The sequence below is a fragment of the Pempheris klunzingeri genome, chromosome 10, assembly GCF_042242105.1.
Source record: "Pempheris klunzingeri isolate RE-2024b chromosome 10, fPemKlu1.hap1, whole genome shotgun sequence".
NCBI classification, from domain to species: Eukaryota; Metazoa; Chordata; class Actinopteri; order Acropomatiformes; family Pempheridae; genus Pempheris; species Pempheris klunzingeri.
This window is the reverse complement of record NC_092021.1, coordinates 21,150,115-21,222,203: the sequence shown is the minus strand read 5'-3', so window position 1 is coordinate 21,222,203 and position 72,089 is coordinate 21,150,115. Positions and strand designations below refer to the sequence as shown.

Below are 72,089 nucleotides of genomic sequence, written 5' to 3'. Positions count from 1 at the left end.
ACCTGTATGATGCTGATAATGCTTGTTACCTGGAGGTAGATGTCCACACACAAAACACTGTATTTAAAGGATAAGCCCTGTTGATATTTTGTATTTTTCTTATTTTCTACAAAGAAGACTAAAAATAATGTCCGTCTCTCAATACTTAATACTGTTTAAGGGCTCAGTTAATTACTTAAAACAGATGGCCATTGTAGTTTAGAGCAAACATTACTAACAACGGTAAACTTTGTGTTTATTTGGGGTTAATTTTCAGCCCCAGAATAAGTGAGAATTTAAGGCCCCAGGACACAGATGAGCTCTATGGCTACAAAGACAATATTCAATAGTGGGATTAATTCATTGCTGATGTCATGTGATGGACTTTGCTGACAATTAGAATTAGAAAATTAGAAAAATGTGGAATATCAACAGACTATTGATTTTTAAGTGTTGATGTACCTGAACAATATAAACCTCCTCTCTAGAGTTGGACCAGACCTCAAACTTCTTGTTGTCTCCCTTTGCATTCTCAGTAATGCCAACAGCACTCATCTGTTAAAAAAAAAGATAGGAAGGTAGAAATATAAGACATTGTAAAAGCACAAATAGATGGCAGTACAAGAGACAAATGCAGCAAAATTGCCAACATCACGGCTGTAGCGGCGCTCACATTCAGAGTGTGTTTGAAGCTGTATGAGGGGGCTTTCTCGTATCCTTCCCCGTTCTCCTCCCTCCTCTTGCAGAAGAGCAGGGCCTTCTCATGGAGGAAGAGGTGCCGCTGCATGGGCTTGAAACGGGCCAGATCCTTAACCTTGGCGTGACCTTTCTTGTGCTCCGTCCACACGCTGAATGACCCCTGCATCAGCAGCTTACCCAGCTCACTGAGATTACCCTGAGAAAAGATGCTGTGATATAACTGATCGGCCATAATTTAATACTTAAACAGTTCAATCTCACTTCCATTTAATGTATCAGGACAGTATCTACACTCTGTTTTCCATTTTATGTCTGTGACCTGTTTAAATCTTCTGTCCCGTGACTGATAACCCTGCATTCTGCTTATTGTCTCACCTCATATCCCGTAATGGCGATGAGGTGCATGGAGTCGTTGACGGCCTTGAGGATGCCTAAGATGGAGGTCAGTGCCTCCTGCAGATCATCAGCCCCCTCACAGCTCTTACTGTACTTAAGCATTTCCTGCAGTCAGAAACACAATCAACATGCAGCCCGTGGCAGCGAGTGAAGACGAGAAAATCTATTAAAAAGACGATTTAACTGCCCAGTTGATCTGAACAGATAGTATCATACCTTCAGTAGCAGCTGATACTTGGTGATCCTCTGAACAGGCTTCAGCAGATAGGAATCTAAGCCAAGTTTGTGCTCCAGCTTTTTCTGACACTCCTGATGGAAATAAATAAAGAATTGAGTAAAATAAATCGCAGCAAAGAATAATTACTTTAAGAGTTGAAGGTGTGTCTGTTCACCTGGAAGAAGGCGCAGTCTGAGCACTGCCTCCAAAGGCTTTCAGAGCGAGGCTTGTTGTGACAGTACTTCTCATAGATCTGCAGGTCTGTCATCTAGAGGAGGGCAGTGAAACAATTTATACTCAGGAAACCTCTTCATCAGTCAGTGCTGGAGTGTAAATAAATACATTTACTAAGGTACTTCTACTTGACTTGAGTATTTCTGCAACTTTATACTTCTACATCACTACATCTCAGAGGGAAATGTTGCACTTATTAATTGTTCCTGTATGGAGTGAGAGTCCTTTCCTGGGTTCAAGCTAAATAAACTCTTTAAAACCCCTCTTGAATTAGCTGGAAAATGGAGAGTCACACAGTCGAAGACATGGCTGTTTTTTTTTCTGAGCTCATGGAAAGCTGACTTTTTAAGACACACAGTTCTCACAGGACCAGGACGCTACAAACATATGATCATCTATATATAGACTTATGATGATATGATACACTAGTATCCATAGTATACAGTTTGATAGTATACAGTATAAAGTAGTTACAATTAGTTTAAATTATCTTCAACAGTAAAATGCAGCATACACATTTATGCACCAATAATATTAATTCGACCACATTTGAGTAAAAAGCTGATCCTTTTCTGTAGATTGATACATTTTGCTGATGATACTCAGAAACTTTTACTAAGTTTTTGAATGCAGGACTTTGACTTGAAGAGGAGTATTTTCACAGAGTGGAATCACTTTTACTTGAGTAAAGGATCTGAATTCTTCCCCCAACACTGTCATCAGCACAGATGGGTTCAACATCACTCACTCTCTGTAGAAAACACCTTCCAACCAGCTCTGGGCAGTCAGTGTACTGCTCCAGCTCCCTCAGAAAAGTCCTGGAAACAGAGTGAAGATAGCGAAGAATGAGAGGAAAGAAACGTGGATTAGATTTGATGGCTAACAGTGCTTTGATATCATCAATGACAGGCAGATGGCGCTCTTTCACCTCCTGTGGAAGTGGTAGATTTCGGGCATGTTGCCAAACAGGACCTCCTTTTTGTTCTGCAAAGGAGTAGGGATGAGTTGAACCATTGCTGGATTGTCCATCTCAGAGGCATATCCCTTTAAGACACAAAAACAAAACATGAAATGCCCGGCACAGGTAAAGGACAGAGAGGAAGGAACATTTTGAGGAGTGAATAAACACCTGCAATACACAGAGCAGCTCCTCCACATAGGCTCTCTCGGTTTCCAGCAGCTCATTCATAACGTGCCTGCAGGCAGAGGGAGAATAGGAATAGATACAGATACAAAAGGCAAAGGTAGAGATCAAATGATGGATGGTAGAGACACTCAGAAAAGATAGATGCAAGCCCTATAGATAACTGTTTTCACACAGTCCATCTGCTGTGTAATTTGATTACAGATGAAAGAGCAACGGCTGATCCCTCACCTCCTGAGAACTGCCAGGTTCTCCTCCTCCTCTGACAGGGAGGCATGTCTGCTGTTACCGTCTCCATTCTGCTGTTGGCCGTTTCCCTGGGAAAAAAAAAAAAAAAGTAATAACCTTGGATCACCGGGATAAGCAACAGACAACACAAGGTTTGGAGAACAACTGGACAGACAGTGTGCACACACAAACAGAACTATAACAATACTCACTTTATCACAGATGTTCCCAGAGTCTGTCTCTGAGCTGTTTTTCTCCAGCTGAGCTCTGTGTGCTGCGGCAGAGGAAAAATAGCCAGAATAAATGTAGAGAAATGCACCCATGTGCACCCAAATAGATCATCTATGCAAGTCTTGGTAGGTCATCAGTCCAACGTGATATCTGACACATCCTATGCTTGGTAGTATATATAGAGGCTGTATTCAAAGTTGTTGTTTGTTTTTTTATTTTAGCCTGTTTGTTTAAATCTCAACTATTGCAATTTTAAATGAATTGTAAACACCCTAAAACTGAGTGAATATATGAGCGAGGAAGTGAATTAAGATATAATTCTAACTTCTTTTGTAATGCAATAGATGTAGACTTTGATGACTGTACAAGGTATCATAGTGTTTATTTCTCATTTTGATGTTGTTGATTGATGCTGGAACTGAGTGTGTTTTTACTCTAAATAATGCTGCAAACACACCATGAGATTTTACCCATGCAACATGATACTTTTAAAATGATATGGTTTGGCTGACATACATGTTTTCTATTACAGTAAATATTATATACAGTCTATGATTAAAACACATAAAGATTATTAAAGAAAAAAAAAAACCCGAACAGTGAATGACAGTAGAGTGTAGAAGATAAAGAACAGTTTCATCCAAATTTCAGAATTTATCACATCTAATTTTCATGCTGCACCAACAAAGACAAGAAAGACTAATAAAAATCCTTATTAATGCATTAAAGTTTTTCTTTTAACACTATAAGACACGGGTCTGACAGAGCATCCACCCATGAGTATTTGATTTATGGATGCTTAAGAGTCACTAACAGTATTTATCCCTCCAAATTTCCTGGTTATTTGCGTCTACAGTGAAACAGCTTCTAAGATTGGCTGTCATTGGAACAGGAAAGGTACCATATGAGGCATTAGCCAGATCCATATAATCCATCCACTCTATCAAGTGTTCAAGGGCTGCAGAAAATAGCCTAAATACGAGGTCTGATAATGTACTTTTGAGGGCTGTACGTAATGTGAACCGCATTAGGGCCGCGCAAAGAATGGAGAGCATAAAAGCCTCTTGAAAAGTCTGAATAGGCTCAGTGTTGTGTAAAAGTGACTGCGACTAACCAGGTGAGCTGAGAGGCGATTTGATGAAGGCTTCCGGTCTGGGGGCGACGGTCTGCACCGGCCTGGTCTGTTTGGCTGCAAGCTTCTTCAGACTGACCCTCCTCTTGTCAAACATCTCCTGCATGGACGCCTGCTTCTGGAAAACCTTCTCCACTTGGTCCTAACACACAGAGCAGTTATCAGAGCAGGTATTGATTATGGCCATGTACTGTGATACCTGATGCTTATTTAAGACATTTATTATCATTTCTGTTAGCATATAATTTGAAATTGACATAAATGTTTAATATTTGAGACATTATAAACAGCTGAGAATACTGGCAGCTTTTACATCCTGGATTAAATTACACCCCACTGGTGAGAGACAGAAGTTAACAATAATCTTGGTCATATCTTTGGTCGGTCGTCTTACCCTGAACTGCTGGTTGAGCACTGACTCATATTCACTCCACATGGTACTGAGGTCTGTCAGTTGGTTCTGGCCTGCGTTATCCAGGTAACGCTCCAGCTCCTGCAGGGCTAACTCCGCCCCCTCATGTGATTGGCACTTGTCTACTGGCTGAGACGCCAGCAGATATATACCATCATCAACCCATTTAGAAGCCTGAGGTGAGACAGCACAGGAAGAATTAGTAAAAAACAAACAAAAAAAAAAAAAACAAGACAAAGCAGCTACATTGTGTGTGTGTGTGTGTGGCCGTGTGGTCTGACCCTCTCCAAACAGTGGTGCAGCTCCATCGCTTTGAGGAGGTGGTCCTTCTTGGCCCTCAGGTTGCTGCTAACAGTCTCATTGATTGCTCTAAGCTCGCCGCATTTGGGCTGGATGGAGTCCTCAGCATAGTGGGAGTTCTGGATCAGCTCATCACCCTCGCGGGCCAAGGACAAGGCTCTGTCCAGCGCCTCCTGTGGAGCGACAGTTACTATCTCCAAATATCTCCTACAAAATTGATCATATCTAAGTATATTTTATACAGTTTTCCTGTACTGGCTGTGATTTTTTGTAACCTTACTCTATTTGACAAAAACTGTTGAATTCATGGCCCAACTTGCAACCAGAATGTCAGGGAATATTCACCTGTCAACTCTAAGAGAACCTGCAAAATTTACACTATACTTACTTACACTGTACTACATTACACTATACTGTACGTAGTGTTTGTGTGTATTATTCCTCCTCATAGCCCTAATATTACCAGGGAGGATTTAAGTATCACCCCAAAAATAATAGTCTCCATCAGCCAGTCAAGATGGTTGAAATGTGTATTTTGACAGAGCTCTGGAGTCAGATTCAATTCAAAACTATATTTTTTAAAGTAAATGTCGATGATTGTGCAGCCTTGGCAGAGCAGTACACAGCCTGAGTGCTTTCTTTTGATTAAACTGTGCTCTGTCAGACCTTTGTAAAAGGTAATTATCATGACAATCCCATTATTTTGTAATACTGACTGGCTCACTGCAGTCTGTCTGATTACATGTATTGCACAGAATTTTATTAATTTATTAATACTGGTGATTTGTTATTCAGAAACAATCAGACATGATAATATAACAAATCTACATCATGAATATATTATTAGTCCATTCATGCCATGATTAGACAAAGCTTTAATTGTGAGGGGTTGGGTATCACTTACACAGACTCTCTCCTCGTAGGTGGTGAATTCACAGAAGATATGGTCAGCGTGGGCTGGGCTGATCCCCACCTCAGAGAAGGTTGCAAGTTTCTCAGACACCTGATCCAGCAGAGCCCTCACCTGCAGCAGGAATACCACAGTCAGTTTTCCAGTTTAAAAGGGATCACGCTGACACTGACGAAGTTCAGCGTGGACGCTTTCACCTGAGCCAACAGGCTCCAGCTCACCTCTCTGTAGTTGTGCTCAAAGTGGCGCAGTTGGAGGCACTGCTCCAGTTTGGTGTGATGCCTCACCCAGAACTCATCAAAAGCCCTTTCTGTCTCATCCAGCTGAGACAGCAATCTGAAAGAGGGGCAGAGAAAGGGATGGGGACAGCAAGAGATGGAGATGGATTGTTAAAAAAAACCCAGACCAAAAGCAGTGGTGGGAGAAATGAAAAGAGTAGAAAATGGAGTAGGGATGCTGACTGGGATATTTGGATATTTTTATTCTGTGTGTCTGCATGTGTGCACGTTATGTAAAACTAATGCCTGTTGACATGGGAATCAGTGCCCTCAGTGTTGCTTAAAATATCAAATACTGTCTGACCTCAAAGCACACTGCCTTGCCCACTATTATTACAACTATACTGAGCACAGAGCTCAGAGAGCCATGAACAATTCACCAGTCATCAACAACAACAACAAACAAAAAGTCTGCTGGCTTTATTACATGGATAAATCAGAGTAAGTGTGATAAAACACACTACATCTACTCCAGTACTAATTCTCAACTGACTATGACATAAGTGTCTGTCTTGAATGGCTGGTTCTATCTTAACAGTTTAAATATGAAAAATAATAGCAAATTCCCAGAGTACAAAATTATACCTTGAAAATGTCTTAAAATCACAAGATATTCAATTTTCTTTTATATGTAATGGAGAAAAAACATTGAAAAGCTGTGAACTGAAAATGTTTCGTACATTTGCTTAATTGTTCAAATGATTATCAATTAACATTATAAATTACAAAATATTTTTCCTTCAATTTTTATTTTGTTAATAATTCACTTATTTATTTTTATCCTATTTTTATTGTCTTATAGTTTAAGACAATAAAAAAAAAATTATTTCAGTTTGTTATTAGTGTCACTACAAGTAGTTCATTGTATAATGTATAATAATGTAGTATAATATATATATATATATATGTATAATGGTTAGAACCTGAGCTTTTTCTAAGAAATTACAAAACCAGATGAAACATGATTACTTCCATCTGTTTTTGTTATTGATTGTCTTCATTTATTTGACTCTGGACAACAGCCTGGTTTTTAGGAGCCATATCAGCTCTGGTGGTTCTAACCTTTGCACTGTTGCCAGGTTCTCCAGCTCATCCTGGTTCATGTTGTGGTCTGGGTCTCGCACTACAGGCTCATTGATGCTTTCCAGCAGCCTGCTGCCCTGACCCAGAGCCACCAGCAGGTCCTCCTACAGACAAACACAGACAGATGGAGTAATATAATACAAATACATAACCAGTAGACTGTGTACAGAGATGTACAGAGAAAAAATGAATGTGATGTATGTGTACGTTAATGGTGTTACCTTCATTTTGTCCTTCTTGTTGGTGTGTGTGCTCAGCAGGATGGTGGTGGCCTGGATTTCATTGGGGAGTTCGGTTTCAGCCAGCTCAGTCCCAAACAACTGCAGGGTCTGTGCTGTTTTCTTTACCATCAATGCGTAGCCTTCAATAGCCTGATGCACAAGAGACACAACAGTCAGTTTTGATTTTTTTGGCTGCATATTTCATTGCTGTTTTTTGATTTTACAAACTAAACACAAAGTTGAGGGTTTCACTCTTATGTAGTGGCCTTGTTTTGACAATGTATTAACTTTCATACGACTATTGTGATATATATGCAAAACACAGCCAGCTCAGAGTAGCTTGAGAATCTCAAATTAAATACATAATTCTCTCTGTCTGTTTATTCATTTTATTTCTATTTTCTTTGTTTTTTTACATGTACTTATTTCAGTGTATGTATCAATTCATCTTACTTATGAAATGCCTTGTAATGGTGGTGTGGAGCAGTGTTATGGTGTCCATGCTGACCACTGAGATAGTGTATACAGTGTACATACAGTGCGGTGGGAGATCCACTTCTCATGGCAGTACTCCTGCGTTCCCCCGAGTTCCCGTGTCAGCTGGCTGCAGTCGATGTAGGAGTGCAGCTCAGTTACTGAGCTCAGCATGATCACCTGAAACAGAAACACCTGAAACTATTACAGACATCTTACTTGATATTAACCGCATTAACTAGCAATTGTGTACTACGAGCACTGAATTCTTTATGACTGACACAGTGATTCTCGGTGAGAGTGACTGTACACACCGGCACCTTCATCTTGAACTCATCCTTGTTGAATTTAAAGAGGAAGTCAGACAGTGTACGCTGCAGGAGGGCAGTGGGCCTCAGAACCAGAACCAGCTGGAGGTTCCCTGGGAAGGAGCCCTGAAATTGGAGAGTAGATGGAAACTGTCACTTAAGCAACAAAGCAGACGGGATCCTCCTCCACCCAGACTCAATTATACATTCAGCAGGACATGCTCTGTTCTTTTAACCGACAGCCTGTACTTACTATGTATTATTCCCTGCCTTTGTGAGTCCCTCTGTCTCCCATGTGAAAACTCTCGCTCAAGCATATTCAAGCATGTACATGGAATATGTGGAGAACAAGAGAATGGGAGAGAACAGGGGGATGTAGGGCACCGTCCTGTGGCACGATCATTAATCTTCATGTACCCAAGATACTTCTGCATGAATAATAAGGTAGAAGGAGGCACATGTATTCAGGATTTTCTCTACCCTGCTGGCATCAGAATGCTTTAAAGTGGCATAGTTTTGATTTTTTGATATGGAATGATGCACGAGGAAAAGTTTGCCTCGCTACGAACATACTCAGCATAAAGCAAAAACATCTTTCCTAAGCAGAAAAAAAATGTGATAGATGCTTTTGGAACATCTCTATTGATCCTCCTCATTATGCCATGTAGTTACCACACACTCAGATCAGCCAATAGAACCAATTTAATGCCAATTAAAACGTTGGGATGGATTAACACCCGCTGACGGACTGAGTATTGCTGTGAAAGCAGTTGGATGACGGTTGACAGTGGACACTGATCTCCCCTCCAGAGGCAATACAGTAGTTAATGCAACTTTAATTAGCTAATGACCTAAACGGCTGGTTTGTCTGATTGGCCGCCCCTCCCGAGTGAGTTGTGGAATGCTGTTCTAAGCAGAAATGACAATGAAATCGTTAATAAAAACCACTTGGGAAAAGCACTGTTAATGGAATTAATAAATCAATTCAGTGTGTCCTTGCTGACCTGCCAAAACCAGGAGGAACACTGAACATGGTCATTCACCATCGGGGGTGAAAAATATTATGGGATATACTGCTGTTTTTAATAGTAGGCGTTACCGTGCAACAAAGAGCCGTTATATTCAGTGTATATATGGTTAATGGTTTTTAACATTTTGTGCAGCACTCTCAAAAACTGGCTCCCTAAATCAAGTAAGGAAGTCAGTAATAAGAAAGTGCGTCTACCAAGATTTTCCTTACTTTGAACAAACCCCATGTTAAGATCCAAAATAAAAACGGATCCTAACTGCCATAAATCCACACCAGTACGCCAAATTTGCAGCACAAAATAGTCCCTAACTATTACACTATTTGAGTAATTTGAGAATATAAGTAATGTCTGCTAAAAACTATTTAAAAACTTAAACAAATTTATTTAAAGATGAAACTATATATCCATGGCCAAATATTTATGTTGTTGGTAAGATGTGGGACTATGTGCCACAGATGGAGTAGAGTCTGTTTTTTTTTTTTTCATGGGCTTTCTTGACAACAGCAACACTATAGAATATCTCCAGCCTTAACCTTTAAATGTATATTGTAGCTTCTAAGCATTCAACCGTGCTGCTTGGATCTAAGGTCACAGGCAGTCATGGTCATGGTCTACTTGTTTTTTGGCAACAACAGTAGAGTGACGCTCACACACACACACACACACAGCCTCAAAAAAGAGCCAGATAAATGACAAGGGAAGAGAGCATGCTTCAGGGACTGGCAGTAACTGTGTAGACTTAATTAGGACCAGTCTATCAACACACATTCTGTCTGTCATCAGATCAAACTCAGCCATGCACGTCAGTGGGAAGCTTGCCTTAAAGCACCCTTATCACGCATTCACACAAGCACATGTAAACACAAGTGTGCTCGTGTACACAGACAGGCAAAAGACAAAGGGAATCGTTCAGCAGTGTAAAGATTCAATATCCTCGCTTATTGTCTCTCACACAAACATCCTCATGCATGTACAAACTGACTGAATAACCTTGTTGAGTGAATACATCACAATCTGCTCTGAATGCAGCGTGATCTGGCTCATGAACTAGTCTCTACAACAAATATACGTATGGGGGCAGCATGAAAAGAGGCGGCTTTCATCATCATCCATTTAGCAGCCTGGCTGAATCAGCCCAAACAGGGCATTATTGCAGGGATGACTGAATGGTCCTTATTACCAGCCTGTCAGTCTGTAAAAGTCCCCCTTGTGGGATTAATAAAGCTTGATTTAATTTGAAACGAGTGATGTGGTCTCCCCTGTCTCTCGAGACCACGGGTGGTGATATTTATCTTTCCTTCTCTCTCTCTGACATCTTCTCGTTTATCCCTCTCTGCATTTAGTCATGACTTTGCTGTCTAATGACAAACCGCTGAGGATCTATTCAACCCAACACAGTGTTTTATGCAGAAACACCTGGTAGAGGCATATAATTAGAACCTGAATCATGATGCTAGTCAACTGTGCATTGTTTTAGCATAAATAAACAATATGTTGAAAGATTGTAGGATGGGGGTGATTCTCCCCCACATAATGGATTACGGAGAGCTGCCAGTGATTCATCATCCCCCTACAGAACACATTGAACACAGAGGAACTGATAGACATCATGGTTCCCAGGAGAAAGGAGTGAAACAACTGAAATAAGTGCAAAAAGAGGAGAACCTTCATTAGTTCTGACGCTGTACCATTACATTCCCATTATTCAACACAACATTACTGACACGACTAGTATCAGTGCTCTGTCTCAAAAAACATGTGATGAACCACTTTGTAGGAAAGAAAGAGGTGATAGAAAAATAAATTCTGTGCTAAAAAGACAACAGTTTCCTTCTTGCAGGAACATGCAGCATCTGATTACAGAGCAAAAAATAAAATACGTAAAGTCCTTTAACCAGGCTGAGTTATCCATCAATTAAGCAGACTCAGTGTCTTAATTTTTGGCCTTTTGTGATGTGCAAATGCATTTGTTGTTTCTCAGTAGTAAATAAGATGATGCAGAGATGACAAGTGTGACATTTCAATGAGTGAACAAAAGAAACATAATCTCCTTCTGCCTCTTTTGGCATGTGACTGTTTATTTTTCCCCGTAGCTGTGGAAACACATGGCAGGCTGTGATGGTGATGGGATAGAGTTCAAGGATGGGGTTGGCTCATATCAACCCCCCCCCGCACACACACACACCCATTGGGGTGGTGGTGATATTAGTGATGGCGCTGTGACAGAGACATGGGGATGTTCCAAAACCACTCTCTGGCCTGACAAGCTCCTCTCCCCACGGGTGAGGGTGCGAGGCCAGAGCCTCTCAAAACTGCGTCCTCATGATTAGAGTTGATTAAAGGGCTGTTTCTCTCCCACACAGACACAAAGACAACACAGACAATGCAGACAGAGAGTAAGCACGTGTTCACATGAACATGCACAAAGACCAACTTACTGCGATACGAAGCAGGGTCCCCTTGACAGCCGCCCATCGGTCTTGCCGCCGATCAATGACCAGGATGAAACCCACGCCTGTGGAAGACAAACTGGAACACACAGGGAGGGAACACTAATTAAACAGTGATCTAATTGTACCCAGCTACATGGTTCAGGTGAGCAGAGCCTGATTTAACAGCACAGTGAATGGTAAGAAGAGAGCACAACTTTTTCTGCACACCAACAAAGGGAGTGCAACAGAAAAAGTCAGTATTACAATATAATGACTCCTAATAGCCGTGTTTGAGGACAAAAAACAAACATGTAGACGTCCCTCACTGTGTGCACAATGAGATAGTAGAGAGACTAGGTGCTTGTTCACAGCTAGCTGTTTTGTTACGCTGCTCTTTATCTTCTTAGACAGCTGGTGCAGGCAATAAAAAGAGAAGCTGTGAAGTACCTCCAGATTTCTTGGCCATCAGCCTCCAGTCCCACATTCTCTCTCTACGCCCCCCTTCCCCTGCTGTCCTCTCTGGTCCCAGGAGAAAGGAGGGCTCTGTGGTTTGCACCCCACCAACAATCAATGACAATCGTATGTGCGGCTCACCAGCAGACTCCCATACTTGAAAACATAATGCACCTTCAGCATAGGTGCACGTGAGCGCCTCAGCACTGTAACAACATTTCATGCAGAAGTATCCCAGTAATCCTCAAGTATTTGCCTTCATATCCACAATCCTGCAGCTACTGAATGCACAAACAGGGTGGCAGCAGATTAAAAAAGCAATCCTTAGGATAATCAAGGCAAAATGAAAACACAGGAGATGATGGTTATGTGTGTCTTAGAGGTAGATCCCAGACCGCTGTGCTGTTTGAAGAGGAGGGAGCCAAACGCTTCAGACCATCACAGCATCCAGCCTGCGGCCCCCCCCCCTGCACTGCAGCCATCTATCAGCCATCCAATGGGACGCAGGGAGCTGCTGAGACACAAGCCTATCAGAGGATGGCTGTGGAGTGATGAGCAGCTCTGGTAGCCAATGAGCAAGGTCTTTACAGATATGGGGGAGGGGACAGACTCAAAGTGGATGCCACTGTAAGCATGAGGGTTTTGTTAGAAAAACACTGAATGTCTGCCTCTCTACTTTCTCTCACTGTAACATTTCACACATAGTGGCACTTCTCATTCTTTTTTTTCTTCACTGTTCCTCCCCTTTAATCTCTTACTATTCTCTTCCTCCATCATCAACACTTCTCAGATCAGCGCTCAATCATCTACACAGACTCTCTCAGCCACTCAGGCTTTTAAAGCACAAACTGCTTTACATCTCAGCTGCAGAGGAGGAGGAAGAGGAGGAGAAGGAGAGCGGGAGAGTGGGACAAGAGCTTTTCCTGCCTCCAAGACATTTATGGCTGCTGAGATGAGAGGGTGGTTTATGGCTGAACATACAGCACCTGAGGCTGAAAAAGGAAAATCAGAGGAACACGACGAAATTTCCCTCAGATGCCGGCTGCAAGAGGACAGTGGTGCAAACTGTGTGTTCTGTGTGTCAGATTGTGCCAATAATACAGTGAGATTACTTTAGTGTATTCTGTTTTTAATTTTGTTGTGGCATAGTTCCAATGATGCTTTCAAAATGTCAATATTGATTAAGTGTACTGTGCCCAAATAAACAAATAAATATCATGTATGAATTCAGTTTCAAATAAATTCTGTATGTCTATTAAAATATAAACAACAATTTAGAATTTTTCTATTTCTAAAGAATTTTCTGTTTCTGAAAGGATGGTTAGATAATATATATATGATAATTTATAGAAATTTAAATGCACACATGGACACTGTGAATCATGTAATGTTTTGTATTCTTATCATATTTTAGTGTAAACAGACAGTCTCACATATAAACAGTTTAATTTAAATATTCATAGAAATCACTGCTGCACATGCATGAGTGTCCTAATAATAATTGGATTTCTCAGGATGAAGTGCTAAGCTGTGAGTTGTGAAACAGCTCTGCCTAATGGCAATGCAGTGATGAGAGAAATTTGCTGCATTAATGCATATGCAGACATAGTAACACACAGACACCCCCACTCCTCTGCGTCTTCAGTACTGAGCCGAGCAAAGTGTCTGCTTGAATATACAGTGCGCTGGTATATTGAATTAAAAACAGATTAAATAGCCGTGAGTGCAGAATGTGTCGTGCACGCATTTACAAAGCAAAGGAAAGATAAAAGGAAAGACGAAAGGCAAAGCCCAAAGTAAATAAATTTAGGATCCAAAAAATCATGTGACAAGACTGCAATTAATTCAGTGCTTCAGCTTATATATTTACAGTTAATATACAATGTGATACCAAGCATGCACACATATTGTATCATAAAACTGACATTAGAAATGGTGTAAGCCATTAATATTGATCCAAAGGTATTTGTTTCACTCTAACAGCAGCTGTTCAAGGTCGTAATACACAGCTGTAGGACATTTGGCCCTGGCTGTGGGCCCTGTCGGGGGTGTCGGTCCCTCAGGTAGCTCGAGCCATCTGCCTCTGCATTTACAACAGCTTGAGGCTCGACACCATCTCACCCCTGTGGATGACCCTCCTTCAGGAGTCTGGCAACCCCTACAGTCTGACCATGACGGAGGTAAATTTAGACGCTCATAGTGTTTGCTGCTTTTCAAGGTACATTTTGGATCAGCATCCTCATAACCGAGAGGTTATGAGGATGCTGTTGTTTAGAAGTGACTAAAGCTTCAGAATATATTAAGTGACGCAAAAAAAACACACACAAAAACTCTTACTTCAAAACACAGCTCTGCTCGGCTGTCCGTATGCATTATTCAGATTCAGCCATTCACTGCAGTTTCTATTTTTAAGCACTTTGCCAGTCCAGTCACAATGAAGGAATGGTAGGACAGAGAGGGAGAGAGCTAAATCCAGAAACTGCTAAACTAAATTGTAAAAAGAAAAAAAGAAGACAGGAGTCCGATTTCTGGAGGGATAATTGTCTCGTTTGGTCCGTCCATGCGTAAAGAGACAATCTTCATATGACTGATAAAGACCCTGGACGATTAATTGACCATCTTATTAAAAAAGGAATCACAACACTCTTCCCTTGCAGATATCTATGCAACACACTGATTGTCTTTTTCATCTGCAATCCTCAGTCCTCTGCAGCCAATATCTTAATGCAGAGAAACTGTGCTTAAGTATCCACTGCCACCTGCTGGAAGACTTCATACACAAATAAATGAGGCATGTTCAAAAAACAAATTTTCATCTCTGTGCCTCTCCAACTTCCATCCAACTATTTTCATTTTAAAATATTTTTTTAAAGCACAAGACCATGACAGCACCACACAGGAAAAGCCTGAGCCGGTCGTATTCAAATCCAGAACCACTCCTACTTTATCACATGATGTCTGAAATAGCCATGACACCAGTAGGGTGAAAAAAGTCAGTGCTGACGAACAATGGAAGATGGGAAATGATCAGTGGTGATTAAAGAGGTAATAAAGTGGTTAAAGTTAAAGTGAGGGACTTTACCTGGGCACACAGGTCAGGTACGTCAACACGTTGTGAAACTCTCTGTCTGTGATCTCTCCAAACGCAGGGAATTCTGGGAACACAATGATGGGGCTGCCATTATCCCCTCTACCTCCTGGAAAATAGATAAAAAAGAGCAACATTTTATATATATGCTTTGTGGATATATCCTTGGGGGTGTTGCATATTAGCTTAGCACTCAGAATATAAGGCTGCATAATATACGAGGCAAAGCAGTCCCGTTTTACGTCATCATATCTGTCTACTGTTGTCTACTCTGTCAATCAATCTGAATAAAGGAAGAGAGCAGAGTAAGAAGAAACTGTGGCCACATGAGGGCATTGATGTTAAAGTTAGAGAGTGATGGCTCGAGGGCTGTACAGAAAAAGCTGCATTATCCATCATAACAAATTGTTCTCGTCTCAAACGACTCCATTTTAAAGTGTATTTCTTTCCAGTACAGATGAAATGCTTATTTTATTTTGATATTTTAATAACTCTGATAAGAAATAGCAAATGTATCAATATGTGAAAAAGGGAATAATCAGCCAATATCTATTGACAGTTGATTTGAGAATAAATAATAAAAATTTGTTCTGGAAAAAGTGAGGTCATATCACTGTCTTGCTGCCCCATCTTACCACAATCTTCAGCATCTCTCTTTAATTCATGATCCAATACGCAACAATCAAACATAAAGCAACTGATTATAAAAAGTTTTTCACTTAAAAATGATGCCTGTCGATGTGTGAGTGTGGTTTGACCAGATTTAATTTGCCTCATTAACAACTGTCATTTGAGGCTTATTTTAATATTATTAAATCCAGATCCAGAAGTATGTGATATCACCTTTTCTTAATAGAGCTGCACCCACCTCAAACCAGAGCACAAAGAAAAACAGAAATAAGAAAATAAGAAAGAAAATAACCGACACTTTTCCAATGTTGGCAGAAAGTTGTGTGTTTGTATCAATCACAATAAGAAGCTGAGTGAGAAACATTTGCTTTGAGGGAATAATGGATTACACAGCTATTTCAGACAGAATTAAAAAAATGAAATAGAAAAAAAAGAGGTGGAACACATCACCTCTGCTATCTTTGAACACAATGAATGGTTCAATCTCACGTCTAACACACACACACACACACACACACACACACTCACACTCCCTCGCGTCCTGTGTGGAACAGCTGCTCCGTCAGCACATGTGACTGGAATATCAATCTGTCTGCCTTTTCTTCTCTCATCGCTATAGCAACAGCAAGTGCATGGTCATGGTTTCAGCGTCTGTTAGATCTCTGTCTGCAAAATGGTTTCTGACTCTGCTGCAGCCACAAGGTCACCTCCGATACACACGGAGCATTTACGGGCAGCGGCTACTGGAGTGGATATAATGGGTGTCACAAATCTGTCAGTCTTTGTGAGAAATGTCTAAAGTTTGATGAAAAGACACTTGAGGAGGTAAAGATGTGAGGTTTATCATAAATTGGGGCAAACTGGATCATCAGTGAGTGACATACAAATTAGGTATCAGTAGCAACAAGGCAGTGGGTATCTGGAGAATGAAGAGGAAGAGGAGGGAGGTGACATTTGAATAGCAAATAGTAACATGCTCTATGCAAATATCAAGTAGAACAGTTGAAACAAATGATCCCTCAGATGGCAGACACGAGAAGGACAATTTGTGGAGAGGTAATGGAGACCCAAACTGGCAAACAGATTATGAATTCAGGCAAAAACAAAAATCAGAAAATAGAAACAAAAGTCCCCATGCGGCCAAACAGACGGACGGACAGAGAAAACGTAGAAGTGTCACCTGAAAGGAAGGCAAACTGCTTCCTAAGGTCAGGGGCGATGTCGGCAGCACGGAGGGGACTGCTGTCCAGCTGCATGATCTCATCTGGAGAGAAGACAGAGATGTAAACGTTAGTGACATTAGAGCTGAACATGTTTAGTTGAGGGAACACAGGAGGAATCTAAGTAGAGTGAAGGAGGCTGTTCATTCACACACACTCACAATCTGACACTCTTACAGATCGAACCAGCGGTCCTCTGATTGGTGGACGCTCTACCTCTGAGCCACAGCTGCCCCAAAGCCCAAGAAGTTAATTTCTCAGGTCTGCTTGACCACCAAGTTTTTTGCAAATTGCTGTGCTTATGATGTTAGTTTCATCTGCTACTTTCCACACATAAACTATAAAGAGGCACCGTTATGGTTATTATGGTTAGTGATGATCACTGGAGCCAACAGAGATAACACAATATACATACAGACAACATTCAGTATTGATAAATTAACAGACTTTGTTGGTGCCCTCACTCCACCTTCCGCAGCTCTCCATCGCCCCTCCCTTCATAAGGATTAAAATAATCTGATTTAAGGTTTATTACCCCAGTAGGAGATGGAGATTTTGGTTATACCAGGGATCAAACTGGAGGTTGGGCAGCAGGCGCTTACAGGGCATGGGGGGGGACATAAGTAGCCCAGTCAGTGACTTTTGTCCCGGCAACAGACTGTTTACTTTTTCACCAAAATATAATTAATATCGATACTAAATATCATCATCATCATCTTGTTGATTGTTATAGTAATGTGAAAACAGGGAAATGCAGTATATTTCCACAGTGGTTTAAGTGGTGAGAGAAAGCACAAACAGAGACAAAACAAAGAAGTAGGTGACACCAAGAAATAGCTGTGCTACTAGGCCCCATGAATATGCATTAAACATAAACAGTGTACAGCGTATGCACCGCTTTGTATTCCAGAAACTTTGGGATATTGATTGTTGAGGGAAAACTGGCCACAGTTCAAGTTGAAAATGATAGCTGTGCCAAACAGATCAATACAGGACAACTGGAACAGTTCTTTGCTACAGGATCATAATACTATTGCTCTGATATTCTCCATGTTTACATAAGCTAAAGTTACACATCCTATAATTTTTCATTTTATACGGTGAATACAATTTATCACTCTGTCTGCTGTTGTGAAAATGTGTCAGTTTACATTTATGGCATCTCAATAAGTTATTCAATTGTAGAAAATAAAACAAACATTCACATCACTCACATTTATTTCTCAACACACACATCACACACTTCTCTTTATATCCCAGAAGAAAACAAACTCTATGAGGTTTGTGCCCGTTTCATCAACTCACGTCTCATTGAACTAAAAAGCTGTTCTCTTATCAGTTTTCAGAGAGGCCTGAAGGAAAAGGAAAGGTACATTGCAGTCAGATGCTGCCAAGAGAAGCTACTGTGAGGCTGAGTAATTTTTAGTATCGATCCTTTGGGGAGTTTCAATGTGAAAACATCTGCACTAAGACACTTTGTAGTTTTGTGTACTGGTGAATATCAGAATCTGAAATTGAATTGCTTGTTTCTGTCCACATCTCCCATGTTCATGTTTAAAGATATGTGATTATTTTATATCTTTTTCCGGCCAAATGGGGGTCTGCAGGCGTGTCTGTCAGCTAAAGCTCAGAGAACACATCTCAAGCTCAGACCTGTGGAGGGAATTCATTGGGGACAGCATTTTTAGGTTTTTCATAACTCCAAATAAATAAAACAAAATGAATGAAAATGATAAATAAATGAAATAAAGTCACAAAGCAATAAGCTTGAATCTGTTCTGTGTTGAAGAATTGCAGTATGCTCAGAGCTTTCAATTAGTCTTAATGTCACAAACCTGCCAAATGAGCTGAAAAAGCAGAGCTGATATTTATTACAAATACTACTGGTAGGTAGTAAAAAAGCAATAATCAAGTCTGACAACCCTGGATTAACAGAAAACCCTCTGTCCTTAAAATCATCTTTTTAAAATCTCACGGACCAAAAGATCTTTATGACTTTAGAGAATAATCGTGGACATAAAGTATCCACAGATCCTCATTCTGCAGTGTGACTCTGCTTCTTTTCACTCCTGTTTTATATGATGTCAAGCATTTCACCTTACCCATGATAACCCTGTCTGCTGTCCCAAATAAATATTTGTGTTGACTTAAAAACCCACAAGACTCGGTCTAAAATCTACATAACTGAATAACAATAATGCAACCTACTTCAGTTAAACTAGGCTTGATGGGAAACGACAAGCAGATTACAGGAAGTCTCACAGCGACAGACACTATCCTGTACACGTGGTTTCAAACATAGACGAGTGAGTCAGGGAGGAGAAATATTTACTTTTCATCTTAGTGTGACATTGTTTGCCCTGTTTTATTGAGGAGCATCGACAGAATCAACACATCATTGACACGTGAGTAGTTCGACACAGGACGATGACTTTCTGGGTGGGAAATAGTATCTAACTTTATCATTTGTGCAGCTCATAAACATTATTGATTACAAATATATATCACGTTTATATATAAGTTTAGGATAAGAACATTTTGCTCTTGTATTTAAATGTTTCATACCACGATTAGAAACAATCCCTCTCCATAAAAACCCACAAGTAGTACGAGTGTTCACAAATAACTTATATGCTCCTGTCTACAGAACAACAATACAGTATAAAGATAACAAGCAGAGTCCCTCTTTTCCTTTGTTTTGTTGGATTATTGAGAATGTACTATCGTGGTAAACAACTCTCCCGAAGAAACAAGAACAATAAGAACTATACTGACAAGACATAGATGAAGACGCACACCTTCCCAACAACTTTCCCTTCGTGGTACCATACCTGTCCCGTGACATCAGACTCATCAGACTCTCTGAAGTATCACGAAATGTTGTATCATCGTTATGGATGTCGTCGCCCTCTTTATCCCGTATGTTGTCCTGGCTGTCTGTCTCTTTACAGACGCAGCCCTTTTACTTTGAACCCTCCTCTAACTCCAGTTTAAACAAACCAAGGATTCTTGCTGTTACTCTTTGTTTGACAATGAGGCATATCAGGTGACTTAGCCTTGGGGTCTCTCTCTCTCTCTCTCTCTCTAGTTTCTCTCTCTCTCACACACACACACACACACACACACACACACACACACACACACACACACACTGTTTGGGGACAGGAATCATTCAAGTGTATCCTCTTGTCTGGCATTTTCAGTCTCCTTTAAACCTTTTTCCTCTGAGACAGCTGGTGCTCGGCTGGTTGTGTCAAAACAGCATCAATCAAAGGTTTCTTCTTTGCTTTCCTCTCTGCCAATAAACACTTCAAACACCTTAATGCAGCACCTTAACTAGTATGACAATTAAATTACATGACAATAATTTGGCAGATGCTTTCATCCAAAGTGACTTACAGTTTTTGTGTATCTATAGGAACAAGAGCTAAAAAAAGAAGTGCTAAACAAACAGCTAAATGTGTAAGAAAGAAAAGAAGATCACAAAATCAAGAAAATAGCTTTCCAAAGCTTTTATGTTAATTTCACTATGAGAACAGAATGAAGATCAGAAACATCACAACACCTTAGCAAAGTTTATGACATCAAAACTGCGTTATAATCTTGTATGACAGCAGGAGACCTCTGAGGTTGATTCATGGATTACCACGTCCAGGACAACACACACAGATAATGAATGTATACAATGATTGGCAAATTGCAGCCTACATATTATACACAGGCTGTTAAGTTGGCAGCTGGGCACCTGGAATTAGCACCTTGTTAACCCATCGTGACCTAATCAGTCCCAGCCATCAGTCACAGCAATCTGTTTCTTCTTCTCCTCCACTGGAGAAGCTTCTGTTTGGGTTATGGCAAAGGTTGTTCATCTGTTCTCAATGAAACACCTATTGTAAATAAACCTGAAGCTGGACAATATCATTGATCATGTAACCTCATGGATTGGGACAGTTTTTGTTTTTTTGACTTCAGAAAAATTATCTGACCTCAGAACCTAATCAGTTTCATGTGTTTTATTCTTATGAGAGAGCTATAGGGAATAAAATACTCTGTATATCCTATCCGCTATTGATTGGATACTATTTCCAATGGCATATGTAGTTAACAGATATTGATTAGGGACAATCTACAAATGAAATTTGAAACACAGCCTCCTTTTTCGCTCTTCTTACAATTTAACCTCAAGCAAGGGTGTGCACACCAAAATGTCTCCTTAACAGAAGTCAAGTGGGAATGAGTCTAGATAAATGACCATATTTGTGATCTACGACTAGTTAAAGCAGTGGTGCCATGTTGATAATGACCACTAACTGCCTGAGGGCACAGAGCTGCCACTGTCTAGTCATCTGATGAGCGCTAACAGGCACTCACACGCTCCTCCTGGAATCAAGTTCACACAGAAACCTCCATCAGTTTCCACTTTCTGACCCAGCCTCACTCATTCAGCCGGCCACACCTTGCCCCCAGCAACTCCCACACATATCAAATCAAAACCAACCCCCCACCCAGGTCAGCCATAGCAGCACTGTTTCCAGAAGGAGGCTATTCTGTTACTGAAAAATCCCCCATCTGGAAATAGCCTGATTTTAGTTTCAGTTGCTTTTTTAAATAACCTCTTGGTCCTTCACTGTCTCTCCTCCTTTCTTCCTGCTGCTTTCATTACTTCCTTCCAAACTTCTGCTCATTGTTCACACAGTAATAACACAATTGTTACCAGCCCCCCTGGCCATTTAAACGAGAGAGGGTGAGCCAGCTTCAGATACTACTATTTCTAACAAAAGAGAGCAGACAGTGAAACCACTCAAGTGTCTTTTCCTATTTCTTTGTCTTTGTATGTTCACACAACAGCAAGTATCGACTGTGTCACAAAGATCTTCTAACACACAGGGAAGTATACGTTAGAAAAAAATATTATTGACTCAGAGGTAGTCTAAATTAAACTCTGTAATAAAAGTCTGTGTTTATTGACATACACAGGCCACATCCTCCCAACAGGAAAGGAAGGGATTCAATTACATTCTGTTTATATTTTACTCTTAGGTACTTATCTGCATTGTGCTATATGGTAGATAATTAGAAGCTGCCAAAGTAGTTACATAACTGATGAAAATCTTACATTTCCTTTTTGAACAAACTATGATAATTAAATAAAAACACTTTTTCTGGTCTATATTGCTTGAATAACTCACCTTGAACAAACATATTATTCCCTACATAAAACACATACACACACACATGTCAACACACCCACACAGACCACCTGCTGGTTGAGTCGCTAATGTTCTTTAAAAGGCTTAACGCTGGGGATTAGTGTCCACTCACGCTCACGTTTGTGGGTGACGAGTCAAACATTATTGGGTCACAGTCACACACCTGGACTTGCTGCCACTACTGACACAGATTAGACAGGACAAGAGCAGAAGCCTGAAACTCTGGTCCATCAGGCCAGATAGAGCGGACCAAAGAAAGCGTATACAGTACGAAACAAGCTGGTTATTGTCTTGTTAATGATTTAGGAATAACTTAAATAACCAAAGATTCTTCCCTGTCCTATGGCCTCTTACAAGACACCTGAAATCATTCGCTCTGAATTGGGGGGGGAAAAGGGTGAGGAGCAGAATGGACACCCACAAACAGAGAGGTGGGGGAGAGCAACAAGTGGGAATAAGGGGCTTACAGCCATAGTCATGGAAGAGGAGTGACAGAGACAAAGCAAAGCAGTGAATACGGAGGGATGAAGGATGACTTCATGTGACATCATGACTGAGGCTGAGGACGAAAACGATCATGTTTAAGGTAATGATTTAAGGAGGTAATGTTTGTGATCAAAAAATATTGGTGAACAGTGGGAAAACAGTAATCCTCCTGTAGAAATGAATGAAAGATGAATGCCCCCCCAATATACAGTATATTTGATAGAAAAAACACAGTTGCAGTCTCTTCCGTTCTGCCTCAGCTCATGAAAACCTATTCAAGAACATAACTACATTTACCCAACGTTCTGCCTAAAGATACGACAGTAATGCATCAGTGCTGATCATTACCACAATGTTATCTACACCAGATCCCACATACACACACATAACAGGATACAGATGCACCCAGAGCATCTCATTCCACTCAGAGTTTATATTTTCTTCTTCTATTTTTAGTGGATTTTATGGGAAAGAATAGACATCAGATAAAACTATACAAAGAAATTGGCTTAAGATTTCAGTAACAACAAAAAGGAACTGTCCCCCAATCCTAACACTAGGTGAGCGCAAACGTAGAGTGCAGGTGAACTAAAGAGAGTGAACAGAAGAGGATGAGTGGAAGATGTGGTGTTAAGAAGATAACAGAGCTAATTTGTAGTTAATACAACTGCTCACAAAAACAAATACTGTAAATACAGCCTGGTAACTAAAAAAAGACAGTGACAAGAAAATAATCATTTTGCGAGAGAAAATGATAAAACATCTGGCACCTACCACACAGCCAGTGGCAGCAGCGAGAGAATCTGTAGTATCTTTCCACCTCCTCCAGAGAGATCCGAAAGTGACCCCCACTCTCCACTACCGGCCACAAACACACATCCAATGCTCCCTCCATCTCTTCTTCTTCAACCTTTTCCATTTGATCATCCACGCCTTCTCCTCTCTCTGCTTCAGTCTCTCCGCTCTCCACTAACCCTGAATAGGCCTCTATCTCACCTTCCTCTTGAGTTTGACTCCCTTCATCTCCTCCTGGACTTACGCGTCCCTCTCTTTGCTCAACGCTTGTAAACACAGAATCCGAGTGTCCTCTAACCACAAACCAGTCCACCTCCTCTCTATCTGGGTGTTCATCTGAACCTACACTCACCTCTCCTGAGTCCACATCCATGCAAAGCCCAGAGTCTAACTCGACCTCTGCATCCTCCACCACCAAGAAGCCTGAATCTGCCATCTCCTCTCCCCCCATCCCGCTGTCCCAGTCTACTTCTCGCTCACTCTTCTTCTGTCTTCTCTCTTGTTCCATGCAGCTTTGCAAAAGGTATCATCATAACAATTTCCCTCTCATTCTGACTCCACCTTTCACCAGATCCCTCGTTCAGCCTCTCACTCTCTGTCAGGGTGCAGGTGCTCCACAGCCTGCAGGATGTCACTCAGTAACTGTGAGGACTTCCTATTGCAACCTCAGGTTACCTTACCTGTAGACAAAAGCTACAGTGTAGCACCCTACCCCACCCTCCCTGCTCACCCAGCTGCCCTTATCCCTCCCCTAAAAGGACAATTACCTGACCCCTCCCAGTTGAATAGCAATGCCCCTAACCTGCTATTGCATGACTTAGTCTGACCTCTAAAAAGGGATCCAGTTATGATTCTGTAAGACTGGTGAGAAAGAGGAAAACGTCACACATATTATGTTGTATTATGTTATGTCATGTTATGTTATGTCATGTTATGTTATGTCAGGCCATGTTGTGTGACAGTGGTTAGCAGGGAGGAACTGCAGCTCCCAGCCCTTTGCCAAGCGCTCATTTACCTAGGCCAACAAAGCTCTGGCTCTTAGTGTGCCTTATCTCAGGAGATGTGGACCGAAAGTACAAAGCCTCCATTCTGACCAGCCCATTCAAACACTGCCTGCACCCACATTTAACCATTCACAGACTGTATCTATTCAAAGCCCCGATTCTTGTTTACACCACTCAAAAGACCCCATTCTTACGAACTTACTGAAAGACTTAATTCTAATGAGACCTCTCACAGAAAGACAGTGTTTCTAAACAGAATGTGGCAATTTAGATTCAATTTCAATGAGTTGCATAAAAGATATTTCTCAGCCAAAATGAGCTAATAGACACCATTCTGTCTCCCAGTTAAGCCGTTATCTACTAATGCGAGCTCAGTGTGCTAACAGGTTTGGAAATGAAATTTTGATTGTGTTAAGTGTGTGTGCATGCATGCTTGCATGTGAATGAAAGCTTGTATTTGGACGTGTGTGTGTTGTGGGTGCTGTGTGAGGATAAGGCTTTGTGTTTACTCCTTGGCCAAGGGCATGCACGAGGTTATCACAGTCATAAAGACTGAGAGGTAAACACAAGAGCCATTAAGATGCAGAACTGCACAGTTCAAAGTGGGCAAGGGGGTCAAACAAAGGGACACATTGCAGATCAACTGGCAGACCGAGTCTAACTTAGAGTTACTGTTTCCACACAAAGCCAATGAGCGAGTACCAAGACTGAAAGCAACTAGTGTAATAAATATACTTCTCCTCTAAGACATCAATTCGTCCATCTGATGTACCCATCAGAAACTCAGTCAGCACAAAATGGTGGAAAAAGATATTTAACCCCCAAAATAAATTGCAAGACATGGACCATAATCGTTTTCCTTATTGTTCCTCATCTCGGTTTGCGGCAAACAGCTTGAGGATGGCAACATTAGCTGCTACTGGCAGAACACACCCATATCTCTGACTGAACTACTGGTGTTCAAGTTGTTTTGTGGATATTTTGGGCTCCAGGTTTCGACAAGGTAGAAATAATACGAGCTCTGCATGAATCCGACGATGTTACAACTTTAAGATTGTTGGTGATCAGTGGAAAACCATTTTAGTATGAACAGTTCCCTCTACACAATGGTCCATGTCAATACCAGCATCAGCAGAGAGAAAGATGTGACACCTCACTGGTCACACTTGTCCTCATTACAGGTACAACACACACACAGGAAAACCCTTTAAGAGGAGAATCATTGGGCTGAGGAATAGGGGACAATGACTCACCTGTTTCTAATTCACAAAGTGGTGTAATAGCATCAAGGAAGCACTTGAAAGAGTGAATTCGCTTTGGAAACAACTAAGTTTAATTTGCGCTTCTTCTGCTTTCCAATTGTTCTGAAGCAGAAATTGAACATGTTAAAAAGCTCCCTTCTTCTGTAAAAACCAAACAACTGTTAAACCAACAGCACGATTCCTCTCTTGTATGAATTCACCTCATGGCTAATGACTTAAACAGAGCTCAGAAGAAACAAAAACATTCCCTGAAACCACACAGTTTGAGGGACAGACAAGCAAAGCACTCATAAACAGCATGAACATACTGTCCAATGTCCAATCCACACATGCCAGCACAAATGCACATATGAGACATATATGCAGACACACAAACGCACGTACAAACCATAAATACTAGGCACAGCAATAGCTTTCAGAGTGGGGGTTTCACAATGGAGGGAAAAAGGGTCTAAAAAGGTTAAAACTTTGAGTTTTATTTGTTTTTGGTTTCACATACAGACCCTGATGAAGGCCACGAGCCAAAACACGTTGTTCTCACAAATTAAACTATTCTTTAAACTACAAAAGTTGCTGGAGTTTTGACCTGCACAGCAAATGCTTCGGACATGCAATGGCATTCATCCAGGGACAGAGTGAACATAAATATCTGAGGACTACCTTGGTGAGAGGTGAGACTGCCTTACAAAAACATCAACCATATCAGAAACAAAGATGTGGATGTTTGAAAAAAATAATAAAATAAGGTTTTCACATGCATTGTGTCAGCAAGCTGTGGAAGGAACATAGCCAGCACATACACATGCAGACACAAAGCCAGCTTTAATTTTAGTTATAGAAAAATATACAAGCCTACAGAGAGGTACAAAAACAGCATCCATACATCTCCTGACTCACGTGGCTTAAGCGGAACCATCGGCATCCCACTGTCCCATTGAGAAGCACTCGTCCTGGCTTTCCTCACTATGCTTTTCTCCCTGCGTGTTAGTAAGACCTGGGGAAATCCTTTTCTATGCATTGGCAAAACCCAAGGTCTCAAAGTGGCAACAATCTGGCTGACTGGACACCAACTCGACAACTCAGCAGCTTTAATCAGCAGTTTTCATTCCTTTGCTCGTCTGCTGGTAAGGTGCTGCGTGCTGCAATGTCTGCATTTGCTGAAGAATCTGCTACTGCTACGGGAAAATATCTCTGCAGCTGCCGAGGTCTGTATGATGGAAATTGAAGCGGCTGTTTAAGCTGCGCAGTCACGCACTCACACACAGACACAAACTGTTACACACACAAAGACACAAACAGCCCAGTGGGGAGCAAGGGAAGCCCACAGGAAACACTGTGTATGAGGCTCTGGGCGTGATGCCCTGCAAAACTCTGACCAGAGCTTGAGTCAGGCACATACACACACGCGCACACACTTATGTAGTGTTATGAACACTGGAAAGTTAAACATCAGCATGCTGAGTGCTGCCAGAGATACACATCCATCTTACCATCCCAGTCTCTCCAGGAGTTCTTGCGGCTGGCAGAGTTGAAAGCAGAGCCCAGTCCAGATAGGTCCACATTCTGGATCAGATGACTGAGCCGGTTCATGATCCGGTAGGACGCCTCACCCCCATCCCGCAGAAACTCATGCAGAGACATGAGAACCGGCTGCTGGTCTCACACACTCAAACAAACTCTGTCATCCAGAAAGACCCCTCGCTGCACCTGCAAAGCTCCACGGCACACTAATAGACTCCAAATCACAGCTCCCAAAAGCAGGCATAGGAAGAAATGAGCCGGGTCACTCTGAATCGAGCTGGCATGCTCTCACTTGGATCCTGTGAGGAGATGTCTGCACTGGCTACATTCAAGATAAACCTGGTGTCCTCTGCAGAGCCACATTGGGGACTCGACGACACAGCACAGTGCAAAGCCGGCAGAACCAAAAGAGCTGAGTCACCGTCTGCACAACCTCTGAAACAAACACTAGAGGTGAGAATGGCCCCAGCTTTTCTCTGCACAAACAAACCCGCTCACGATGTAATGCACACGCATACCTTGTCACAAGTGCAACTATTGACAGCTTAGAGTGGCATAGGTTTCCTTGGAGGGGAGGTGGGTGGAGGGGAGGAAGAGCAGAGGGCAGCCGGTAGAGCACAAATCCCCTTCTGCTGCTCAGGCTAATTATATTCCTCCACTCCTCAACTAATCTGCCTTTTCTTTCCCTCTTCTTCTTTCCCTCCCCAAATTCTTTCATGCAGTCATTCCTGGTGAACCAGGAAAGAATGCAAAAACCATGCAAAATTAAAAAACTTCATCTCTGAAACTTTGTGATGTACACAGACAGCTGAGGGTGTTTTGCTGCTTTATATGTGGTCAGTATTTGAGGTGAAGGAGCAAACATCCCTCTTTGATGGGAGAGGGTTAGTTTGCTGGCAGGCTTTTAAGTGTGTGTGTTTATGTGAGTGAGTGTGTGTTTGCTGGAGTTTGTGTGTTTAAAGCTGGCAAGCAAAAGGCAGCTTGCAGTTTATAGGCTTAGAATAGAGATGAGAGAGGAGCTGCACTCTCACACATACTGATGAGGCGACTGCAGGAAGACGAGACACAAAACATGAGCCGTCTCCCCATAACCCTCCACCTCTCTGTCCCCCTCGCTCACCCCTTAATCAGGTCTGATCCCTCCGTCATGGCATCACCCACCTCCTGTGGGTTACTTCATCTATAGCCCCTCAATCACTGTTTGCTCCCACGCTGACTTCACACACACACACACAGATGCTGTGAAGCTTTAGTTTGCCACAGCGCACTTTGAGCTAAATGCTCTCATCAGGATGCTAACTTCCAAGTTAGCGAAATATGTCGACTATTTTCACTGTCTTAGTGGTGTATTAGGATGCAAGCATTTGGTTATTAGAGGAAAATGCTAAGCACAGCTGAGGCTGATGAGAATGGCATTCGCATTTGCAGATATTTGCCCATAAACCAAAGTATTGGACACATTAAAACTGACTTCATATTGGTGCTAAATGAAAAGGGATAAAAACAGCTATTACAGTTGATCCTGAGGCAGGAAATGACTGTTCAGATTTCAAGGACATCCGTGTCCGTGTGAAACACATCACTCATAACCACAAATGTCATCCTCATGGCGGCATTACAGGGCAATTTAGGGGACAAAAGATTCCTTCTCTGGTGATCATGGTTATCTGCACCATGGCAATTCACAAGGTTCAGATGTATTAGTCTGAACCAAAGACAACACATCATTAGCGTGGCTAAAACCTGATATCATCGGCTCATTAGTATTGTCACAGATCTGAGCAGAACAACACAGTTTAAATGATATTTTGTTTAATAGGAAAAAACAAGTTATCAAAAATTTAGAATGCTTTATTATAAAAGCACTCTCCCTAGTTGGCTACTTGTGTCTTTCTGACCACGCCTGACTAGCTGGAGGCTACAAGTGACCTGCTGGATCCATCTGGCTATACACCTGCTCTGCCTTTAAGGATGAACAGTGCAGCTCACTTAGGTAGGCTGACCTCAAACTAAACAGGATCCTGAACCTCATATTACGTTAACAATAAAGTCTTAAGTATATCTGGTTTGTAAGCAACCTGCCTTCTATTCAAACAATGCAACAGAGGAGCATTTGATCAATTACAAGTGACTAAAATTGAATTGTAACCATGTACTGATGAGACAGCTGGCTGCCTGGAGATCAGACACTTTCATAAACCTCAGCTTGGCTCAGCAGCAAATACACTAGAGTCTCACACACACACACACACACGCGCAGAGAAGCATGACTACACACTAGCCATACTCAGCACAAAAAGCCCCTCCAACCACAACATATAATATGTCACTATTATTGCGCGATAACTAAAACAGCCCCTAAGCATCATCGTCTACAGATGAACACATTCCTGCTGGAAAAGCTCAGACCTGTGACTCACTGAACTGAATGTGTCCCTTTAAATCAACTGGAAGTAGGTCAAATGCCCAGTTAGAGAGTCAAGGAGAGGCTCTCTGTGATCACGGCTGCAAGTTACAATTATTTTCATAACTGATTCACATACTGTTGTTTTTTCACAGTTACGACTTGCATCATATTTTTTAGCCGTGCTGGGGGCGTGGCTCTAGGGGCGCCACTTTTGGCCCGTCAGTCAACCAGTTTGGTCTAGACTAAAATATCTCTGCAGTCATTGGATTAATTGCCATGACATTTTGTACAGATGTTTATGGTTCCCAGAGGATGAAGCATACTGATGCTGGTGACCTTTAGCGCCACCATGAGGGTGACATTTGTCGTTTCCAGCTACTATTGGATGGATTGGCATGAAATTTGGTACACACATTCATGTGAATGTTTATTCGTCCAGTACTTCCTATCTGCCTCAATTGTCCCACGTGTTTAGGGTTAATTAGTAAATGTTAGGAAATAACACACTAAGATGGCAAATATATTTGCGGTTCTGTCAGACCAGCAGCTGAACCATTTAGCAAGATGTGCAGCTCTGCCCACTCACTGCTGACTGTATGAGTACACTGATGGATGGATGGACTGGATCACTGCTACTGACTATATTCATCCAAAAAAGGGAAAAGCAGCCATTCCGTGGGATACAAATAGATCTCCCTGTTTTTATATCAGTTTGATGATATTGCATGTGCAGTCAAGGTGCATAGCACAGCACAGACAGTTAGAAGCCAGGAGCTAATACACAGCCAAGGTATGTTTATATGTTCCCTGGAGGAAAGGGGGGGCTTCTGTTTCCTGCATTTTACAACACAACACTTTCATTTCAACTGAGGCGAGGTGAGCAGTTTTCCAGATTAGACAATACTGAATCCTTTTCATCCTCAGTTGACTTCGTTTCCCTGAATCTCGCTTTCCCTGACTCTCCTCACTCTCCCTTCCTCTCTGCTGTCTTCTGTGATCAGTGTTAGAGTCTCTACTCTGAGCCGATTACCGCTCTCATTCTCCTGCCAAAGCACATTCCTGTCACATTTCCTTACATACAGAGTGCTGCTAATGACTGCATGTCTGCAAATGTTTAGTATAATGTCACGTATTTCGTGCCTGCACATGTTAATTTAGATATTTTATGAAAAATATGACAATTCTTCAACATTTTCATTTAATTTCACTTTCATAATCTCTAGGGTAACAAAATGTAGCTCGTAATTCTCCTTCAGAGCTGTGGTTTGTTCAGTATTATTCCTCTTGCTTGGGCATAGCCGTGCCCCCTCCTCGCTCAAGTCCACCCACTCACTATTTTCACCATCCTTGGTGCTAAGGAAGAAGATCCAACCACAGCCAACTGTGCTGTATTAATGATAGCAACAAGAGTCTGATCATCAAAAAAGACAAAGAATAAGCATAAACTGGATTATTTCTCTTCATACATTCTGTAGCCACATAAACACAGTTGCTACAAATACTGCTAAAGAGAATTATGATGTGAAAACTTCAATACAATATGATTCAGGTGTCACTAAATGAGCAGCTGTGGCATCGCTGACCTCCAGTGAAACAATAACAGCACAACATAAAATGAAAGGTGTAATGTGCAAGCGTGTGTTGTGTGTGTGCACTACTGCCTGTGAGATTGGCAGTGTCCTAGCAGTGAGTGGATTAAGGAGGATCCCTTAAATGAGATCAAAAGAGAAGGGAAGCAAACATCAGAACTATCACTCAATCATATTAGTGGCATTAGCTTGATAAAGGAGAAACATCTGTCCTTCAGTCAGTGGTGATAAATCAAGAGGCCATAAGAACATCACGTCTACTGTCTGGAAAAGGGTTCTCACATGTACTAAACAAAGGCTCAGAAATGGCTTGAATTCCATGCGTGATGGGTTTACACTCCAATCAACAATGAAAGGCTTTAAATGTTTCCCTGCAGCAGCTTTGGTTGTTCAGAGCAAATATGAGAAGCCATGGACATGTTGACACAATAGCACCAATTTGACAGCAAAATCTGAGATGTGATGCTGCTACCTGAGGTGGCAGGCTTGTGTTAAGTCATCAGTACAGGTGTTACAGTGGGGTTAGGCCTTATATAAAAGGTTACTGTCTCCTGTTTTTCCTCTTCCAATCAAGCACAAGCTTAAATACTGTAAGTGTTTAGGGTGGAGTACTGAGGAAATATGCCAGTGAGGTACAGTACCGTGTCAAAACTGGAATCAAGCTGTCAGCAGCCTGTGGTTTTGCATATTTACAGACATCAGTGCTTGGATTACACACCATATTTAATGAAGGTTTACATGAAATTAAAACCCTCACTGCATTACAAATCATTTCAACTCTTTCAGCACAACATCATAAACTTTTTCTTCTACCAGATCAAATGATATGACTCAATATGGAATTTTCCACTGGAAACATAAACGCATGTAAGCAGGTCTTGTAATAAAATGCACAGCTTACTGGCCAAACACATTCCTAGCTTGAGGCAGCATTAACATCAACCACCAGGTGTGGTTTTCTGCAGAGTTTATTGCTCAGTGACATAATAATCCTGCATTTTTCTTCATAAATGTCTTTCAGCTTTTATTTGGTCTAGATTTATCCAAGCAAGAGATACAGTATTGTCCCTCAATGTGGCTCCATACTGATTAATCTTTAACCTTCAACATATCCATGTTTCATGCATGAACCTCGCTTAACCTCCTCTGCAATCATCAATATAACAGACAAGAGGCTATAGTTGGTGTTGTGTATGTTGTCGTCACCCACCTATGCTTTGGGTGACTGTCCTCAGCCTCTCCAGCAACTCCCCAAGGGCCATCTCTTCTGTCTTCATCCACAGGATCATCCTCCAAAGGGACAGCGGAAGACCAGCTGCCCAGCCAACAGACACTTTCACGGGAAGAAGAGACAGCTTGCCTGCTTTTTCCTGAACGGTGCTTCGGAGAGTGGATGATGGTAGGGTGGATGGGTGTGGGGGACGGCTGCTGTGGTAAACCCGGCCGGAGGAGGGGGATGCAGCAGGGTAAACTAACCCAGGATGTGAGTGCCTGGCTGCGGTCTTGAGCTCCACACGGATGCTGGAGGATAGAGATCTGAGAGAGAGGGGGGTGTGTGCATGTGAGAAACGGATGCTCTCTAGGATGGAGAGGATGGTGCTGAAGCTGCTACGGCTGTGACAGCCACAGCCGCACTGACGAGTCCTCGGCAGAGGGATGCGAAGCACAGGATGCCAGCAATGGAGATGGGGAGGAGGTGGAGCAGGAGACAGACTCACTCGCACATGCAAGGCACAGCCTCAGCATACATGATGGTGCAAACCTGTGCAGAGCTGGCAGACAGAGAGGGGGAGGGGAAGTGAAGGTCAGCGTTGCAGTTTCATACAAACAGCTGATCCAATAGTGACATCCAGTGTGGAGGCAAGGCATAACAGCCATGTCATGGAACATTCCCATCCGCAGACACATACACAGTGGGCCTGCTAGCAGTCATGCACCACTGATTATGCTGCATTGCCACCATGTGATGACACTTAGTAATGACAAAAATGGTTGGGTTACTTCACAAAAGGGAAAATTACAGTTGCATTTTCACTAGACTGCAATATTTTGGTCTTTTTTAAAAAAAAAAAAAAAAAAGGATTGCAGGTTTATGTTCATACATAAGGTGACTGTACTGTGAAGTGAACTGATATTGGGCTACTAAACATAATAGAGCTTCACTTGTACTCAGCTAATCATATATTGATGTATCAATGAAACTTAAAACAAACAAGACTAAAACACACAGGTTAACTTAAACATGTCCAGAGCACTGTTACAGATGCTGACCACATGGTATAAAACATTTTTTTACAGTTAGACACTAAGCTACTTCACCAACCAAACAACATTCATATGAAACACAGAAAGATATTTATACGGACTACCTTTACTCTAAGTTAAAATATGTGAAGTGTTAATTTCTGTATACTCAAATTATGGATGAGCTGCAGCCAAGACTTTAGGAAATTTAAGGGTGCAAAGTAAGCTCTCCTTAAGTTTTCCACCTCAAGCTAAACATATCAACAACTGTCTGACTCCATGGGTTGAACTGTGATGATAAAAGTGAGCTTTACTTGGTCTGTATTCAGAAGTGAAGCCAGCAAGAGGCACTCAGGCCAAAAATAGAAAGTTGGCGCAAAATAGCCTTTTTTCCAGAGAAGACATTTAGACTTGAGATAGCAGAAAAAGCACAGATGTCCCTAATAATATTAACAATAGCTCTGATAAATTTGACTGTCCCAGTAATCCTTGGCTGTTTGATTGTGAGTCAGCACGCACAATAACAGGACCCTGAAGCCTGAAGCCGAGAAATGGAACTCAGCCATCGTTAATTTTATCACTTACATGTGTGTCTGCTACAACACATTGCCAACACCTGCGCACAGGCTCTGTCTCATGCTGCCAGAATGAATCCTAAATAAAATATCATGGCAGCGACAATATTGGTCCTTAAACCTTACAGAGAACGTAAAAAACACAAAAGTTTGTGTGTCTTAAGTGGTCAGAGGTATGCTCCAAAATTACACCTTTAACATATTCATTGAGTTTTGCATTTATTTCAAGTTGAAATCTCCATAAAAACACAATTTGTGAGTCGGTAACCTTCTACTCTCAAGATAAACTAAATAATCTAGTAGATTACTGGTGTTTGTAGGCGGGAACGTGATGGGTACAGACTGATTAGGGGGGGATGGGGAGACAGGTGGCAGTCAGGCGATTGGGAAATGATCCAGACTAACTACTGCTGGACAGACAGGAAATGGCAGGGTCTGAAATGACAGGAGAGGTTACAACTGGCAGACATGGACAATGGCAGAAAGAAACAGCAATTATATGACAATAACATAAACATTTACACAGAGAACAAGTGTTTTCACTCTTTCTTTATTACAAGCAGAATGACAATACAGTGCTTTGCCCTCATTTGCTACAGACAGGCTGGCAAAAAGTCAACAGGTGAACTTTTAAAATCTTTATCCAAAAAAAGGAAATTCTCAAAACCTGTTTAGTAATACAAACAGTGCTGTACTGAAGGTATGATATGAAGCGTGCTGCTCAGAGCACAGAAGTCGACATTTCAGACCTTTGCCAAGCTCAGGAATGACAGGATGAGCACCTGCTGTTCTGCTGATGGACTTAGAAAAAGCAGTTTGACATTCTGATCAGCAGTAGAAGGCTGGTGCAATAAACCCATTCGAGACAGAGGCCGACACCTACAGACGGTCCATTCCTAGTCAAGTTATTTGGTCACTTTTTTTTTTCTCACCCATTACAATCTTCTTAGAAAAATAACTTGTGAGGAAGAGTGAACACTTATAAACCCCAGTCGACAGACAATAGACCTTGTTTTAGGGGAAAAACTGATCTGCTGTAGAACAAAGTGCAGTGTGTAGACCTATTGGTAATTCTCTAATGAATAATATAACGTATATGTTGCTCTCATTTTGGTTACAAACTTGAACACACATTCTAACAGAGTTAAAATATAGTATTCTCTCTGGGATACAAAAGTAGCAAAAGAAATATTCAGAATGGACAACACAAAAAAGACCAGTAGTAGTGAAAAACTGCTGTGGAGGACTCAGCTAACAAACTGTGTCTGAAGAATGACTACAAAGGATTCCCCTTTACATTATTAAAGTAGACCTTACAGCATTATTGTGGTAGAATTGGTAGGTGACATGCAGAATATGTCTGAATACAGTATGGCAACAGTGAGGTGGGGCACTGCATGACAAGCACCAAGGCCCTTCTGTTAATCTACTGAGGTCAGGACGTTGAGCCCCCAAGATCAAACATTATGTGGAGGCTTGTGGGCTTTGAGTGAAAACTGAAAGGGTCAAATCCAGACCTCCAACCAAAATGAGAAATCGTCAGTGCCCCGATAAAAAATAAAATAGCGAACACGTGTTTCTAAATCTATAAATCTTGGCAGATGGTGATGTGTATGAAAATAAACTGTATGAACATAGAAAAATGCTTCAGAATCTGACATTCAAGACTTCCCGAGACAGTCACTTGCTGTGCAACACGACAGTTATGCTTTGGACAAAGAGGACTTCAGATGTTAGAAATGCAGAAAAGAGGTTCATCCATAATGAGCTACAATCTTCAGCTGGAGGACATGATGGACAAATCAGTTCAACATTCTATTGATTTGATTGTGACATCGCCGATTCAAGTCTCCCTCCTACTTACAACACACTATAATAACACCCCTTCTCACGACAATATATATCAAAAGTTTGTAAGTTACATCCATACATCAACAATGACTGCCATCAATAATTTTTAGGACAATACAGAAACTCGTGGATTAATGCAACACAGAGAGAAAAACCCCTTATTATGTGACAACGTGACATTAGCATTCTTATATTAACTTTTGCATAACACAGAGCATGGCAGCAAACACACAAGCACAATGCAACAGTGAGGAATAGCAAGTCATTTAGGACACCCATTAACTAAAGACTCCATCATTCTCGGGCTGCTGTTACCCTACACGGCCACATGGAGGCAGGAGTGAGCACGGGGCGCTCACTGTGAGGGGAGAGAAAAGGTGTCATGATATGGTTCATGATGAATGATGTCTGGGACGAAGGAGGACATTGAAAAGATGAGAGACGAACAGATCAGCATGCAGCAGGGAGATCGGACGTGCTACACTGCCAGATAAGAAACACAACAGTCGACACAAGTGTGAGAGTAAAAGAAGAGAAAGAAAGAGGAATAATAGACACACTGTACCAGACATGTATGCCCTCTGAAACTCCATGACCATTCACAAACACGTGTAAACTGACCTAGAAATATAATCCACTAAAAATGAGTATCTATGAATTAAGGCAGGGCGGCTAGAATACTGCACATCCCTCTTCAGATTTTCCCCGTTTCTTTCCTTCAGCTGATGGGTGTGTGTGAGTGTAAGGCTTTGTAATACACCACTTCTGCTTTTTCACACCTTTCTCCTTTGGCTCCTAGCCTGCTGCTGTGTGGTTTACCTGTAAGGCAAAGGTGTGTCTACAGACGTACAGTAACAGGCAAATTCATGCATACACTCGCTCACATGCACGCGCACGCACACCTAAAGGGCTGAGCATGACGGCTGCCCCTTACTTGGCCAGACCACATACTGTACACAAATGTTTTCAACGAACATTTACAAAGAAGAAAAAAGGTGACAAAAGTGGAGGAACAGGCAAGAATGTGAGACTGAGAATGAGGACAAGGAATACAAAAAGGCCCGGCTGTTGACATGTTGAAACAGGACAGTTCCACAGTGCATCAAATGATGCACCTTCGCACATGGTTCCCCTTTTGTTCTTAGACTTTTTCAAGTAAGAGTTTCTGCAGGAACTTGGATGAGACATAAACAGGGATAAGACTGAAACAAAAAGATGGTACCAAAGTATGACGGCGAGGCGTCGGGGCTGTAATATCTAAAGGGTTGTCCACTCAGGTGTAGCCCAGAAAATGCACATGGTGAACTCAGTATGGAGGTTGATCTGTGTGAACATGTTGGTTTGTATTTTGCTCTATAAATCCTTGATCCTTGAGATCTTGATCGCTGCACTTTACGTTTCAGCCCATGAGCTTCGCACACACATAGTTTCAGACAGCGTTTGTGTTCACACGGAGGTCTCCGGCCCTGGAGCGTAGTAGGCAAATCCCGCCCCCGAGAGACGGAGCATGTAGGGGCTGAGAGAGCACAAGTCTGACCCTCCCCCTTCTGTCAAGTGGGCCAGTAGTTTCTGGGGAAGGGGTTCAGACCTGCGGAGCGACAGCATCTCCACCGCACCGAGGTGGAGGTGAGAGGAGTCCGTACTCGTGCCTTTGTAGGATCGATGAGAGGACAGTGGAGTCAACTCGGCCACGCCACCCCGTGACAGCTTCTCATGATCCTAAAAGGGAGATGGAGAACGCATCAGCACGAGAAAACCCACAACACAGGCGTAGGAAAGGAAATAAAAACGGTTGCACCGCGCAGATCAAATCACAGATCTCGTGAATGAGAACAGATGTGAGAGAGCTTCATGCAAAATCTAACAGCAGGGTTATATTCAGAAGGTTTAACAGGTTTGTTTTAGATACACAGATTAGTTTAGTTTTGGTGATTGATGGCACCGTGTCAGGGATCCCTGGATCACATTTACTCAGCAAAATCCCTTAAGTGTGCATACTGGGCAGGAATTACTGCTAAGTGAAAAGAAAACCTCTGAACATTCCCATTGTGATTAACAGTCATGTTAGATTAAGCATGCTTATGAAACGAAGACTGGATTCGCATTGCTGTTCCACCTTCCAACACTGGATGTCATCAGTGTTCTTGGTACAAAATAACACTTGTCAGATACACAGTACATAGTTTGCCAAGCTGCCTGGGAAACCTGGATTTTTCCAGACCATGTTTTCCTTTGACACCAGTAATAGATTAGGTAACCTTCTAGTGACCTTGCTAACTCAAATATGACCTATGTTACTAACTGCATGATAATCAAATCTGCATAAACCTCTAAAATATTTAATATTTCCAAACTAAACTTCCTATGACCTTCAATGCCAGCCCCTCTACCTTACTTTCACACGTAACGTTAAGCGACAGACCAGGACAGAAAGAGTCACAACAAGCCAACTACTTGATGGAGCCTTCATGACAAGTGGCAATGGATTTTAAGTAGCTTGGGCCTTATAAAGAGAGGATGAAATTTCTCATTTGGCTGCTACCCAGATAAAGTTAATTCCAATCCCACATGCAGTGAGAAGCACAGCACACTTTGGAACCAGCGCTGCAGAGTTAATTGGAGATTGTGATTCCTGAAAGTAGGTTTGATAGAGGGAAATTTCTCATGTAGACCCACTTATACAGGCCCATCCCCCCAGCCTGAGCCGTAGCACGACAGCATGCCCCATGCAGTACAGAGCGGCAGGAAGCATCATGGCAGCAGCATTAAGCACCCGTCTCCCCACAGTCAACTCCCTCTGTGTGCTGTTACCATGGTGACCCTAGCCCAACTGGGGGGTGTACTCTAGGGTTTGCTGAGTGGGATGCTGTGGCTGTATGACATCATGGAGTCATAGGTCCTAGCAGCTTTTTCTCCACTGTCTCCCTCACTGGTCCTATCAGGGTGGAGCGGGTCCCTCTCATTGCTTGCCCCTCCACCAGCAGTGCCAGGAGCCACACAGCCCTCCGGCGCCCCCGCAGTCCTTACCTTCTGTGAATAACGTTAAAGGAAAGGAGGTGATGATGGAATATGTTCAGACCTTGTGTCTCGTATCCAGGTATTAGGTAAACTTAGCTAAAACTAGTGCAGTCTAATACATCAGTCCTGCAGTAAGTCCTCCCTCCATGAAGATTATGATGTCTAGTTTTTGTTCAAACTTTTACAAAGAAGTTGATTCACGTGTAGGGTAGTTTGTGATGCTGTTGACTTGTATTACATTACACAGAGAGATGTTTGATATTTAGCCTACCTGAATGATATACATGGGGTGGACAATATAATAAACACCTGTCAGTATAACACAGTACATTTCAAAGGCACCACTGCAGCCTCCAAAACGATCATATAGTTGAATCACGTCCGTAAAACAGGTTCAACCAAAACTGAACATAACCTTCATTAAGGTAGAATTTTTTATTATTAAACTGCATTCGTTTTATCTAGATGTAACTAAGAAACTGGCAACTGAATGCATATTCAGCCTGTTTCTAGATGAAGACGAAGCTGACTACGGTTCACAACCGGCACCTGAATGCAAAATGACACATTTTTACTCATCCATACAGCTCCAGAATAGGATTGGTGTCGCTTTTTGGAAATTTACTAAGGCTTTGGACAGAGCATTGTTCTGGTGGTTTAGCTCTGGTGGTAAAGCTGTAGCAAAATTTGAATTGGAGCTTTGTTGCTCTCCTCACACTGAGAATTGGACAAGGCAGGCTTTCACAGCAGTGATGACATGTTTACATCAATTATACTACATATCTGGTCACTCACATGAATGTGACTTGAGACTACATCGCCGATCTGGTCGCCAAGAACACATTTCAGAGCTACGATTGAAAAATGAAGTTGCCAACGTTACTTTTGGGATTGCAAACCTTTTCTGTGCATCAAATGTGGGGCTAATATATCTTCTGGAATGGCTTAGTGATGATAATTTAAGTGAAGATTTTTTTCTGTCAACTGTCAAATATAATAAACAAAATGAACAAAAACCAAAAAATCTTCATATTGGAGAGTGTTTGGATTTTTGCATTAGAAATTACTTAAACAAATAACAATTTCTCAAATAATTCCTTTTAGCTCACTACAATAAATAAGAAACATTAAGATGGTGTTTTACGTGGAAGAAATTTTCCAAATCCAACCTGTTAACCTGATCTTTTTTTGACTAAAATCTTAAAAACTGTGGTGCCACACCTAAAACCATTTCAAAAATACATGACGAGGTGACAACGTGACATAAAAGACATAACAAAAACATAGTAGAGTGCATGCAATTTGAATTTCAAGACATTACATATAAAATGGGACACAAAACACATGAAATATATAATAAATATTATGAGATTAATTCACAAATGGGAGGAAAAATGTTTAGAGGAAGAAAATATAAAGCAGGCTTCTAAGCTGGCTTGCAAACCAAAACTGTGTCACTTTTGTCACAATATCGCCATTGGAGTTAGTTACACATTAAGTGAGGTGCTGAGAAAGTGATGAGTAGTTTACACTGGAACATGCCACCATGCATACAGAGATGAGGGCTTAAAAGAGAGAGTCACCTCCTCTTCCGGCTCCTCTCTCGTCTCTCTGGGCCAATCAGAAACTCATTCTGCTGGAGGACTGAGAAAGCATGAAGATGGTGGACGGCTCCACAGTAAGGCACGGGCGAGTGGACTGCAGTTACCACGACAGAGCGAGCGAGTGCAGAGGGCAGAGTCATAGGCACACAGGAGCAGTGGGGGTGAGGGAGAGAGAAGACAGTAATGAAGAAGGAGGAACAAGAAAGAAAAGGAAGGATAAGGCAGGTAAATGAAAGGAAAAGGGAGAAAGGGACGATGGAGGAGGAGGATGGTGTGAATTTTGATTAGGGTGGTCCATTAGGGTGCAGCGAGAGGGGAGAAAAGAGAAGAAAGAGCACAGCGGGAAGAAATCTGTCAGACCTTTCATTCATTTTTCCATTTGCGGTGAAGCTTGCTTCACAGGAAGGTGAAGCTAAGCCTTAGGGAACAGGAAGTCATTCTAAATCAAGCTGTTGCTTAAAGCCATTAGGGATCCTAATGATTTTCCTGGATGATTAATAGAGTGGAAGATTTGCAGCTTATCCATATGGTTTATTGCAGTAAAAGTATCAGCTAGGATTTGAGAGAAGTGTGCTTACTGCATCGGGTCATTTCAGTTTGTGAACTGAAATGTACTTCTAAAGGCATAATTTAGATTTTCTTAAAAATGGGAAAGCATTAATTAGTCATTGGTTAATGGTTGTAGCAAAGCATTTAGTTAATACCATCAGAGGTCACAACATGAAAAAAAAAAAATCTAAAACCTAACTTGGGAACAAGACAATCTAAAGCTTCAGTTTCACTGAGTCAGTGCCAAGGTCTTACCTGTGCACGTTCGGTGGCTGTGGGACACATGGCCCTGCAGAGGACCTTCTTGATGACATCTGGCAGCAAGCTGACCGTAATGAGCAGGATGATGCTGAGCCAGGCCGGACCGCTAGACAGCATCTGCATGAACACGTAGTACATCCTCTGGTAGTTCAGGAAGGGCCTGAGCAGCAACAGGAAGGACAAAAAGGGTAAATTCTTCAGAGATGTCCTAATCAACAATGAGATTATAGATGCTGGAAAAAAAACAAAGCATATTATACCAAATGATGCCTCCCCAGAGAAGAGAGAAAATAACGTAGAAAAGTAATGACCCCCAGATGACAAAGTGATTGATCCAGGTCCAGTGGTGTGTGTCCAAGGCAAGCTGAAACAAACAGAATATATACATAGTTAACAGTCAACCAGTCAATGAAGTCAATGACTTTGCCTTTAGGGTTTACTGATGTGCAAACTGAGTGTAGTTGCTCATTTATATAACATGTTAGTTAACATGTGTGCCGCGCATATGATCAGGCACACGTGCAATGATAATGAACTCATCCAATATGTCTTGTTTTATGTGTTTTTTGTGTGTGTGTGGACCATAGGAAGAGTGGCTGCTACACAAGTGGCAGCTAATGGGGATCTGAATAAATTCTAAAGAATAAAATAGAGGGATTATACAATACAATAGAGTGTTTCTTTCTTTCCCCATCTCACTTCCGAAGACGTGCTCACACACCTTGAGCGTAACTGTGAACACCAGCACAGTAAAGACGAGAGTCCCGAAGGTCCAGTTCCCAAACATCTGCGAGGGAAGAGTGGGAGACAAGTGTTAGTAGCCACATTAATCACACACCCCTATCAGACTGCATCCACGCATTAGTGAACATCCTATAGTTTTACAGTGCATATATACATATACACTTCACATCATATGTGATGTGGTGAGAGGTGATCTGTTTGGGAACAAGTACTGGGGCCAATACGCTGAGACTATTTTCACTTCACCTCTAAGCATCCACATTTTTCTAGCTGCTGAAATCCTAGAAAGGTTTATGCAAACATCGGGAGTGAACAGATGGGATGAGAGTTGGGAGGGAAAGAATGAAAGAGGAAGGAGGGTGGAGCGAGAGAGAGATCAAGATGAAGAACCTGGGGAATTTACGTAATAACTGCAGCTGGATGTTGGTGCCGCGTGTCTTTGCTAGAGCACCTTCATTCATTAATCCTCTCCTTTATGGATGAGAAAAACAGTGAGAAGTTCCAGTTCAAACCTGTTTTTTGTTTGTTTGTCAACCTGTACACAAAGGGTACGGGATCAAAACAGGGCAGCCACCCCCTGGATGCTGAAGCAGTGAAATTAAAAACCAACCAACCCCAAGAACTGCCACCACAAATACATGAACATACAAGTACACGCACACACAGACACACACACAAATGCACAAACACATTAGACAGAACAACAAACAGATGTTGGATCTTAATCTATAGTACGTACATATTTACTCTATTTACTACCACAGCGAAACACAAGGATAATGTGGGGGAGCATCTAAGGTTTCTACTATGTCAGTGGAGTTGTTAGGATCAGGTACTGAGCAGGATTCAGGGCTTTACAGAGATTAGGAGAATAATGGAGCACTAGAAAACTACACATTCAAATGAAAGTGCATGGATGATGTGAAGTGGGGAAGGATGAAACTGGATGAAACGGTCAAACTGAAAGCTTAAACGGTACGACAGGAACTAAAAAAGCATGAAAGACAGAGAGAGCTGACAGGGAGGGAGACAGGCTTACCATCTGTGTGTTGGTGGTCATAAGCTGAGGAAGAAGAAGAAGAAGAAGAAGAAGGAGAGGAAAAAGAAGAAGAAAAGGAGCAAAATAAAGAGAAAGGAAGCAGGGAGGAGGAGGGGGAAGAAAAGAGAAAGGAATCAGGACAAAGGGCAAAATGAATTTCAGGATGTTTCAACTTAAAAAACAGGACCAAAGGCAATCAAAAACAGTTGACATGATACAAATTAACAATACAGAGAAAGATGCTATTGCGTTGTCGATATGAATGGAGATCTAATGTTGCTGACCTATAGGGGGACCCAAGACACAAATCTTACTGTTACAGACCCATAATAACAAAAATATGACCACAAAGTCATCCTTTAACACTTAATTCCTCTTTCATGAGAATCCAATGGAGATGAATGAGTGTTCATAAAGAAAGCACTAACTTTGTGTCCATTATCCTCTTTTAATTTCCCTAAAGGACACCTTGAACACCCCACAAAGTGCCATAACTGCTCTATTTCTCCTTGTTTCACAAAATGACACATCTCACTGCCTCTGTTGACATGGAGACAGAGGCTCACCTGGCCATTGCTGGTGAAGGTGGTGTTGTCAAACAGGAAGTAGGCACCAAAGAAGAAGATAACAGCGTCAAACACACCCAAGCATGTCCAGTACAGAAAGACAGGCCAGCGGAGCAGGGAGTTCTTTGCTATGTCCCTAAGAAAGACAGACAGGAAGACAAAAGAACAGTTGAGCAAAAGCAACAAGAAAAAATATAGATAATGCTACGTTTTTCCAGCAGAACTTCTCCGACATTTTCTTCAACCTCACCTGTACAGGGAGGGTTCCCGCTTGAGTGTCTCCATGGTGACATGCTTCTCAACCAGGCTGTACAGGAGGATGGGGAGTGAGGTGAAGCTGATGTTGTACAACGTCAAATAGGCTGTGTCGTACAGAGGCTGCAGAGGGAATAAAACGATACAGACTCCATCACATATCTGACAGGCCATCTTAAAACCAAGCTGCCTTTTTTTTTTTTTTTTTTGGCCACTTTGGGGCATCAGAACAAGCCAAGCTGCAAACCTTGTCAAACTATTTTCATGTAAGTTGTTATCATCAATGTGTTTGCAAATAATTGCGGAATTACAAGTACGGCAGACACGGGGCAGCATTAATCTTCCTTTAGAGTTGTGGTTACAGCTGATTGACAAGTCCACTATTCACTCTCCTTTGAGCTCTGTTTTAGTCTCCACCATATTCGGTCCTTCAGCTGCTAGATGTTCTGCTGTAATGTTACACTTTGTCAGCAGCTAGTTGGTTAACTTGTCAGCCATTTGGTGCTGGGCAGGTACAATAAAGTGGTTTTATTTGGAGCTGTGAGCTACGCTGGGAAACAAGATTGATGAACATGGAGCTTGTGAGGCCATAAAAATGAAAACAAAAAGGTCAAAATGCTCAGTTGAGCTGAGGGGAACAAAAGAGTAGGGTGATAATTCTCTGTGGGTTTGTTTCTATGAGTGACACCTTTTATATTACATGTAGTCATTTGACCAATTATTGTCATTGAAATATATAATGAACATTACCTAAATTAAAAATTAAAAAACAATAACTACAGCAAGCTATTTCATACAATGTAATCCTATATGCATACTACACCGTTTGCTTGCAGACTGCAGCCCCAACACAGTACAAAGTCCTTACCTGCTGGGAGAACCCACAGAAGAACTGATACAGGAACTGAGGGAAGATGAAGCATACATTCTGGAAAGATTTAAGAGGAGGAAAAAAACAAATAGAGAAAGTAATAAGCTTGTGACAAGTACATATGAAGAGATTTGAAGAATCTAAAAATGCTACTATCTACACATTTCTGTTTATACAGAGATTGTGTGCTATAAGCTCACTGAGTGGGCCGCAAAGAGCTGGCCTGCCAAAATGAAAAAATGAATCAGTTGGCAGGGCACTGCTTGCTGTGCCGCCCACACTGATCATCGTAGCCATGAATCCAGGAGAGAATGTTGCTCCAAGGATTCACGAATCCGATAATCTGACAGAGTAGCTGCACAATCTGGTTCTTTGTAACTCAGTGTTTCACTGGGAATTACGATAAAGTGATTAAAATGTGTGAGCCAGTGGAGTACACAAGGCAGTCGTGTACCTTGTAGAAGAAGTACTGAACAAGTTCAGCAATTCGGATGTAATAGTAGTGGCCATGAACAAGCAGCATCTTCTTCAGGTGCTTGAACTTCGGGATGGCATAGTCACTGTTCCTTGCTGCCTGACGGCCTTCTTTACCCATGATGCCTTCAGGAAAAAAGAGGTTAGTTGCATATAATCTGATCAAGAATGTAATACAACCATGAGTGTAACCCAAATATATAGACTAGCGCCAAACTAATATACAGTATAAGTGAGCCAGTACTGGCTTATCATGCATATATTGTATCACTGTTCCCAGATATGCAAAAAGAAATCTAGTACATGCACCTTTTATCGGTTGAATTTGTAGGTATGTGTGTGTAAAATCATGCTTAATGTATTGTTTTTATAGGCTATTTATAAATCATAGTTATTTTATTTCATCTGAGCTTTTCTGTTCAAAATTTGCCGTGACCTTAAAAAATAAAAGTGTGCTGACGGTGGTGAAATAAGCTCACCGATGCCCACGTGTGCTTCCAAGATCATGCTGACATCGTTTGCTCCATCGCCTATGGCGAGGGTTATGGGGTGCTCCTTGGACGCTTTAATTAGCTTCACAATCTGCAAAAATAAACACCCAGTTTCAGTCACTACCACTGTTTGTCATTTATTAATGTGCCGGGAGCGTATTTGTGAAGTGAAGTGCAGTTCCCTCACCTGTGCTTTCTGCAGTGGTGCCATGCGACAGCAGAGCACAGCGCTACAGTTGCGACAGATCTCTAGAAAGATCTCTCTATAGTTGCCAGCCCCAGCACTTTCCTGGTTGGGCTTTAGCACTGCAGACAGCGTGGCCCCGTCGATGATCAGACCAAAATCAAGGCAGTCTACCGACAACCTGGAACAAAATATCCCAAACCAATTAACAGGAAGCTTTCCACACAACCCATTATAGATCAGTCTGCAGTCTTGACATTCAGCTGCTTTAACCAGATGTTGAGGGCAAATATAATTTGTGATTATGCGATATGTGGATCGATACCATTTACTATGCAAACTGGTGTGTAAACTGCAGAGCTGCAACAATTAGTCAAATAATCAATAAGTCAATTTCCAGCACCTTAATCAGCAAAACCTTTTCAAGGAAAAATGCCACTATATTATCTCATACCCAGAAATAGAGCGTTGTCTGAGCACCGTCCTGTTTAGTTCGAATAGAACATCATGCAGACTTTGCTCTTCTGTGCGTTTCTTGGTCAGCTCCAGGATCTGAGTGCTGCGACGGAACAGCTTGCTGGCATAGCAGGTAGCTGCTGCGGTCTCCATCTTGTCCCCCGTCAGGACCCAAACTTTCATCCCAGCCTTGTGCAGTGACTCAATGGTGTCTGCAGCCTTCTCCTGGAGCCTGCACATCAATAAGTCAATAAGTGTTCCAGCCTCCAGTGTGATAGGCAAAAGCATCCATCAAAACTTCAATCAATCAATTACCAACTGGTGATAACTTATCAATGCATGACCACCCCTGCCCCTGCCCATCACCAGTTTATCTACTAGCAAGTCAAACTGTCAGGCAGCCAATCGATCAGTTAGGGAAAATACCTTTGCAAATCAATACTGAGGTCTACCTTATTAGAGCACATAAACATCTAATATTTGAACAAAGCAGAAAGTAAATTGAAAAAACTAAACAAATGGCACAGCAGTATTAGTAGTATTCCCCTCCTGATGCATTAAAATACTTAAAAGATTGTAATTTTCCTCTCTGCTATCACACTGTTTAAATCTTTCCCTTCTTCTCTCTCTCTCTCCCTCTCCATGGCGACCAACCTGTCCTCCACGGCCGTAGCGCCCAAAAGCACAAAGTCCCTCTCAATGACATCATAGGCCTGTGCCAGCCTCTGCTCCCTGTCCTGCAGGGCTAGCTTGGCTTCGGTCAGGTGGTGACATGCCTCCTCGTATTCGGACTGCGACAGCCTCCGATAAGCGACACACAGAGTCCGCAGCCCCTCCTGTGTTACAGTGAGGAAGACAGGGATGGAAGCGGATTGAAGTTGTGATTTCATATGTAGTAGCATGGGGAGTCAAAGGACAATACTAATATCTGTTCAATTAAAGAAGCATTAACTGATTGTTTTTTTAGGGGGGAGACACTCAAGAGCAACCTAGAAACATTGGTGTTTCATTACCTTGTAAAGTGTTAATGGTGAACATGCTGGAAAAGATGCTAAAATGATATGTAGAGCTGAGGGGGACTGCAAAGAGTGATAACTATCTGCTGTTTAAACAAACAACCCTTTTCGGGTCACACATAAGTCAATGACTTATTGTTAACATAAAAGCACCATGTACCTTGTGTGGATACATTTCTACCCCTTAACTGTGAAAAACATCACTGAATTATATTTTACCAAAACTGGCCTGATACAATATCAAACCCAGCTGTACACTTACAACAGCATTCTGCTCCACTCTGGCTTTCACCTGCTCCACCTTCCCAGACACCACCCGAGGAAAAATGGACGAGTCTGCCCCCTTACAAAACAGCAGGTATTCTCCTGAGATCCCACAAACACACACAAAAACAAAAAAAAGAACATTTCAAACAAGCTGTAAGAACAATCTAGTGTCTGAACACTGATTATAAAATGTATTAACAGCACTGACGTCTGTTTCACTTCTGTGTACGAGCACATCTTACCTGAGCTTGACTTGACTATGACGCTCATTCTCCTCCTGACAGAGTCAAAGTTCAGTATGTGAAGCAGCTCAAACCTGAAGGAGAAACAGTCTTGGCATAAAATGGGGTTCTTAACTTTCTAATTTCTGTTCAGTTTCATTGATCTTCTTTAATGGGCTTTTTCAAAGTCTTGCAAATGATGTAAAATGACTCCACTTCAGGCCAACTCAAGTCTCCTTGCAAATTATCCCTTTTAATGTGGACCAACTCTGGAACCGTTATAGACACTAATGTTTTGACGTTGGAAAGAGGGTGATATCAAAAACAGAAAGAAAAAGGCTTTTCAAGGGTGTCTGTCTGGCAAATTGTGACTTTAAGAGACACTTTCATTATTCATCTGTCATAAAATTACAGCGACACTGTTTTATGTTTATTAGCAATTTTCATTTTCACTTGCATCTTGCAGTGCCTTCACATCCACTTATCACTGGGTGATCCCCTCATACTTCAGAGAATCGTAGATGAACTTCTACCTGAACTCCTTCTTATGAGAACTGTTCAGTTCAAATGAAGAAAACAACAATACAGACTGAAGATCTCAGATTGAGCTTTACAGAGATACATTTTACATTTTGTGTAAAAGGCCAAAACATTCAGATCCCCTAGAAATAGTTAAAAAAACACAAGTGTAAGAATACTTGAGAGCCTTTAGCCTTCCCTTTCCCTCCAATCTGCTAGATGCACCCCCCCCCCCCCCCCCTCTCTCTCTCTCCAGCTCCCCTGCTTCCACAAAATAGCGCACTATTGACAGGCCACTGCAGAGAGTAATGGAGAGAGAGGGTGGTTACAAGAACACTTCCTATGGATCAAAACATTAGACACTTTCCACAAAACCACTCTCTAATGGAATCTTGCTGCCTTTCATTCTTACAGATCAGAGCTTTTTGATCTGATTGAGCAGTTTCTAAAAGCAACTCTCTGCCCACTCTTTTGTGGTTGTAGTTTTTTTGTAACCTCTGTTGAACATGAAACACAATCCGAGAGCCGTTTCTCTCCAGGCAGCTGATGCATGACCACAACACCATCAGCTGAATTACTGCTATTCTATCGTCTTGTGGTGTAGCCACAACAGGCCCTTGACAGACAAACCTTTCAATCTCATCGTCTTTGTTGAGGATCTCCATGTAGTTGTCTTTCAGTCTCAGATAGGTGTAACCCAGCCTGGCACCAGGAGTGAGGGGAAAGAGGGGAAAGAAAGGATTAATCTAAGTCTGGCAAAGAGTATGCCTATACACTCAGTTGCCAGTTCATTAGGTGCACCTTGCTGAACACACGCAGCCCTGTAATAAATCGCATCCTGATGAAGGTTATAAGCTGCAGCTTTTGTTGAGACAGTTTAAGAGAGGTGTAGATTCAACTGTATGGACATTTTGGAGAATGCAGTTTGTAGTTCTGTTGTATTGTGATGTGTTATAATGGTGTATATAATGGTGTAATAACTGGTGTTTCTATTATTTTGTTCACCCCATCTAAATCAATGAGGGTAGCCTAAAAAACACAAACATCTCTCTGTGTAATGCAGCACAGTTCAACTGTACCACAAACTACATCTTCCAAAATGACCACACAGTTAAATCTACACCTACGTAAAACTGTTTCAACAAAATCTGTATAACAGTATAACCTTCATTTATTGTATGGCTGAGGTGTTCGACTACATAGGTTCAGCTAATGAAAAGTAAACTGAGTGTACATTATGCAGTATCAGTCACTTGTGTCACACAAAAGGCTAAACGACACATTTAGCAAAGCCAGCTCACATACACACTCACAGCAGTATTTCACATCCGTGAAAGCAATATGTCAAAGCAAAACACTGTGATTTGGCATGTTGGACCATGTGTCTTAACTCCGTCCACGTTTTATATATATTTATATATATATATATATATTTATATATTTATATATATATATATACACACACACACACACACACACACACATATATAATGCTTTGTGGTGCTTTATGATGTTGCAAAGCACTGCAGGAAACGTTGAGCCTAGTTCAACAACATAATGGTTGGCACAGCGGCACAGTCTCACCGGGGAAGACTCCAACATCTTCCAGAGAAATATAATTAATATGACGATTAATCAAAATTTAATTTATCCAGGTCCCCTAAAATTCTCTGAATATAAAGAACTACAGTTCTTATTCAGATGTGAATGTAAACACCCTCAAAGTCAAGATGAAAGTCTGAACACTTTGCATTTCAAATCCAGCGCACAGAGTGCAGAGCAAGCAGAACAAGAAGCAACACTGCCGTATTACTTAAGGACTGCAAAGTAATTTTGTTTACCTTTTCATTCCCTCCACCAAAGCCACCTCATCCGGTGAGGAGGAGATGTAGAAGGAGGTTGGCCTGCCCTGGTGGATGCCCCTCTTGATGCCATCCACCGTCTCCTCCTCCTTCACCTGCACTGTGTGACACAGACACAGCGCCCGGAAAAACAGATCCTCATGTTCCTACAGACACAAAGCCATACATTATTATCCTTTTTCTTTTTTTTTAAACAAATGCATCAGCTAAGTTCATCTCACAGGTGCATGACTGAATTTTATGGTCATGTTTGAAGCTCTTTAGTCATTGCTGTGGTATTACTGAGCTACATTTCCAAAAAAATTGCGTAGCAATAAAGCAGCATATCCATGAAACCTTTTCTAAAGTTTTCAGCACATTTTAAGTTTTGGCAGGGAGTGCTCTTCTCTCTCTTTGGTCATCTGTGGTGGCTACTGCTGCTCATGCTGACTACACAATTTTCCTCTATTAAATCTAAACAAATCAGTGTTGCCACTGCCAGAAATGCAAGGCTCATCACTTTTCTGTGTACCACCAGACTTTTTACAAACGAAAGACACAGCAAACACTTAGGGGTTACAAAGAAAATGTTGAAGTTTTCATGAACTGGATATAGGTTGTGTCCTCACTGTGTTTGTCGGCAATGGAAATCAGGAAAAAGGGTACAATGGAGCCCGTTTATAGTGATCACGGTTACAATGATCAAAAGCTTGTACGGATCAAACAGCAGTGTCATTCCTATGCAAATGCTGTTTAAATAATTCACTTGAAGTAATCAAGTAGTCTGCTTACAGTGTTCATTTTGGGTCTTTTCATACATGACAGCACGTGGAAAAAATGTCTGCAACTGCTATTTTTCTACCTCAGTAGCCCATCTGCTTCCAGCTGGTTAGGAAAGAGAAAATAATTTTCTCTAAATGAAAAACAGTCTCCCCAAAGCTCAGGAAAAAAACAGCAACAACAAAACACTGGCACTCACAGATCAATAGTCTTCTTATTTACTGTAGGCAAAAATGAATACATTTGAGCTCCAAGTGCTGGTGTTCTATCGGCTACATGGTTGCAGGTTTGAAGCTTTGCGCACTGCTACTTTTCACCATATCTTCCTAGCTTATGACAAACTGCCAAAAATGAGCCAAAGAGTTGCAGCAGCGAAACTTGGTGTCCCTCTGGCTGCTTTGTGCAGCCTAATGTTACTCAAGCAATGAAAAACAGTCATGGATACTTGTGATGGAGACAGAAAACAAATGCACACTGGAAAAGCACCTGTGGTTGAACCCACCCACCCATCAAGTGGACTGATAATGCCCGGTCACGTATTGCCACCTTGATTAGTAATTAGCGAAACTGTCCCTCTCATTACTTTCTATTCATGTAATAAATATACACATGTCGATTCAATGGTAGTCTACATGAGAAATGAAGAAAAGGAAAAAATGTGGTTATAATAATCACCTCCTTATGGTGATCAATCTGGCCCAGACAGACGTGATCACTATAAGCAGTTTTCGCTGCTATTTGTTTTTACTAACATGTCGGAGATAATTACTTGAAAATGGCCTGACAACGTGAAATGTTCATCTGTGATTGTGGCTCACACACACTTTCAAATAAAAATATGTTTTCTTTACTCATGTCTCCATCTGTGTTCGGTAGCAGAGTTAGCACAGCCAAGAGTCCATTCAGGCTGGATTTAGAAGCCTGTTTATTTTGTCAAACAGTCATACTTACTCTCCTGTATCCTCCAGGTGAAGAATCAATCATGTCTATACTGGAGGCAGCGCTGAGGATTTGGCCATTGCAGATGGCATGTGGGATGTAAACGTTCCCATCGACACAGCACTCAATAAACTCCATGTTGTTCTCAGTCAGAGTGCCCGTCTTATCAGTAAACACATACTCCACCTGGGAGGACAGGAAGAGAAAGCATAGGATAAGGGCACACCTGCAAATAGTTTCAATGCAGATACTGTATATAAATGTTTGTGCGTTTATATATGAGTGTGTGTGTGTGCACTCATGTACCTGTCCCAGCTCTTCATTCAGGTCTGAGGTGTTTACCTGAGCTCCCTCTCCCAGCTCTTCATCAAACATTTCCTCGTCCCAGGTGATGAAGTAGGAGCCCAGGAATTTCTGCATCTCAACCGTCACGTACATAGACACGGGGATGATGTAATTAAATAAGACCATGAAGGCCAGGAAGTCTGTGAATGCTCGGATCACCTGAAATAGGGGGAGAAAGACAACAGCTTTAGGGAAATGAGATTTGGGAATGGATGTCGAGACTGTGCTTTTAAGTTAGAGGTTGATGGACAGACCACATGGCGCTGGCGCTCGTTCTCAGTCCTGTGGTTGTACCAGGGCTCATCTCGGTCAGGAGACCACTGCCAAGCATATTTCAGAACAGTGTTGATCACTGCTTTGCTGATCAAAATGCACAGATACACTATCAGAAAGGCATTCATCGACCTGCAGAGAGAAAGAGGAGATAGGAAATCATCAAAAAAAAACAACTTTACAGAATATATCTCTAAATCATGCATTGAAAAGCATGGAGACGTTAATCATACTTTTCTACAGCGGAGCGTTTCTGAGATTTAGACTGGTAATTAAGTGCCATCTTGGTCTCCATACCAGTGTAGACTGCAACAGCTGAGGGGAGAGCAAACATCCAGTTATCAAGACAATAATCGCATCAGCCTTTCCTCTAACTTTTCTTAAACAACACAACATTGAAGAGACATGAATCCACATGCTGCTACCATAAATATGATGCGTGTTCTTCAGTGTGGCTCCTCTAAGGAGCAAGTTCTCAGCCCCAAGTGGTCTGCAAAAATGAAACAGAATCCTTAGCCATTTTAATGTCAGGAAAACCATTCAAGACATTTGATTAACTGAGAAAAGGTGTTGGCCTTGCCACTGAAATGTATATCCACAAACTAAAACTATCAAATAGTACCTGCCTACAAAAAAGATACGCTCACCTAGCCACAGGCTCTTCTTTGTCCTTATAAATATTGATGCGTCCAACAAATCTGCAAAAAATGCCCAGCAAAATAAAATCAGGAAAAGCAGCAAGGGAAGACCGGCTTCTAAGAGGCTACAGCTGATATTCTGTGTACAGAGATTTATCAGTGAGCGTGTGTCACACTCACTTGTAGAGGTCAGGCTGCGGTTGTTCACATTCAATGGTGGCATGTAGCGAATCCACCTCGCGCTCCGTTCTAAAGGCCATGGTATCTGGTACAGCATAATAGGTCTGAGATAGAAAGGTGGAGGAAAGGGGCAGAAGAAGAAGACGACAACAGAGGAAAATGTCATCCACAGGCACTAATGACAGCGGGGTCCATTTGACTCCTCAGCCTGGCTTCCAGCAGGGAGGTGAGCTGCTATAGACAGCTCTCTGGGTCAGCGGAGGACAGCATGCTGGGATGGTAAGCACATCAGGGGGTCGCCCCGGGGGCATGAATGTGGAGGGTGGGTGGAGTACTCTATACTATGCTATGCGTGTGTGTGTGTGTGTGTGTGTGCTAAGCCATGCATATGGTTGCGTGAGTGACATTAATGAATATTAGAGAAGTGAAAATGTGCAGTGCCATGTGTGACAGTGTGTCATCTACAGCATTATGCCTTTGTGGCTCACGTGTTGATTGATAAGCACGTGGCTGCAACTAACAATTAATTTCATTAAGGATTAATCAGCTGCTGATTATTTCTTCGGTTTATCGTGGTCAAAAAATACTGAAAAATGCATCATAGTTTAGTTAAGCCTCAGGTGACATCTAGTCTTGTCTGAACAACCAAAGATATTCAGTTTGTTACAGCATATGACCAAGAAAAGATCCAAATTGTAAATATTTGCTTGTTTTTGCTCACATGATTAACTGAGAAAATAATCTGCAGATAATAGCGGTGCGATCTAATGATTATTTTTGTTGTTAATCGTACTGAATCATAAATATAGCTGATTCTGTTTTGGAATCAAAGTTGGTCAATTTAAAATTAAGTTAAAATATATCAAATCAAAATCATGCACTAGTCCCGGCACCTTGTGACTAGACTCCCCATCCAGGCTGGCGGTGGTGACGTAGCAGGTCCCGTCATGGCGACTGGAGGAGAGCAGGATGAGGTCACATGGGAAAGTCTCATCCTCCCTCACCACGACGATGTCCCCCACCTAACAGAGAGAGACAGAGACATCACATGATGGCTTTCACATCAATAATAAAAGGGAAGTATTTTGACGAGAGGTTCATGTAAACACAGAGTAACAAACAGACAGACAGACCTGCGGGTAATCGTCTGCTCATCCTTTACCATTCCTTTTTTTTTTTTTTTTTAAAGGATTGAGAAGTTGCATAACGGATTATGCGAGCGGAGCAGCTTAAGCTCTGATAAATCCCATCTCCACGGTGACCATACACATGACACACGCTCTGTGATTTTGCTTGATTAATATATTCATCATTATTCCTGCTCCCAATTCACACTCTAATCCTCTCTGTTTGATCTACGGTAGTGAGAAACCTTGGTACAGAAAACGCTGGAAGACAGAGAGAGAGAGGCAGAAAGAAAGGACTGAGGGAGAGAAGGACGGGAACAGTGTCAGACAAAAGGAGACAAAAAGACAGAATGAGACTTTCTGTCCATGTTGATGTAAAATGCTTTTCCCGAAAAGAAAACAACTGCTATGGCCACACTAAATGTAATACTCAGTAACCTTTAAGGCAGCTGTATTGAGGGCTTTTTTTCTAAGCTGACCCTTAAATCCCACACTTTCGCTGCGTACTCGGCAGATGCAGCAGAAATTATTTGTACCCGCACCCATTATATACCCTCTGACACAACAATGAAACAAGAATGAAATATACTGTATCTGCACATCTACATAGGAGGTGCTGAGCTAGACACCCACATTATGCAGTCTGACACCACTGTTTTCATTCACACTGGGATGATATAGGATAGATTTATGCAGAATAACCTGCCAGCTCAGTGAGGCTGATTCATGTCATCCACCCGTGCATCTGCTACCAAGAATAGGACTACTGAATAAAACAAAAGAAAATGAATGGGTGTCTTACTTACTCTACTGTATTATTTCACTACTATTCTTGCTGCTGAATTGTGCTGAGCACTTTGCAATCTGTCCTGAAAATTAACACTGTTGGAGCCATCCAGTTCCATTGTAGAGGGTTTGTTTAGCTTTTTTCATACCATAAGGAATACAATTTAAGATCTTTTTTTTTACAATCACACCAGTCAAAGGATCACAGGAAACCAGTGGGGACAATAAGGCGCACAATTATTTCTAAGTACATGAATTTATTGAGCAGCTGTGTTTATTTCTAGTCAACCACACATATGCAGCCCTCCTGTTGTAAGCGCTAAAAATAGTTCTCAACAAGTGCACTATTTACTGCTATTTGAGTGTCACTTTTTAAAAATGACAGTGCCTAGTTGTTTTAGGAGATTATTTAGCCATTCGTCAAAAATTCAGAGTATACATTTGTGATACGTTTATCTCAGAATTGTGCTCGGAATGACATCAACCACTAGGGGCAGCAAACACACCTTCCCCTCTGTAAGAAATACAACGGAAGAAAAGCAAGTTTTGTGATGATTCGCATCACTTTGTTTTAATCGAAGAGACTAAACAAGATAGTCAAGTACCTTTAATTGATAAAAAACTGGACTGGACTCACAACACTGAAGCCCTCTTCAGGACTCAGATCCTTCAGTATGCAAAGGGGCTCCTGCAGATCTTCTATCAGTCTGTGGCAGGCAGTACTCTGTTCTTTACGGTTACGTGATTGGGTAGTGGCATCAAAGCTTGGAGGTCAGTAATCTCAAAAAGCTCTTAAAGAAGGCCAGCTAGATGATCGGGTTGGAACTGGACAGTGTTCAAGCAGTGGTGGAGTTGAGGACGAGGGAAAAATAATCAAAGCCATCTTGGATAACCCTTCTCACCCTCTCTGCTACAAGTTGTGGCAGATGGGCAGCTTAATAAGCCACTGGATCATCTCACCCAGGTGAAAAACAGGGTGCTTCAGGTGCTCGTTTGTTCCCATTACCATCAGACTGTATAACATTAGTGGAGACCACTGACTATGGGACCTCCCATAGCCATGACAGTAGACAATGTTTCAAATATGGATGTTGTTGCAAAGAAGCTACACATTCTAACGTGGATGCTTCACACACATCTTCAACCCAGCAGCACAGATGATCTATATAATCACCACAGTTTCAAGGTGGATGGCCTTAAGAGATTAGTGTCACCAATTCAGTATCCAAACAAAGGTGGAATATCGGCCCTTTCTGTTTTGCAGAACATTTTGATGCCATGGTGAAGTTGACCTTTGACCTATTGAACTATTAGACATTTGTGTCAAATTAGCCAATGGATTCTTGAGTTATGGCCAAAATGTGTTTTGTGAGGCCACAGTGACCTTGGCCTAGACCTGACCACCATAGTTCATCCTTGATCCAAGTGGATTTCTGTGCCAGATGTAATGAAATTTCCACCAGGCATTCTTGAGATATGACCTCCATGAGAATAGGATGCACGTGAGTTCACGGTGATCTTGACCTTCGACTGTCACAACATTTTATCTGTTCATCTTTGAGTCAGAGAGGAAGGAGAGCTTGTGCCAAATTTGAAGAAATTCCCATTAGGCACTCTTGAGATGCCACTTTCACAACAATGGGACAGATGTACATAAATACGTGCAGACAGACAAGCCAAAGACATAAGGCTTCTGTCCATGGCTGTCGTCGGCAGGGAAGAATAACAGTAAAAACTACTTTACAGAAAAGCAGTTACAGAATGCAAGTAGCACTGATCTAAGTCTAATGAATTATATGGTATTTTCAAGAATTCGACTGAGCAGAACAATGATCCGCTGTTGCATCAGCATGACATAAGAACATCAAAAGATGATGACAGGAATATCCTAAGACAAGAAATATATCTGTCCTATTCATTTTCCAAGGGACTCTTCCACAAGGGGACACTGTAATTGTTCCTCTACTACGGTTTCAGGGCAATTAAGTGGTGGGAAAGACAAGAGAGAGCAAGAGAAGAGGGAAAGTAAGAAAGGACTGCAGAGAGAAAGAGAAGGGGGAGCGTGAGAGCCAGTAATGTGAGCTATGCAGCAGTACTGTAGTGTTGCTTTGTGGCCTCAGGTGCTACACTGCTCTAATGAGGCCATTCTTACCCGTAGCTTGTGACTCTGCGTCCTCACTACCTTCCCCTGCTGCACCACGTCCACCGGACACTCGTTTATAGAGCAGTCAGCCTTGTGCCGGAGCCAGTCCTCATAGCCCTGAGAGAAATGCAGCAAGAGGGATGCGGGGAGAGAGGAATAGAGAGCAAGATTGTAAGGGAAAAGGAAGAGAAAGAGAAAAGTGGTTGTTGGCATGGGGGAAGCAAAGAATATAGATTATTGTGCAGAGACAATCAGGGCCAGAGCATTGTGTGAGCTCAAGAGAGACGTAGGGGGAGAGGTGAAAGTCATACGCTGTAATTAATTAGCATTATGCTCCCTGAGCTTAGTGACCTGTTTCCTGGATTTCTACCCAATATGTCATGTTTTAGATTTATGTCCCGGTAAAGCTCAGGCTTCCTTAGCCAGGACAGCTCCATCTATCACTGATAGTACCCGTCTCTTAGTAGTGGGATGCGGTAGAGAGGATGCATCTCCCAGGGGCATGGGATCCTCAGCTAGAGTGATTAACAGAGGAGACCATTCATTATCATATTTCTCACATCACCAGACATATTCAATGGCATGTCCTTTCGCTGAGAGAGGAATGTGTGTATACAGATAATAGAGCACCCAATTGGTAGAGTGTGTGTATTTGAGGCCGGGGGTTGGTGTATGAAGGGGGGGGGGTCAATATTTCCCGGAAATGTGGCCGTGTTTGTGTGTGTCCTACCTGTTTTATGGCGGTGACAGTGATAACAAAGAAGAGGGGCAGGCCGCTGGTGACTGGGCTGGTGGGGGTGTCGATGATAAGCTGCAAGGCAGAGGAACAGTGGGAGGAAGGTGCATGGCGGGGGAGGGGGGATGAAGCAGGGACAGCAGGAAGGAGAGAGGAGAGGATGCCAAGTAATACAATGCTGAGTAAGGAAGTAGGGAAGCAGGGAAATGCTTCTGTAATAAGGAATCAAGCAAAGATAAAGTATCCAAATAATCAAATCTTGTTTGATTTCCTACATCTGCGCTTACAGGAAAAATCCATTCTGGAATAGTTAACTTAGTTTTTCCTCTCCTATATTTCTTAGAGACAGTACATGTACAGTTGTAGAGAGTAATAAAAGCAAAGTAGGACCTTTTCAGTGTAAAAGAGAGACGAGTGCAAACATTGCTGCTTTGAGCCATGCTGAGTTTGTCCCATTAAGAGGGTGTAGTATTTCACATGCTACTGATAAAACATACAGCACACAGCAACACCCAAGTTGAAGTTATTTGTTGCATTCTGGTCTGGTCTTTAGGCAACTGCTGGTAAAGTAACTGTTGTGTCCTCCCCCTCAGCTTTGATGACCTTTACCTGTCGTGATTATTCAGCATTTGGTGCAATATAGTGGCTCAAGGAACAAAGTGTTTTCCTCTGATTCTGATTTAGACACTAAAGACACTGAGCTGCACAACACTCATCATTTCAGGATAATATGATGTGGGCTAATTCTAATATTGGTAATCCTCATCCAGGTAACCTGAAACACAGGAGCAGGATTTAACTGTTAATCTTGGATAATTGCTCTTATTTTGAAATGAGAGACCAAGGGGAGCAGGATCTAAACTGTCATCAGCACTGTCAATCACACTGAATATGATTGGCTAGTGCACACAAATGCTTAAAGAGACAGCACCGTTTCTCAACTCTGAGTTAGCTCCAGGCCACAAGGATCAAAAGCGTAATATTTCATGTTCAATATCTTTACTATGGAATAGGCTGAATGTAGAGTTGGGTGATATGACGGTATATAACGATAGAAAAGGTGTCCACCACATGATTTGGGCAGACATGGAGGGGAGTCAAATTGTAAACACAGAGCAGGAGGAAGAGGCATGGAGTCAGGATGGTATTTATTTACACCTGTTAACCTTTAATCCTAGAAAAGTTCAAATCATTGTTCCCATTTGGAACCTTTAAAGCTTCCATTTTTAAAGAATTTTAGTTTTACTATTTTGCATCTTTTGTTTGTAACTCAAGTGTTTGTATGGAGGTTACAAGTAAAAGAATAAAAATAATGAAATGTGATGAAGTATGGTTATTTTAAACCATTTATTGATTGAATTTATAGAACAGTGCCTGTATCACGACATATACCATTACTGTGATATAAAATTACTTATACCGTGGCCATATAACACCCTCCTAGTTGCAGCTTATATGAAATCCCTGAAGGGTAACAAGACCCCAAAAAATACCTTCTTCTGTTTTCAGGGTTTAAAAGCTATTTCAATTCTATGAGAAACTATAAGAAAAGTTAGTCAATCAAACTTACTGACTCCTGAAATGTATCAACAACTACTGGACAAACTGCCAGAAACTGGTTCCCAAGTAAAGTCAAGTAGACTTCACCAAATCATCTGCTGTGTTAAAATGTTTTCACTGAGTTTTCTGGTTCTCTAGATCCAATAACAGGCCGGGCACCAGCTAACGTTGAACAGTCCTACATATTTGCAGATTTGTGCCTGAGGACTTGTTTCTTTGATAACAGGTCTTTAAACCTGCTTCAAAACAGTGAAAAATCGAGGTTCTTGGATATTCAGCAGCAATCAAGTCAGCACTATTTAGTTACCTGTTTATGAAAAATGGGGCAATAGGACAGTGTTCAGCTGTCAAACTTTTCCAGCTGCCCTGGAAATATATTGATGCAAAGCCATGCTCTTTAATTACTACTAGGAATCTAAAAAGCGAAGCACAAAATGGACCCAGAGATGCAATGTTTGTTAGTCTGTTGCCAGAAGCTGCTTGTGAGATTAGGGACGGGGTTTTGCTTTGTTTTTGTTTTAACAAACGTGGCAGCTGGGAGAATATTTCCATAGAGCTTCAGTGCTATTTTCAGATCAAACAAAGACATTTGGAAAAATTACCATTTGCTTATGGTTTTCAAGAAAATCTCACCTGGACCAGAAATATGACCAAGAAGTAGAAGTTAGCGATTCTTCTGAACTGCTCAAACAAGTTCTTGGGAATGAAGTTCCAGAAGGTATACTGTGGGAGAGAGTGGCAGCAGGATTAATATCACAACCATAAAAGCAGCAAGGGAAACAATGGCACATCATCATACACTCCTTCTGGCAAGAATGATGGTGATGCACAGCTTGACGAACACAAGAAAAGTGAAACGTGTCATCCTCAGACACATGGCCACAAAAGAGATTACACAGTTGTCTAAATATGAAACAAAAAAGAATAACAAGATGATAAACAATGTTATGGTACTGACTCATGGGCTGTGGCTCGCTCACCTTGGAGGAGACAATGCGGTTGTCGGGGTAACGCTGAGGGATGTAGGCCTCAGCTCCCGGAGGGGGTTCTTTATGCCCGATGTACACCGTCCGACTGTCCACCCAGATCTCCTCCCCCACACACTGACGGAGAGAGATATTTATATATAGCTATAAATAGCATTACAGGTAGAAAGGAAAAAAAAAATGGGGGTAATCACACTGTTCAACCTTGATAGAGTGTTTGCTTACAAGTCATAAGCTAGGGATGAGTATATATTTGTTGATGTGTGTAGGTGGGATCAGCTCTGAGTCACACAAGTGTGAATTCATTTGTCATTTATCTTTTCGCGTCTTCCTGCAGGACCTCTCTGCGGTCTGCACCCAGCAGCATCCTTTCATTACTCTCTCTCTCTTCCACACAGATCCAAAACAACATTATTTTTTAGTTTTAGTATAATAATCGAATGCCTGGATACAACTTAATGAAAGCACCTTGGATCTTGTGTATGCAAACATCTATGTCGGTACATCGCTCAACTACATTACATCTAAGTAGCTCCCCAGGGACTAACAGAGTGCATTATGGGAGTTTAGCGCAGCACATATTTCTCCAAGGTGTCCTTCATTAAACACTATTGTAGGAAGAGAGCTCTCCAAGAAAATACAAGAGTCAAGAGACCACAGCATTCAGCTGCTTGTTTCCATCTGGCTTCCTACATGGCTCCTAATGTTTTGGCCTGAGCGGGGAGCGTGAGTTTAGCCTTTGGCAAAGCAGCCTGCCTGACACAGCTCAAAGCAGAAGTGTTGACCATTAGCAGAAAAGTTCTGGAACAAGCACTTCAGTGGAAGTGGCGCTTCGCTGCTTAAAATGACCTCAACATCTTGGCAGAGATGTAGCTCATCATTGCCAGTGACCAAATCTTTTAATGTTCCACATGCCTCCTCAGTGACCTTGTAGTTTAAACTGGAACACTACAATAAGCTTATCATCTTCATCTCATGAAGTGTGGACACAAGTTCAAATAAAGGCTGAGGTAACTTTTCCTACTGAAATCTGCAATACAAAATAGTTTAAAAAAAAAAAGTATAAAAATAGCAAATCGTAATGACAAAAAGCTCAGAGTCACAAATCTAAACTTAACTACAGTGATCAACAGGCGCTTGGCAGTGGGTAAAAATAGACATGAAGCCAACAGTGTCAGTCGACTTGAGACCCCTCCAAAACATTGTGGGGGCAACATGACCCAGAGAGATACAGTGAAATGGAAAGAGAGAGAAATGGAGAGTGAGGCGGAAAAAGAATAGCAGATTGAAGGGGATTGAAGGGGAGCGAGCAGATAAAAGAACAGAGAGAGGTTGGCGCTGACGCAAAGTGAAAAAGATAGAGTAGTAGTTTAGTAGTTGACGTGTAAACCAGATGATGTAGCACTTTGAGAGTTTTTAGCAGAGGGAACGTAACTGACCAAACCAAACCGTTAAAAACACAAATAATCTGTCGGAGGGCTGCAGAGCGTCATGTTCACTGCTGTAAAATAAAACTACACAAGTGGAAAAATAACTCCCACTTTTGAATATTTGATCTTGAGGAGCTGATCATTTAAAAACAACTTCAAAGGTTTTAAAAAATCTAGGCTGCGTCAAATCATCAACAGTAAAATAAAGCTCACTCAGTTATCTGTGTACAAAGACCAGGGTTCTGATCTGGACCACGAGCCAAATTTAGCGAATTATCAACATGGTGAATCACACGACAGAACATTTTCTGGCTGAATTCTATATAATTAAGATGAGTAGCTACAACAGTCACTGACATAAGGATGTTTAATCAGCATGTGGTTTAGTACATAAGTCCAAACATTTTAATATGGTCATGCTGATTAATCAGGACACCAGTTAATTACAAATCAAACATCATAATTAAGGAGACTGAATTCAGAAAGATTTGGCGTACACTCTACGTTGATAATAAACACAGACACAGGAGAATACATCTACATACCGTTAAGATATACAGTCACTGAAATATATGAAAGTTTATTATCAAATTGTATGAGTGTATAAAAACTCTAAAACAGTGACAACTTCCTCAAGTCCAGTGGTTCTAAAAGTCTGTTTTGTCCAACCAGCAGTCCAAAACCAAAGACATAATATATTACAATAATAACATGGAGAGAAGCAGCAAATCGTAACATATAAGAAGCTGTAACCAGATCGTTTTCTGCATTCTGTCTGATAAATGACTGGAATGATTAAATCAATTATGAAAACCAGTTGCATAAATGTTTTGTCTAATCATTCACTATTGGTCCTTATTAATATAATGATTTCAACCATATCACGCAGACCTGTCTATACAGTATATCCACTCCGCTCCACTTTCACTCCTATTCAAACATCTTCCTCCTAAATCCACACTTCCCTCAGTCGTCCTGTCATATTTCTGTCTGCACAGTTTTCTCCCTTTGTTCCCTCCATCTCCTCTGACAGTGTGACTGTGGGAGAGGGATGGAGAAAGACACAGAGAGATTGCATTGTGGTTTGCAGTTATCCGATCATTAATCCTCACTGATCCATATCAACCCCCGGCCCACTGTTCCCTCTTCACTCTATTGCTCCATCAGACAAAGTGGCTGGCTGGTTGGTTGCAGGACACGGAGGCTTTGTCTTTATTAACAACACTGAAAGAGCCTCCGAGCAGAGAGGCTGGTCTTGCATCACCATCAATCATCAACAATGACAGCATGGGTTTGATAACAGCCAACATCCCACACACACACACACACCACTGCAACTTCTCCTATCATGCTTCTAACTGTACAGCTGGTTACTCTCTGCAGCACATTCAAAATTAAAAAACAGAAGCACATCTGCTATTTTTGAGGTTTCAAATGCTGCTTTAAAAAGCCAACAGAGCCTGTTTAGTTCAGACCTCTTCTACTGGCTTTCTACCACTTTCAGTGACAGATGAGGGTTGGCATGACGAGCCATTAAAAAACCTTTAAAAACTTGTTTTAAAAGCATGCATCATGTTTGTTAAGATAAGATAAGATAAGATAAGATATTCCTTTATTTATCCCACAATGGGGAAATTTCAAGTCAGCAGCAGTTCTGATTCACACATACAAGATACAGTTCACACATACAAAGAAAGGGAATAAAAAATATAAAATATATATATGTTTACATGTACAGTATATACAAACAATAATGTATGGTGAAAGAATGAAAGAATGAGGTGATAGAAAGGCTATTGCACATGGGGGAAAATATAAATATATAAATATATATGAAATATTGCACTTGTTCCTTTGTTCCTTGCACTTGTTAAAGTGTGCATTTTGTATTTATGATGGTTTCATGTAATTCTAAATGACATTGCACCATTTTTTTTTTACAAAAGGTCTGACTCGATGTGTCTGAAGATTTCAAATGGTGTAACTGCAAAAGAACGATAGATTGTAAATATTTTATTCACCTCAAGTGTATTTAAGTTTAATTGATTAATTGTCTGATTTTGATTTCAGTGTAGAAAGAACATGTGACAACAAAAATTCACTCCATGGCTGTGACTTAACACCGTGTCCGTAAAGCAAACAAGTGTCCGACGGTCACACAGAGTCCGTCAGATATGCACTTCTATTGTTGTGACCGTGGAAACAAACCACACAGTGACCAGCTGATCAGACTGGAGACGTCTCAACTCCGGTAAAAGATGGCGAGTACTGACTCTCTTCCCACGTTTGTACTTTTTAAACTGAAAACACATGTTTAACATCGTGATATTTAGCCGTTTCTTTACTGGGGATGAGTCGATCCAGCCAAAAGCAGCAGGTTGTCATTATGGAGCTCCATCTGCACTATTATGCAGCTATCATACAGATAACTCCTCATTTCAACTTCACCAATCGGGTGTTTCTCGTCTATTACAGCGCTTTCAAAGCGACAGTCATAGAAATCAGGCGTCTGACAAAAGTTCAGCTACTCGCTCGTGGCCAGTTAGGACAGTGCCACAGGAAACAAAGCAATCAAACTGATTTTGTTGCTTACACTGGTGTTTCGTGCTGTTAGGACACGGTGTAACGCTCATTCTCGGGTCACTCTGACCTGACATCTTTCACATCTCTTGGCGAGGTAATTGGCCCTAGCAACAGGAGCGACATTCACTCGTGCTCTGTGACGAGCCCCTTTTTCCTCACTTGAAAGTGGCATCTACCGGGGGAAAAGAGGCTCCATTATTATTATGAAACTGCAGATGTTAATTTCAATCTTTGAGTAACATTTCTTCTATCACTGAGTTATTGGATTTTTAGGACTTTTAAAGTTCATGTTCCACAGTAAGTGTCACTGTTCACATGGTCTTGGTGTGAATATTTTAAATACAGTTTTTGAAGTAAATACTCATTTTTAGTATTGTGATTAATCAGTGTTTTCTGGGGGCGTACCATTTGACATGTAAACCTAAGCACACCTGACCATACCCTTAAAAATATCCCATTTTCTGATGTCCCGAAGAGAGTTGCTAACCTTGGCATGCAGCACTTAGGAGGTGATATAATATACTAGGACCCCTGATGCTCCTGTCACATGGTTTCCTTGCATATTAACAAACTGGCTCCTTGAATGGGGGTGACACCGCCTTGACATTTCATTAAGTTGACTTGACCCACATAATTCCCCAAATCAATTACAATATTCAGATCAATGTTGTTCCATTGAGAATTTCACCTATTTTAAGCAAGTTTAATTATCTTTAATTATTACCAGGTTTTACTGTTTTTACTGTTTGACATTTTTTGCCATCATTCCCCGAATAGTCTCTCAAAATTGATTCAAACCAGAAATTTTAGACTATATGCTCAACATAAGAACGTATGCAAGTAATTTGTACACTTATTTTCACATTTTAACCCCCTGTTGTTAAAGTAAAACCAAAAAAACACAAAAAAAAAGTAGCGTCACGTCATTGTGGAAAAGCAGCCCCCGACCCTGGCAGTGCCATGATCTATTGCTTCTGTCCCAGTGTAGCTCCTTTCTACCACGGAGGTGCAATAAAAGCTCTACACCATTAACTGGCCTGATTAAATGGTCGTGTCTCACCCCTCCTCCTCTGTGGCGACATGCTGCGCAGCAGAGACACACAGCATGTTGAGCAGGTATCCCTCATTAACTCACTGATCAAATTCCTCTGACTGAGCTCCTCCTTAATGAACTACTCATGTTAACTGGACAGAAGACACAGAAAGACACAAAACACGATAACACAACACCCCAACGCAGAAGAAGTTCCTGGCCTAGATATCAGAGTTTACTGAATGGCCAGTTCTACATTTAAATGAATTGCACCACAAAAGCTAGTCCTAGACTAGACTAAACATTAGTTATTAAAAACCCTTTACACCTAGCGTTACTAACTACCTATATATGGCTTGTGGTTTGTTACAAGCTAACTGGGCTAACCAGCGAAGCTAACATTAGCATGCTAATATATAACTAGTTTGGACTAGAGGGCAAAATATGCAAACTGAAACACAGTCTGACTTGACACCTCTGTTTCATAATGAAATTAACTGGAACATTTTAAATAACCTTTGATAACAAAGCATAATGCTAATAACATCAGGCTAAATGGCTAGCAAAAATAGCACTGGTTAGCTTAGCTTAATGGGGTATTTTCCACTCATTCTAAACGTGCATAAATGCTGCCAACATTTCCGTAATTATGCCTATTTTAATAAAACTAATACATACATTTAATGGCAGCTCTGTTACAGCTTAAGGTGCTAGAGTGAATTCTAAATTTAATTTACATATTTTTAAAGTCTCCACCAGCTGAGACACTTCTTCGGTTTTATTGGCGCAATTCAGTTTAATAAATTGCCTTTTTGCAGCTATCTTGTGGTTACTAAGAACTTAAGAAGGCGTTTAAACACAAACCTAATGATTCATTTACGAATAGCTGGTAGGTATGAGCCAAAGGTATGAGCCAGGTTTTACTGATCAAACGGGCAACGTTTCTTTTACAATACATCCAGATGACAGCCCTGGGTGAATGTAGAATAAATATCAAACATCAAATCATTTCAGCATTCTAATTAACAGGAGCTGTGAAGTTTGTCGTGACACTGAGCGAAGATAAAAGGAGCCTTGAGACCTTGATCAGCTGAAAAGGAAGGAGGCTACCTGTTCAGCATGCATTCCTCTACTGCTCGTTATGCCATTAATCACCATAGCAACACGGTGTGCAGCAACAGACAGCTTCGCTATGTCTGCAAGTTCATAATGCAAAGAAACAAGACCCCACAGAGGCTTCTTTATGTACAGACCGAAGATCAAATGTGAAGGATTTTCTCATTAATTCAATGCAGCGAAACTGGATTTAACAAGAGATTATAAGGCCTTAAGAAGAATGTGAAGTATTACTGTTCCAGACAATATCCTAAAGATCTTCTTCGTGCTTTTATTTCATTCAAGTAAGGCTTGTCAGACTGTATTCTCTGTGGCTGGTCCTTCTTTGGAAAATAGCAGAATGAAAGAGTAAACATCTAAAGCAGCGCTGAGGAGGGAATTAATGAAATCAGGAGAGGGAATGTAGCTCACAGGGCAAGGAAATGCTATTTGCTGTTTTTTTGGGGAAAATTGCAAATCACAGGTGCAGACAGGAAACACTGATTTACCAGTATTTTGGTAAGAAAATTCAGGCTGCACATACAGTCTCAACCTCCGACTCTGATGGCAAACATCACCAGACGCCTGATGATGCAAGTAACTGTGTACCTAAAACAAAAAGCACAGGATAAATGTGAGAAGATTACTTTAAAATGACAACATTTGTATTCTGTTGTTGCCCCAGCTTCCTCTCCCACTTGACTTGCTGTGATCCAACTGTTACATAAGTCTTTAATCCAGCTGTGCTACTTCACTTCTCCTCTCCTCTCCTCTCCTCTCCCCTCCCTCTCCTCTCTCCTTTTCTCCCGCCATCGTAATCTGAATCCTCAAAAAGAAAAAAAATCCACTCTCTCGTTTTGTCTGCAACTGTGTCTTGTAAGTAAACCTTTGTGTCCGGGGCACGCTGTGAGAGACAAAATAATTCTTAAGAGCCAGCATGCCAATGCATGGCTGTTTTCTGATACACACATTAGGCCAGCGGGCAAAGCTTTGCCCAAACACAAATCCTGTGTGTTTTTGTCACCTACAGCCTCTGTCTCTCCGCCAGGGCCCCATCTCCGAGGGGGGCAGTGGACAGGAATAGACTGCCCTTAACCGTTTGTAGCGGTGAGAGCTAATGTGACAAACAGTAATCTAGCAGGTTGTGTTCTGCCTGTCAACACCAGCCAGAGGACTCTAAGAGCTGTAAAGTTGCGAGAACCCTTTCTAAAGCCCGTCAGCACTCTGGGACCTGATGGCACCCTTTCGATCAAAGGGAGACATTGCTGGCCTTTCTCTTTTATCTGCTGAGATTGTGAGAGGACTCCGCAAGAATAACAGTGGTACATTCACAGATAAGATGTAAAGGAGGGTGAGGACAGAGGGGGACGAGGGTAAATCAAGCTGAGGACTGGAAAAAGCTGTGGGTATGACGCTGATATAAATCAGTTATCTGTTTAGTGAAAGTGAAAAGTGAAAAGACATTCAGAGAAGACATTCAAGCCGCTGTAAGGTATCATGTATCTTTAATATGGCCGCTGCTCACACATACCAGCATCCTTCTTATCCAGATCATGACCTCATGCAGTTATCACGCTTTGCCCCAGTCTGAGGCATCACGCCATCGCTATTATTATTACCAGCCAACAAAAAGGCACCAAAGACAAGGGAGTGGAGACAGTGGACACACACACACACACACACAGGATCTGTTCAAACCACAGGAGGTCATTTTACAGATAAATCTCATTATAAATTAAATCTCTTCCTGTCATGTCCTGGTCCGAGTCTGCTGAGATACCAGAACAAGAGTGTACACACACACACACACACACACACACACACCTATTGCACTGTATATCTCATTACATTTGGGCTTAGCCATTCTTTAATGCCAACAGAGAGAAAAAAGTTAAACAGATTTAGGTTATTACGCAACAAAATGCCCCATTTAAACTTCACGCACTGCAAAACAACATGACTGTGTGTTTTTTCTTTACAAAAACTATTTACTGCACCGTACGGGCTCAACTCACCAGCTATTCTTCTTGAGTCAGAAAACAGGCTTATAAGCAGAGCAGACTGCACTGCCTTCACAAAACTACATTTCACTCTCATTATAAAGAGCTGTGCTGGATATATCAGTCTGTCTGTCTGCAGGTACTAATAAAGTGTATCAGGTAGCAAAGTTTACACTCACTTCACACTGGCAGCTGATGCATGAAAGAATCAGCCAAATCGTGAAATTTCCTCAAATAATAAACTAAATTCTTGTTTGAACAGAGGTCTGCGTCATACAAACAGAGGTCTGCGTCATACAAACATCCTTTTCTATATGCCGAGATAACTTGTCTGCTTCCTTGAAAAATGTAATGATAACTCATGTGATTTACATTTGGATGTTTTAGTTGCTATTTTTCAATGTCAAACACTGCCTGTCTCTCTTCATAACGGCTGTTGGACTGTGGAAACACCACAAACAACAATGGAAATAAGTCCAGAGCTTCATCATTTTCTCCCCTACAGAGTCTGATATGTTGTATTTTAAAAACACATTTCACTGTAGTCAGTAAACCAAAGCCAAAAAACAAGCTGAGGAGAGTCGTTCTGACCTGTGACACAGCTGAAAAACAGTCATTTCCCTCACACAAAAATACATCAAGGACAAGTTACAAGTCAATGATATGGTGATAATAAGGGGACAAGATATGAAGTGAAAGGCTCATAAACTAACCCGGTGGAGTAAAATGCACTAAATCAGAAGCACATCCTTTCATGGCTGGAAAAGCTTTACTAATTCAGCACTTTTTTTTCCGAGCAGTAAATTTCTGAAAGTATGGGAGGCGAGGTGTTTGGGCAGTGACCTTGATGGGAGCTTGCTGCTCTCTCTGCCTGGAGAAAAGGCCTGGACACCTTCCTTATCACATGTTAATCACCTTGCATGATGTAATAATGTTTGTTCTTGCACGTGGCCTCATTAAGGGAGCAGCTGTTCAGAATACAGCGGGGTTAATAGAGGGTGAAACACAAGTAATAGAGGACTAGATATACATCAACCATCCCTCTGATTCTAAATCAATATCTGCATCATTGAATTAATGATTAATTCCTCGTCTGCTTCATGAAGTTGCAGAGTGAGGATGCAAAGGAAAAAGGGTGAGAGATGAGGGGCGTGTTCAATGACCCCCATCCCTTGCTGCTTCCTCTCCGCCTCACTCATGGATCTGATTTCCCCTGATATTAGCCCTGCTGGATCATCCGTCAAGCTCCATACACACTGTCACCCGCCTGCTGCACACCAACACACACACACACACACACACACTCATTGGTACAAGCCTGACAAACCACAAACACACATCAAAAATGCTCACAAAGGCTTGATCAACCATGCGCGCACACACACACACACACACACACACACGCTCAGGCTGATGGTTATCTCCGCAGCACCTGAGCCAGGTTTAAGGTCAGGTGAAAGGGTCGCAGACTGTATATAGCACATGTGACAATACTCCAGAGGTGTCCAGTCTGATGAACATCACCAGACCTGTCACAGTTGGCTCCTACTGGACACTTTTCCCTCTAATTGAGCTGCCCACAAACCAGCTGCTTCATGCTCTGGTTGATACGCAGACACTGCTGACGGCACCGGCCTGTGCGGACCAGACCGGCCACTAATATGGTTACTGCTCACTATCTATCCACTTTGTGTTTATGTGGACATTTCCCATTAACAGATTACAGACGGGCTAATGATGAGGCCTCTGTACTGATGTGACAACTGCTTTTAAGCCACCGTAGGTTCACCTGCACAACTTATCAGTCTGCCAGGCTGGTGGGAAATTCACAAACTAGTGCTGCAGGCTGTGATTGGGATTTATTTCCTCTGCAGACCAGGACAACTGGGGGCCATGAGATGGTTTGGTATGCATGCATGTTGTTACCCAGTAGAGCAACACAACTGGGGCAGCCAAGTTCATTTCTATTCTACACGTTCACAGGCCATCACTGCATCTGTAGCCACTGGTACATTCCCCATTCAGCTCCACAAAAACATTGTAAAGCTCACAGTCAATGGCCTGCCAACGCAGCACGAGTCAAATGTTTATCACTGCAGATGAGCAAAGTGTTTATCACCCACACTGTGGTGTGCAATTCCATTTCCAACACATACTGCTGCAACACACAAGAGCTGTACACATGCATTATATACTGTTGCACACACGGAGCCACAGTTGTGACAGTGTTGACAGACGGGGGGGCCCTTACGTATCTGCTGATGATGTTCCGGAGCAGGCTGAAATCCATCCTTTACACAGCCCCGGCGGCGACTAAACTGTGCAACAGAGACGCGCAGCTCTCCTCGGATCTTCGTAAACGCTACCTGGTGTGGATATTTCCACCAGTGGCCATCGCTCACTGCCGCCGCCTCCACCGCCGTGTCTGTGATAGCGAGGAGCAGCGGTGTCTCAGTCGGCTGTTCTGATTTTCATGGCATCCCTGGGAAGAGCCATGCAGCGACCGAGCGATAGAAACAAGCCGCACTGGCGCTGCAGGCTACATTTCATGAGGAATAAATCCGCCGCCTGCAAACCTCCAAACCCCCGAACCTCCGGCCGGCCGCTGCGGTTGCTCTCCGTGTGTTAAAGCGTTTTATTCTTGCAGGAGACGGTCCCTCATGGAGGCTGTCTGAGTCCCGCTCTGTGTTACAGCGGTGGCCGTCGCGTCCACGGCGCTCACGCGTCAGACGACTACGCTGCGCATGCGCACTGGGGTTTTCTCACCCCTCAGGGGAGTTGTGAGCACTGACAGAAAATAATAATCACCTCCACATGCAAAATCCGCTGAGTACAGACACTTTACTTCAAGCAAAACTCCTAATCATGTCCTGAAAGACGAGCAAAGCCACAGAAGCCAGAACAATACTGAAATAATGTCACTGTGATTGTAGTTCCACTGTTAAGGGGAACTGTAAAGACTTTCTCAATCATTGGAGGTGGAAGAATCCAGATTATTCACTTAGATAAAGTAGCAATTCAACGGAGTACTATTA

General features: G+C 41.8%; 2 protein-coding genes across 4 annotated transcripts in view; both read right to left on the bottom strand.

Annotated features, from left to right (window-relative positions):
* Positions 1 to 27,498, bottom strand: part of mcf2lb (mcf.2 cell line derived transforming sequence-like b) — a 34,378-nt gene extending 6,880 nt beyond the window's left edge. The window contains exons 1-23 of the mRNA XM_070837743.1: positions 27,348 to 27,498; positions 17,061 to 17,144; positions 15,245 to 15,359; positions 11,716 to 11,806; positions 8,253 to 8,372; positions 8,002 to 8,118; positions 7,465 to 7,614; positions 7,223 to 7,347; positions 6,104 to 6,218; positions 5,877 to 5,996; positions 4,954 to 5,145; positions 4,655 to 4,846; positions 4,243 to 4,402; positions 3,110 to 3,171; positions 2,901 to 2,986; positions 2,655 to 2,721; positions 2,454 to 2,569; positions 2,274 to 2,343; positions 1,467 to 1,559; positions 1,291 to 1,383; positions 1,054 to 1,179; positions 653 to 874; positions 442 to 534 (exon numbers count right to left, since the gene is read on the bottom strand). Of these exons, the coding sequence (XP_070693844.1) occupies positions 442 to 534; positions 653 to 874; positions 1,054 to 1,179; positions 1,291 to 1,383; positions 1,467 to 1,559; positions 2,274 to 2,343; positions 2,454 to 2,569; positions 2,655 to 2,721; positions 2,901 to 2,986; positions 3,110 to 3,171; positions 4,243 to 4,402; positions 4,655 to 4,846; positions 4,954 to 5,145; positions 5,877 to 5,996; positions 6,104 to 6,218; positions 7,223 to 7,347; positions 7,465 to 7,614; positions 8,002 to 8,118; positions 8,253 to 8,372; positions 11,716 to 11,806; positions 15,245 to 15,359; positions 17,061 to 17,144; positions 27,348 to 27,498 (2,760 nt within the window). The remainder of the gene's footprint in view (positions 1 to 441; positions 535 to 652; positions 875 to 1,053; positions 1,180 to 1,290; positions 1,384 to 1,466; positions 1,560 to 2,273; positions 2,344 to 2,453; positions 2,570 to 2,654; positions 2,722 to 2,900; positions 2,987 to 3,109; positions 3,172 to 4,242; positions 4,403 to 4,654; positions 4,847 to 4,953; positions 5,146 to 5,876; positions 5,997 to 6,103; positions 6,219 to 7,222; positions 7,348 to 7,464; positions 7,615 to 8,001; positions 8,119 to 8,252; positions 8,373 to 11,715; positions 11,807 to 15,244; positions 15,360 to 17,060; positions 17,145 to 27,347) is intronic.
* A 7,243-nt stretch (positions 27,499 to 34,741) lies between these two features.
* On the bottom strand, positions 34,742 to 71,645 carry LOC139208152 (phospholipid-transporting ATPase IH-like). 3 transcript variants are annotated; one of them, XM_070837738.1, is made up of 30 exons: positions 71,306 to 71,645; positions 60,908 to 61,030; positions 60,561 to 60,650; positions 58,362 to 58,442; positions 57,641 to 57,748; positions 54,469 to 54,597; positions 53,576 to 53,679; positions 53,405 to 53,455; positions 53,183 to 53,247; positions 52,991 to 53,072; positions 52,739 to 52,889; positions 52,446 to 52,643; positions 52,152 to 52,325; positions 50,421 to 50,587; positions 49,210 to 49,281; positions 48,082 to 48,155; positions 47,835 to 47,938; positions 47,211 to 47,392; positions 46,555 to 46,788; positions 46,104 to 46,281; positions 45,905 to 46,007; positions 45,406 to 45,551; positions 44,949 to 45,008; positions 44,076 to 44,203; positions 43,826 to 43,961; positions 42,198 to 42,263; positions 41,737 to 41,840; positions 41,471 to 41,636; positions 38,856 to 39,074; positions 37,675 to 37,763 (listed from the first exon to the last, which is right to left on the bottom strand). In XM_070837738.1, exons 1-29 carry the CDS (start codon positions 71,342 to 71,344, stop codon positions 38,889 to 38,891), a joined length of 3,501 nt encoding a protein of 1,166 aa, XP_070693839.1. In that variant the 5' UTR covers positions 71,345 to 71,645; the 3' UTR covers positions 37,675 to 37,763; positions 38,856 to 38,888. The 3 variants fall into 3 exon arrangements, with proteins under 3 accessions (XP_070693838.1, XP_070693839.1, XP_070693840.1); XM_070837739.1 differs by lacking the exon at positions 37,675 to 37,763 and adding an exon at positions 40,646 to 40,760 and having other exon boundaries at positions 38,993 to 39,074; XM_070837737.1 differs by lacking the exon at positions 38,856 to 39,074 and having other exon boundaries at positions 34,742 to 37,763.
* Positions 71,646 to 72,089: the final 444 nt, after the last annotated feature.

Coding starts and splice junctions, on each gene's coding strand:
- LOC139208152 (XM_070837737.1), bottom strand. CDS start 71,344: ATGGATTTCAGCCTGCTCCGGAACATCATCAGCAGATAC. Junction 48,156..49,209: donor AAAGACGATGAGATTGAAAG/GTTTGTCTGTCA, acceptor TTTCTCCTTCAG/GTTTGAGCTGCTTCACATAC. Junction 41,637..41,736: donor CTCTGGGGAGGCATCATTTG/GTATAATATGCT, acceptor GTTGCTGCTCAG/GCCCTTCCTGAACTACCAGA.